Here is a 72,089-nt window from a genome sequence, read left to right on the forward strand (position 1 = left end):
AGAAATCAACACCAAACTTAATATGATGACTCGGAACCCTCTTCTGAGGCTGTCCAATTAATTTGGTGTCATGTGATCACTGGGCGTGGCCGCAGGAAGCAAAAATGTGTTTTGGCCAATAACTGTTGATTTGTTTGCTTTTATTAAGTGATTCCTTTGTCTCATGATATGTTGGGACATCCCCTATGTGATACATGATAACTTTTGATAATAGCCGAATTGATCCGGCCGCCATTTTGAATTAATTGAAAAACGTATTTTCTTTACTCCTCCTACACATGTTGTCCAATCTTCACCACATTTGGCAGAGAGTATCTTCAGACCAAGCCTCACAAAGGGTTTCACATGATTTTTTGATTTTCAGAACCGTTTGCCCGGTACAGGGAGTCAAAATGTGCAATTAAGCCAGCAAACAGGAAGTTGGGTCGTATCTCAGCAAATCTTTGATGGATTCACACCAAACTTGCTGCATTCCCTCGGAACCCTGTTCTGAGGATTTCTTAAGTGTTTTATGGGTCATTTGACTGCTTGGCCACCACATTGCTGCTTGCAGCTATATTTTTAAATAACATTAGTCTTACCCTCAGAAGCTTTTGTTGATGTAGGCTACAAATATACACATAATACTTTTTTTTATGTCATTAGGCCAGACTGCTTGTGTGGGAGAACGAAGGTCCATTGTGAACGACTTTCTATGTCCCCCCCCCCCCCCCCACACACACACACACACACTTATATCTGATGGATACTTATTGTATATAGTTTTGTTTATGCTCATTTCGAAGGCAAATATTCAATAAAATATATTTAGACGCACTTCTCAAGCTTTTATTTATTGTCTTGTTAGATCGTGTTATTGTAACCAGGTTCTAATCAGCCTCCATAAATTACTTGCAAAAAAGGTCTGGGATCACTACTTAAATACCTGTAGTAATGTCCTGGTTCGAGAGAAAGATAAAACAGACATCTCTGAGAGCTAAATGCTCGCCGCTTCTCTCTCTGCAGCCATAGGTAACATCATCGATTCAAAGAAAATAGGCATAGCCTATTTAAAAGTTTGTTTTTGTATGTTGAACATGGAAAACACAAGCCACACAGATGTTAAATGGACGGCAGTATGAAGACATATTGTTTAAATATAAAGTTGACAGTAAACTAGGCTATGCTAAATCTGCATTATAGAAGATTTCTGTTACCAAAATAAATTAGCTTTCTTTGCAGGGCGAGAACAACGACGGAGCCAGGTATTCAAGTTAACCGTTTATTAAATCCGATACAATGCGTTGGAAATCATACTCAAAACACGAAGAAAATCAACAACATATGTGTTGAGTTCCATCTAGAATAGCCCTATATTTATTTTTAAAAAATGAAAGTAATGCTATACAGTGATAGCATTGATTTTCATAAAGTTGGCATCATGTTGCCTATCTGATTCCTAATCGGACATTTACCCCACTCTGCAAGTTTTCTGAATCTACTGCAATGCCTTAGCTCAGACGGCAAGGACCAGATGTCGCAAAGTATGACGTGTACAGCTAGTTGCAAGCAGAGCCTGTTTAAGGAGAGCCTTGCCACTCCCTATTAAACCCCATTGTACCAAATTTGGCTGCAGTTCCACCAGAGTTCCACTGGGGGTGATCGCGAGCGAGTGCATGTTAAATGGGAGTCTATGGAGCTAAACGGCTGAATTTGTTTCTTTCGCCTGATTGTCGTTGAAAAATCTCAGATTTGATAGAAGTTTGTGCATGTTCAACATGGATTATAGGTCGAAAATTGAATGAACGAGTACTTATGTCCTTTTGATTTCTTACATGGTGAGTCGTTGTTGCCCATAACACGCTAGCATTCTGCTACTGAATGCTGATTGGTTAGTAAAGGACTGATACGACCAGAGCTCCCGCTTGATGGCATCCGAAGCGGAATCAGAATGTCGGAGCATTAGCAACATTAGCAACAACATTAGCAAGCCAAAACTCTTTCAAGCATGTGTATTGACAGGGAGAGCCTAACCTGTCAGCTGTGATGTCGATGCCCTGAGAGAAAAAAGTAAGTGACCAGAGCTTGCCGTCAAGCAGTAGCTCTGGTCGTATGATGTTTATGATGTCAATGACATTTTCAAAAGCTTTTTAGAACAGAAAGGCGACTTTCAAAAAATCTAAAACCAGGCAGTGTGTATTTTTTTGGCCTCCCCTTTCGAATTCGGAATTCAAATTACTGGACAAAAAATTATATCCTGAGAAAAGTGGATTTTGAGGGGTACCGCTCCATAGACCTCCATTCATTCGGCACTCGCTCGTTAGCGCCCTCACATGGAATTTCAACCAGTTCAGAACCCGGAAGTTTCCCTAGAGTGGCAGTTCTCTCTATATTAGACATTCTCTGTTGCAAGCATGCACGAGTTTCGGAGCTAGGCGAAGGATGGCGGCAGCCACAGTCCGAAATTTGCGTTGCTAAATGTTTTTCTCACCTTTAAAGCGGAATTTACTTTAAGCAAACAGCTTGTGACTTTTATTGACCCTTTTCTGACCGACTACATTTGCTGCAAAAACAATTATGACAAGCTGTAGTTTGCTCCGACAACTGACAACGAAGGTGAACAGGCTAATGGGAGTTGCGCTAGCTAACTCGGTCAACTGACAACAGCGAAGACGAACAAGCTAACGGGAGCTAGCGTTAGTTAACTCGGAAAACTGACAACAACGAAGACAAACATTAAAATACCTCAACGATGGCGGATAAAAGAACAAGAGACCAAGGTAAAAAAAATCAACAAGTTGTTATCATTCTCCTCAAACAAAAACTTGACAGAAGACGTTATGGAAGTAGTGAAAGCGGGAGATATGCACTCGTACACCAACGTTGACTTAGAAGTAGGGTTGCCACCCGTCCCGTATAATACGGGACCGTCCCGTATTGAACAATACAATTTACCGTCCCGTACTGAGTCAATAGGCTACGGGACGCAATATGTCCCGTATTTTCGTGCTAAACCTACTCTAATGCTTACGTTACGTTTTCACATGCTCGTACATGAGAAATAATAAAACTGAGTTTCACGAGACATGTTTACAATGACGTTAAGTGACAGTGACTGCCTGTCATTCTGATACGTCTGTCTCATGAAACTCTTGAATCAGAATGACAGGCAGTCAGTCACGCAACGTCATTGTTACCATGGTTACGTAGACACGGACGCTGGGCTTTTAAAAATGTCAGGTAATAACCCTACCTTCGGCCCATGTCCGCCTGTCAAACGAAAGAGGCTTTCAAAATATAGAAGCGAATGGCAGACGGATATACGCATATAGCTACTAAGAAAATTTAATCTACATAACATTTAACTTACTGATTGGAGGCACGCAAACATTTAACTAAACGAACACATTTGCATACGGTAAACCACGTGTAGCACGGTCGATGATGATTATACTGACTTGGCATTTACTAGGCCACAAGGTGAACCACGAAAAGTGTTTTAGAAAATGATTCCCGCTCCGCAGTCTGGCATGTACACAATCTTTAGCTCATAAAACAGAACGAGTCGTGCTAACCTACAAAAAAAAAAGTTTGTCGCTGAAATTCCAGTCGATGCGTCTATGTCTTTTAAATAGAACTAGTTTCTTAACCCGTTAATTAGTAGTGTCACGTATATGTGATTGTTCGAAAGCGGGCCCCACAGAGTACCGTCACACATATGTGATTCTGAACATTCCAACCGACTATTTTCCGATAGACAAAAACTATATGACAAACGCTATAGTATGGCTTCAAAATTTACAATTAGGAGGCTAACAAGTAACACTAGCAGGTAGTAGCATTGCTACGAGTATTATGCTAGGTTGCTAGGTAATGGAAGCTAGCTAAAGCTAGCTAGCTTTCGTTTTGAAAAAATAACTCACTCTGCTGGCAGCGTCGGTAATATTTAGAACTCACTCCTCTAAAGGTTAAGAGCGTAATAGGATTTTGGTGGCACGGTTCGACACGTGATGAAGCGAAAACAGGGTTCACCTTATGGCCTTATTCTAATAATCAAGTTCCTGCCTCGATCTCTTAAAGGAGCCCTGCTCTTTTAACAATTGTTATGATCAGCTTGACAGCAAAAAATATTCTGAACTTAATGCATTTATCTTCACAACTAATTGTATTGTTAATTTAATTTCACAAATAAATTAAATAACCATTATAGTGGTCTTTGGTGGTCTACCAGGTCATTTGCTATTTATCAATGAGTTTATCAATGGTTTCTTGCTTCTTCCAAACTAAATAGTTAATGTTGACATACCAAACATATTGCACATGTCCAGGATCTGATGTTTTAATTAAAGCCCCCACAAAAATCTACAAAATACTTTACTCTGATTCATATTTTGTTCAACAGTAGACTTCCAGTATAGGATTCAGTATAGGATTGTGAAAGAAAGCTCTTCAAACTGCACAGATGCCAGTTTAGATGGCTGAGCGATTAGGGCGTTTATTCAGAAGGTCGTTGGTTCGATTCCAGGCCGTGCAAATTGACGTTGTGTCCTTAGGCAAAGCACTTCACCTTACTTACTCGGGGAGATGGGTATGGCTGCAGCCTGCAGGCTCCCGTCTCAGGTCCTCCCGTCTCATGCCCTCCCGTCTCATGCCCAAGCTGTCCAACGGTAAATTCAGAGGGTCAAAACTACTAAATCACTAATTATTTTACGGATGGAGTTAAAGGTATGTTCGTGAGCACGTTTGTTGCAATAACGTATATTTATGACTTTCATTTAAAACTGCATAAGCGTTTTATGTTGACATTTGTTAGCGAATATTTAATATCTATTTAGCATATTTAATATAATAGATGCAGCTCTGCATTAATTTTATGTTTAGAGTGGCAGAGGAATTTAAGTTGCATAAAAAGCACAATTTGGTTAAGAAACCAGAATGCAGGAAATGAAGTATTTAACACCCAAAATCTCCTGGGCCCCTCCTTGAGTCACCACCTTACCGTGGTGGAGGGGTTTGCGTGTCCTAGTGATCCTGGAAGCTATGTTGTCAGGGGCTTTATGCCCCTGGTAGGGTCGCCCAAGCCAAACAGGTTCCAAGTGAAAGACCAGACAAAGCGTGGCTCAATAAACCAACCATGAAGAAAAACATAAATGGTTCTCAGTTGCCCCTGCCCGGAAGCGGGTCACCGGGGCCCCCCCCCCTTGGAGCCAGGCCCGGGGGTGGGGCTCGATGGCGAGCGCCTGGTGGCCGGGCCTTTTCCCATGGGGCCCGGTCGGGCACAGCCCGAAGAGACAACGTGGGACCCTCTTCCAGTGGGCTCACCATCCGCAGGAGGGGTCATGGGGGTTGGGTGCAGTGTGAGACGGGCGGCGGCCGAAGGCGGGGGCCTTGGCGGTCCGATCCTCGGCTGCAGAAGCTAGCTTTAGGGACGTGGAATGTCACCTCGCTGGCGGGAAAGGAGCCTGAGCTGGTGCGCGAGGTAGAGATTTTCCGGCTAGATATAGTCGGCCTCGCCTCGACGCACAGCATAGGCTCTAGAACCAGTCTCCTTGAGAGGGGCTGGACTCTCTTCCACTCTGGTGAGAGGCGTCGGGCTGGGGTGGGAATACTTGTTTCCCCTCGGTTAGGCGCCTGTACATTGGGGTTCACCCCGGTGGACGAGAGGGTAGCCTCCCTCCGCCTTCGGGTGGGGGGACGGGTCCTCACTGTCGTTTGTGCTTATGCACTAAACGGCAGCTCAGAGTACCCACCCTTTTTGGAGTCTCTTGGGGGGGTGCTGGAAAGCGCTCCTCCCGGGGATTCCCTCTTCCTCCTGGGGGACTTCAATGCTTATGTGGGCAATGACAGTGAGACCTGGAGGGGCGTGATTGGGAGGAACGGCCCCCCCCCCAATCTGAACCCGAGTGGTGTCTTGTTGTTGGACTTCTGTGCTAGACACGGTTTGTCCATAACGAACACCATGTTCAAGCATAAGGGTGTTCATATGTGCACCTGGCACCAGGACACCCGAGGTCTCAGTTTGATGATCGACTTTGTAGTCGTGTCGTCGGACTTGGGGCCGCATGTCTTGGACACTCGGGTGAAGAGAGGGGTGGAGCTGTCAACTGATCACCACCTGGTGGTGAGTTGGCTTCGATGGTGGGGGAAGACGCCGGTCAGGCCTGGCAGGCCCAAACGTAATGTGAGGGTCTGCTGGGAACGGCTGGCGGAACCCTCTGTCAGAAGGAGCTTCAACTCCCACCTCCGGGAGAGCTTCGATCATGTCTCGGGGGGGGGGGGGGGCGGGGACATTGAGTCCGAATGGGCCATGTTCCGGGCCTCCATTGTTGAAGCGGCTGACTGGAGCTGCGGCCGCAAGGCGGTCGGTGCATGTAGCGGCGGTAACCCTCAGACCCGGTGGTGGACTCCGGAGGTGAGGGATGCCGTCAAGCTGAAGAAGGAGGCCTATCGGACTTTATTGGCTGGTAGGACTCCTGAGGCAGCTGATGTGTACCGGCAGGCCAAGCGGTATGCGGCTTTGGCGGTCGCGGAGGCAAAAACCCGGGCATGGGAGGAGTTCGGCGAGGCCATGGAGAATGACTTCTGAACGGCTTCAAAAAGGTTCTGGACCACCATCCGGCGGCTCAGGAGGGGGAAGCAGTGCTCTGTCAACACTGTATACGGTGCGGATGGTGCGCTGCTGACCTCGACAGGGGACGTCCTGGATCGGTGGAAGGAATACTTTGAAGACCTCCTTAATTCCACCAACACGCTTTCTGACGTGGAGGCAGAGTCTGGGGACATCGGGGGGGGGCCCTTCTATCTCTGGGGCTGAGGTCGCCGAGGTGGTTAAAAAGCTCCGCGGTGGCAGGGCCCCTGGGGTGGATGAGGTCCGCCCGGAGTTCCTTAAGGCTCTGGATGTTGTAAGGCTGTCTTGGCTGACACGACTCTGCAACATCGCGTGGACATCGGGGACAGTGCCTCTGGACTGGCAGACCGGGGTGGTGGTTCCCCTCTTTAAAAAGGGGGACCGGAGGGTGTGCTCCAACTTTAGGGGGATCACACTCCTCAGCCTCCCTGGGAAAGTCTATTCAGGGGTCCTGGAGAGGAGGGTCCGTCGGATTGTTGAACCTCGGATTCAGGAGGAGCAATGTGGTTTTCGTCCTGGCCGTGGAACAGTGGACCAGCTCTATACCCTCCGCGGAGTCCTGGAGGGTACATGGGAATTCGCCCAACCAGTCTACACATGTTTTGTGGATTTGGAAAAGGCGTTCGACCATGTCCCTCGGGGGCTCATGTGGGGGGTGCTCCGAGAGTATGGGGTACCGGATTCCCTGATTGGGGCTGTCCAGTCCCTGTACGACCGGTGCCAGAGTTTGGTCTGCATTGCCCGTAGTAAGTCGAACTTGTTTCCGGTGAGGGTTGGACTCCGCCAGGGCTGCCCTATGTCACAGATTCTGTTCATTGCCTATATGGACAGAATTTCTAGGCGTAGCCAGGGTGTTGAGGGGGTCCGGTTTGGTGACCTCAGGATCGGGTCGCTGCTTTTTGCAGATGATGTGGTCCTGTTGGCTTCATCGGGCCGTGACCTTCAGCTCTCAATGGAGCGGTTCGTAACCGAATGTGAAGCGGCTGGGATGCGAATCAGCACCTCCAAATCTGAGGCCATGGTAATCGACCGGAAAAGGGTGGAGTGCCATCTCCGGGTCGGGGAGGAGATCCTGAACCAAGCGGAGGAGTTCAAGTATCTCGGGGTCTTGTTCACGAGTGAGGGAAGAATGGAGCGCGAGGTCGACAGGCGGATCGGTGCGGCGTCCGCAGTGATGCGGGCTCTGCATCGGTCCGTCGTGGTGAAGAAGGAGCTGAGTCGAAAGGCGAAGCTCTCAATTTACCAGTCGATCTACGTTCCTACCCTCACCTATGGTCACGAACTATGGGTAGTGACCGAAAGAACGAGATCGCGAATACAAGCGGCCAAAATGAGCTTTCTCCGCAGGGTGTCCGGGCTCTCCCTTAGAGATAGGGTGAGAAGCTCGGTCATCCGGGAGGGGCTCAGAGTAGAACCGCTGCTCCTCCGCGTCGAGAGGAGCCAGCTGAAGTGGCTCGGGCATCTGATTAGGATGCCTCCTGGACGCCTCCCTGGTGAGGTGTTCCGGGCACGTCCCACTGGGAAGAGGCCCCGGGGAAGACCCAGGACACGCTGGAGGGACTGTCTCTCGGCTGGGGAACGCCTCGGGGTCCCCCAGGAAGAGCGGGTGGAAGTGGCCGGGGAGAGGGAAGTCTGGGCCTCCCTGCTTAGGTCGCTGCCCCCGCGACCCGATCCCCGGACAAGCGGTAGATGATGGATGGATGGAAATCTCCTGGGGGACAACCCCCAGACCCCCGCTAAAATATTTCCCCCTGACACTGGCCACTGCCAAGGTGTCCCTTATTTGACCACATTGGATGGAGGTGGCAACCCTACTTAGAAGTAACTCCGCTCCCAGACTCAGCCCCAGTACACCTGCTACAAAAAAAAGGCACTCTCTGAGCTGCAAGATAATATTGTAAGGCTTGTGGCCCAACAAATTAAAGAAAATGCAGACTGCCTCACAACACTGATGAAGAAAAATACTGATAGAATTGAGGATGTGAAGAAAACATCAGAGTTTCTTTTCCAAGAAATACGTGACACTAAAGAAGAGATTACAACGGTCAAACAAGTCAGTGATGACCATCAAAAGAGAATAACAGTAATGGAAGATAAGATGAACGATATGAAACGCTACCACCGCAGATGGAATTTGCGGCTATACGGCCTACCAGAGCAAGAGGGGGAAGATGTGAAGCAGCGTGTGGTGGACATCTGTAGGGCAATCATACCAAACGCCGGAGAAGATCTACGATTCCACGTTGACGTAAGCCACAGAATTGGAAGGAGAGAGAGCGGAAAATCTGGCCAGTGATAACCAGATTTACATCCCGATCGACGAAAGAAATGCTGTGGAAAATGTGCAAAGGATTCTGAGTTCCTCAAGGTAAATAAACTGAAATTTTGAGAAGATTTGACCACAAAAGACAAGGATGCGCTCAATAAACTTTGGCCACGGATTGAAGAGGCACGCAAGCAAGGAAAAAAAGCCTTCTTTGTCGGAGCCAGAGCCTTCGTTGATGGTAAAGAAATAAGAGTGTAATAGTTAATGGACAATAAACTCCTCACAATGGGATGGAAACAAATAAGAAAAGTTACTTTTATCCTTTGTTGAAAGCATAATTCTAAAGCAGATTTAATCTAAAAAAAAAAAGAAAAAAGGAAATGGTATTTTGAAGTAATTAAAATGTAGAGATTCCACTTTTTATGGTTCTTTTATGCCTAAATATCTTCAATGTTAGGAAAGCACGGTTTCAGGGGTCAGAGGTATATAAATGGATGCCTGTTTATAGCAATTTATTAATATTCAAAAGGTGAATAAAAGCATTTTGGACAAGGTTCATTTAACAGAAGTTTTTCTAGATACTTTTCTGTTCTATTGTTCAACCTGTCTTTGACACTTCGTTCATTTAATGTAAGGGGTATACGAGAACTGATAAAGAGGAAGCATGCCTTAGCTTCAGATTTCAATTTTTGGAAAAGTCAGTGGGGAGATAACATATGGAGGGCTTATGGTATTAATAGCTCTGCCGGTGTACATATTCTGAAAGGATCCTTTCAGGGAAAAGTCCTTAACAGTTGCTCATGATTCTGGAAGGTGGATTATTTTAGTTTCTGAATTTATGGATGATGTTTTCATTCTGGGTAACATATATGGATATAATAACAGCCAAAGAAACAACATTTTATTTGAGGAATTTGAAAATGAAATATATACTTTACTGAATACCTTCATAGATGCTAAACTACTGTTTGGAAGGGATTGGAATAGTATCAGCAATCCCACAAAAGACTGTCACCCTCAAAGATCTTTAAAAGGCACATATGGAGAATTTAATAATTTATGCTTGCATCTTAATTGTTGTGACATATGGAGATTAAATAATCCAGATCAAATCCAGTTCACTTGGAATAACAAAGATTTAACAAAAAGATCCAGAATTGACTTTTGGTTTATATCAATGGAATTAATAGATAAAGTAAAATAAGTCAAAATACAACCTTCAATCTTCACTGATCATAAAATCATATCTTCAACATTGCATACAAAGAACCAGTTAAGTACATGTTATCCAAATTTCTGGAAATTGAACAATTCACTTTTATGTGATAACATCTTTAAAGTAAAAGCAGAGGAAATCTTTAATGAAAACTGGAAGAAAGCTCAAGAAGAAAAAATGTATGGTAAACACTGGGAATATACGCAATTTCAGATTCGGAATATGGCAATTAAAAGGGGTAAAGAATTAGCAAAAGAGAAAAGGTTTGAACAAGATAGAATACTTAAGAATATAATTTCTATTTATGAAAAAGACAGTATGTCTCAAACAAATGTCAGTAAATTAACCGAATTACAATCTGAGTTGGAAAATGTATATCAATATTTAGTACGGGGTGTTTTTATCAGGTCTAGACGGAGATGGATGGAACATGGTGAAAGGAACACTAAATATTTTCATGGTTTACAAAAAACTAATGCCAGACTTAATAATATACATAAACTTAAGATTGAAGAGCAGATATCTGAACATCCCCGGAAATCTCAAATTTTGTGGAAGAATTTTATAAAAAATTATATTCAGAGCAAAAGGACAGTCTTAACACATCTGATTTTTTCTTCTCTATAACAAATGAGGCACGAGGTATTGACCAAACTCAAAAAGACATCTGTGATCAAGCGCTGTCACTCTATGAATTAAAAAAGATTATTAGTAAACTGAAAGATAATAAAGCCCCAGGTAATGATGGCCTCACTAGTGAATTTTACAAGGTATTTCAAGATCACATTTCAGAATTTTTACTATGCGTCTTCAGAGAGGCTATAGACGTTGGCAAACTTCCACCTACTATGTGTCAGGGTATAATTACCTTGATCCCTAAACCTAATAAAGACAAACTTGTGCTTGATAACTGGAGACCTATAACCCTAATTAATAATGATACAAAATTATTCTCTCACATCTTTACACAAAGACCCAAGGCATGTTTAGACACAATTATAGATGACTGCCAGTCTGGATTTATGCAAGGAAGGCACATAAGTAACAATATTCGCTTGATTTTAGATTTGATTGACTATAAGGATTACATAACAGACAACAGCTACATTTTATTTATAGACATATATAAAGCCTTTGATACTGTAAAGCATAGTTTTTTATTTGATGTGTTCGATTTTTTTGGCTTTCTTATACTTCATAAGAGCAATGCAAACTTTGTATTTTGACTGCAATAGTTCAGTTAAACTTCCGTGGGGAACAACTCATAGATTTAACATATCTCGTGGTATAAAACAAGGAGATCCTGCAGCCCCGTTCTTGTTTCTCTTAGTAATGCAAGTAATGGCACTACATTTCTATAAAGAGAACTTTCAAGGCATTAATGTTGTAGGGAAAAAAATAAAATGTTGCCAGCTAGCTGATGACACAGCCATTTTCTTAAATGATGAATTTCAGGTTAAAAACGTTATTGATTGTCTTAATGTTTTTTCTAAATTCTCAGGATTAGCATTAAATTAAAAAAAATGTACCCTTTTTCCACTTAAAGAAAGCAATATACATTCAACAGAATTTGAGGGTATCCCTATTAAAGAGGAAGTAACATACTTAGGAATTCATATTTGTAAAAGTCAGACAGAAAGGATGAATTCCAATTTTCAACCTCTAATTCCAAAAGTAAAAAATACATGTTATAGATGGCTCATGAGAGATCTATCACTCACAGGTCGGGTACTTTTGTCCAAAACTGAAGGATTATCCAGAGTAGTTAATCCGGCCAAAGTTTTAGATGTTTCAAAACCTTTTATTAAGAAAATAGATTCTACATTATTCAATTTCGTATGAAAAAATAAGCCTCACTATTTAAACAAAAATACTTTATGTAATCCATACAATCAAGGAGGTCTGAATGTTCTTGATTTCCATACATCTAATATAATTTCCAAGGTGAACTGGATTAAACATTATATAAAAAATAAAGATAAAATTTGGTATTTCATTCCAACTTTTATTTTTCAAAACGTTGGGGGTATTGAATTCTTACTAAAATGCAATTTTGGTATTAATAAAATCCCTCTTCAGCTATCTAACTTTCATAGACAGGCTCTTTTATGTTGGCTTCTTATGTATAAACACAATTTTTCACCCCACAAACATTTGATATGGAATAATAAAGACTTAATGTATAAAAACAAGTCAATTTTCTATCCCAAATGGGTCCAAAACAATATTTTATTGATCTCCCAGTTGATTAATAAACGGTCAGTTACTTAAGTATTCAGAATTTTTAAGAAAGTTTAATATTCCAATAACTGCACGAGATTATAGCATAGTATTTGATGCTATACCCACGGGTTACATAAGAGTGCTGCAGGGTAGTTATGTATCTAATGATCAGCCAACAGTTAGAACAGATGTATTATTAAATGGAATTGACATAAAGGATAAAAAGTGCAATAATAGATATTTTAGACATTTGATATATTGCCCCACAGCTGCTCAGTGCAAACATTATTGGAATAACCACTTTGGGAATATCAATTGGAATTTGATTTGGACCTATTATAATAAATATATTGTTAATAAGAAAGTAAATGAAGTATATTTCAAAATTGTCCATTGCATCTACCCAACAAATCAAATTTTAAAGAAATATAAATCTGATCTTTCTGAATCCTGCATATTTTGTGCTGTCTTCACAGAGACGATTGCTCATTTGTTTTGTGAATGTATTTATGTCAGATTGTTCTGGATTGAGGTGGAGGATGTATTTCATATATTGTGTGGCTCTAGGATAAAATTACATAAGAGAGATATCATTTTTTACTATGAAGGTAATGATTTGGTTAAATGCCATGTTTTCATTTTGAATCTTTTAATTTTATTTGGAAAATTGTATATCCATAAATGGTCTGAAAGAAAACCGAATATTCACCAATTTAAAAGTGACATGAAATTATATTTTGAAACTTTAAAAGGACTGACAAATAAGAAAGCCATCCGGACTCTGAACATTTACAATGGCTTACAACCTCTTAAATGTAATTCTCATGCGCCCCTTTTTTCATGTTTATATATGTTCATTTAATGTTTTGCGTTTGTATTTGCACTTGAATAATAAAGTATTTTGAACGAAAAAAAAAAAAAAACGTTTTGAGTCTCCGAAAGAGTTTCGGAACTAGGAACAAGCTTCTGCGCAAGACTGGACGAGTTGGTCTGGAAAGATGGCGCGATCTGGAGCTCTCGCTTGCCTTACTGCGCTACTGAGCACTTTTCATAGAAATTAATGGGGACGCCATCTTGGAAGACAGAAGTAGCTGTCTTTAGTTATATTAACTCTGCTCTGAGAGTCTTCACAACTTCGCTCACAGATTTACCAACAATTACATTTGCTGACATTGCAAGACTGGTGGAGTAAAACTCTGTCACAAAAATATACAAAATAAATAAAGGACACACATTTTTCCATGAGGAATTTGTCCATCAGTATCAATGTAAGTGAGAGCGATCAGGCCAACTGTGTTAGCCACTGAACTGGTCAGCGCAACTATCGAGCAAATAACGAAACCATCGACATTTCTTACGTGCTTGACGGAGAACGCGTTCCCTGTGTGCGTGTCCGTAAAAACGCAGAAGTATAAATTGGCCTTTAGGCTTACGACGCTTTCAGGAAACGCATCCGTTAACTAGAATGACATATCATTAGCGTGTCCTCTCTGACATAATGTATGTAGAGTAGTGATGGGAAGTTCGGATCATTTTACTGATTCGGTTCTTTGAATCTAGTTCAGTAAAATGAACAAATCTGTTTTTCGAGTCATTCGTTCAACGTGGGGGGTTGGGGGGGGCTATACGTCCACTGCAAACACGTATCATATTCTCATGTAGGTTAGTGCATGACCAGTAGATACTATTACAAAAGACATTCCTGCATTTAAATAATGTATCATGACAGTTTGTATGATTTGGTCATTTATTATCACACTAGCATTTAATTATCATGGCAAACAATTACACTGCACTAAACTGTAAGTGGAAATGTAAAGTGAAAATAACAAAACCAGTCAGTATGATGACTTGAGCGAAAATCATTCACGTCTAACTAAAACAGCGGCCTTGCTGGGAATGAGGAAACTTTTACCTCTACTAAAAAATACAATGCGGGTCACGTGAAAAAAGGATCCAAAAACTCATAGAAAGATCGAGTCGGGAAATGAAACGAATCGTTCATTTCCTCTAGCTACAGAGACTATGCAGGTCACGTGAAAAACGTGAAATGAACGAGGAGGAAAAGCGGCCTCGCTGGGAATGAGAAACTGTTACCTCTACTAAAAAATACAATGCGGGTCACGTGAAAAAAGGATCCAAAAACTTGTAGAAAGACCGAGTCGGGAAATGAACGAATCGTTCATTTCCTCTAGCTACAGAGACTATGCAGGACACGTGAAAAACGATCCAAAGACTCGTAGAAGGACCGAGTCGGAAAATGAACGAATCGTTCGTTTACTCTAGCTACCAGTACAGAGCCTATGCAGGTCACGTGAAAAATGATCCAAAGACTCGTAAATGAACAAATCATTTCTGTTACCTTGGACGAGCCTATGCAACAGTCCGATGCGCGGCCACGAGAAAATGAACGAATCGCTCTTTGAGAGGACTCGTTACTCCCGAGTCCTCCTAAGGATTTGTTCAAAATGAACGAATCGTTCACGAACGACACATCACTAATGTAGAGTGTAGACTAGAGGATATAGACTACCATACTAAAGCATTATAGTCTGCTTTTAATGAAGCATTATGGTATCAATTAGTTCTGTATGGTTGTCCAAGTGAACGTCTTGTGTGTAGCGACAATATTGTTAGCATGCTAACATGCTAAATGCTAACATCATCAGTTAACATTTTTCTCTGGCAATGTCTATTGATGTGCGTGTTTGCATGTCAGTATCAAATGTAGTAGACGGGCAAGTTTTTGTGAGATGCAACCCACCTCAGAGGAAAAATGAGGATCCTCACAAACTAGAGGTTTGACCACTGAGTGCACATGTTCCCTGTTCTTATACTGGCAACCTGAGCTTCTTACTGCCGTTGTTGTTCCCTAGCTGCAGTTGCAGCTCCTGTTTTCAAGAGGCGTACAGTGGTCCCTAAAACGTAGCCGTCTAGGTAAAGTGTCTGCTGCAGACATAGTGTAAGGGGCCCCATTAACGTCCACAACCGTTTCTTCCGTTAATTTCTTAAAGAAGATATGCAGCAGCAAGAAAGAAAGTGACTCATCGACATGTACACATCTTATATTGCTGCACACCAAATCACATCTCAATCAAATCTCAAATTACTTTGAGATTTGAGTATGTAAATACGCTCTCAAACCATATGTGTAGCATCTGCCTTCCACCAATAGGCCTACATTGTATTTTATTCGTTCATTTCCCGACTCGGTCTTTATACGAGTCTTTCGATTCACATGACCCGCATTGTATTTTTTAGTAGGGGAAACAGTTTCCTCATTCCCTTTTGCGTGGCCGCTGTTTTAGTAGGACGTGACTGATATTTGCTCAAGTAATATACTGACTGGTTTTGTTACTTTCACTTTACATTTACACTTACAGTTTAGTGCAGTCCCAGATAGTAGACTCCGCTCCGGATCCGGCTAAGTTCCGGCAGATCCGCGTAACAGTCGCATCCGTTTTGCGGATCCGCTCCAAGTGCTACAATCTTGGTAGGCTATCATTCTACGGAACTGGCCCGCTTTCGAAACGGATTCGAAAATTGAGTATAGTATATATATACTACTTGGTACAAAAAACGTTTGACACTTTCCCAAACATAAAAATGATTGGAATTATGGTCTTTAAAAATAGTTTGCATATTAAAAAATATTCGTCTATTACGTTATATTCACACTCACTTAACGACTCCGCACCAGATCCAAAACGCATGTTTGTAACAATGGATACGCGCAGCTGATGCTCGCGCTGACCCAAGCTCGAGAATATGTATATACATTAAGCTTTTGAGACGTTGGTCAACTGTCAAAGAAGAATCGTCCAGCCAGCAGACCGTCTGTATTGGTAAGTTACACTTAGTTTAATGTTGTTTTAATGCCAACGTATTTTCCCAAATAATGTTACACAAAATATTACAAAAAATCACATACAGAGCAAGATTATCTTTCTTTTAATTCATCTACAAGACCAAATGTAGGCCTAACGTAGACAACTTAGCCGTAATATTGGTAGTATGGAGCTAACGTTAACTTTATGTTGCCAGTTATTGAATCCTCACCAATTACTCATAGGCTACATTGTACCATGGTAGAGGCCAACAGGATACTAGCTAGTAGGCTACTGTATCATGTAAATCCAATGTAGCCGACTGCTGTACTGTACAGTAACGGTGCGTTCACACTGCAGCGGGGCGGGCAGAGCGGGGCGTCGGCTTCCCATTCATTTTCAATTAAACCAGGCGTTGCCGCTCGCGTAGGGTATCGTGAGAAGGCGAGCTGGGCGGCGAAAGTTGGATTTTCTCAACTTTATGTAAATGAGGAGCGTGAAAACGCTAGCGTTGGCCAATCGGGTTGGTTCCTTGTTTCTTGTAACGTAGCAACTGTTTGTCATGGTAAACATTTCTAGGTTTGACAAGTTCAAGATGGAAGAGCAACTCATCGTATGTGTGTCTACGCACTCAGTCTTGTTTTATACGCCTCTGTACGATTAAAGAGACATTAAAACATGTATAACTGGCACAGGGTTGCCGAGGTTGTTGATGTCCCTGGTGTGTTAAATTCAGTCTTGTCACTTTAGCTAGCTACAGTACGTAACTTAGCTTTCTTCTGTGCTAGCCGCATACTACTAGTCTAGCTACAGTAGTCTAGTTTACCCGGCACATGATTGACATTCAACGTTGAAATGCTGGTTGGCAGTCACTCGCTAGCCATACAGTAAATGTATAGTGGCCATAACGGAGCGAATGTTACTGGAAAAAATGTTTGTTAGTTCTGTACAGTACTGTAGCCTAGCCTAGTTGACACGATCATGCAACATCTCGTCAGCGTATCTGATTCCTTGCATCATGTCGTGTAAAAGCTGTATTTTGATCAAGACAGGAGCACCTATATACAAATAATGATCGCTATTGTAGATACATGAACCCAAGTCTGCGCACTTGTCCATGACACCGTTTTACACAAACTACAACAGTGACCTTACTAGAGAACTACAACTCTGTATTAACTTTTTTAACACGCCCCCGAGCGTGGAGCACTGTGGGAAGGCCAGCGGTGCAGAGCGGTAAAAAAGTCTGCAGTGTGAACGCACCGGTGCCAATATCGACCGGCTACAGTACAGTAGCCTACATAGCTCTCGACACTCGTTAGGAATGTTACGAAAATGTAGAGATATAACGCTAGTCAGTACCTATTAAAAAACGTCATGTCACAGCATTGTACTAGATACAGTTATCAAAACATTCGTATAAAAAAACTCAATAGCCCGAGGAAACGTTTATTTTGGCAGTTGGTCATCAAAGCCATGGCGTTACTTAGTAACCGGGGAAGCTTTTGGAGAGATTCAATGGTAGATAATGTGTCCCTTCACTTTAATTTCAGCTATAGCCATCTCATGTACAGTAAATTGAGTTGTAGGTAGTTTCCAGGAATTATAACTAATTGTATATGGCATGTGGATAGTTGGCCTATCAAAAATATAGCTAGTAACTTGACAAACTATGTTTATTAGTATAATGCTAATTACAGTAGCAGATTTATTATTAGTACAAACTAATTAGACATGGTCAGTTTTCCTTCTAAAGGATTGTCTGTTCCAGCCAAGGGTCCTAATTTAGCCAGTGTAACGGTCTGTGTCTTAGTACATTGTGCACATACAGTAACATACATACAATATGATTAATATGTGCATATTACTTGATGTGTTTTCTATCAGTCTTTGGCTCGGTCCAATCAAACTTTTCTCTCTTTGTCTTCAGCATATCAGAGTGGTCACCAAAGCTGCACCAACCCATCACCCCGTCTTAATTGGTTAAGGTGAGATAAACCTTTCCACCCTGTTGCTTACAAAATGTACATCACAAGCACAGAAGGCTGAAAGTTGTCAAACTATGTTTATTAGTATCATGCTAATTACAGTAGCAGATTTATTATTAGTACAAACAATATTAAAAACCATTAATTGATTGGCTAAGACATGGTCAGTTTTCCTTTCCCAAGGATTGTCTGTTCCAGCCAAGGGGGGGTATTGGGGGGCAATGCCCCCCCAAATGGAATGCTGTGCCCCTTCCAAAAATAATTTTGTTAAAGAATAAATAAGAATTACTGGCATTGGCATAAACTAAATATCAAGATGGCTACACATTCCTGCAGAATATGCACGACTGCTCTTATTTTGACTCTCATACATGCTTTGTAAATGCGTGTCCCCCTTGTGAAAAAAGCCTCCCCTTTTAATTTGTTCTGGAGCCTATTCTGGGTCTGTGTCTTAGTACATGGTGCACGTACAGTAACATACATACAATATGATGTATATGTGCATATTACTTGATGTGTTTTCTATCCGTCTTGTGGCTAGGTCCAATCAAACTATATTGTATATTTCTGTCTTTGTCTTCAGCATATCAGAGTGCACCAGCCCATCACCCCGTCTTAATTGGTTAAGGTGAGTTCTAAAACTGGTTGTTCCCATCCTTGATTGTGATTGGCTATATCGCGTTCCATGGCGTTGTAAAATCCAGCATAACCTCACAGGTTGTCCTCATAACATTCTTAAACATTCCATATCACTGCGCATCGAATATTTCAAATGGAAAAAGATGGCAAAGATGTCCATCTGGCTGTTGCGTGGCAACGATTTATGTAGGAACTATACTTTGTAGTAGTGGAAGAATGACGGTTTATTATGAAACTATTTTGTTTCTAATTGTTTTTATTGATGAAACCATATCAAATATTTGTTGTAACAGTTTTAGAAAAGCAATAAGCCTCCGCTTCGCGTTGTGCCTAACAACTCCCCTTACCTGTTCTAAAATCAGCGTAAACCACGGCCTCTTGGGGCTTATTGCTTAATTCAAGACTACATAAAATGTAGGCTATAGCTAGCTATGTAAGCTACAGTCACCAAATCTTCAGCTTTTAATTCTATTCCACTTAGTATTGCTAGTTTATGTACCCTTAGTATAGTTGGACCACATTTAAATTTAAGATTCCTATATGTTTATTGTATGCACCGAATACATATCTTTCTGATTCTTTCTGAGCTCTTTTAAGTGACAAAGACTCAGCTCATTGCATATAACTGTAGCGAACCAGCCGTCTTCGACCGTTTCTTTGCAATGCTTTTGGCATGGCCAACGGCTGTGTGCCGCCACATCCCTGCCTTGCACTGAGCAGGGTCCTCAGGTTTTAAAGCGTGTTCGCGCGTCTGTTGCTTAGTAATGAACCTACGGAGGCCGAGACTGTTTAACAAAGGGGGAAACGATACGTGTTGGTTGAAATGCGTGTCGCTTGAGAACCTTGTTCAATGAGTTTATTATTTTAGATGTGTTTTGAGAAGACTACAATAAAATATACAGATAAAACAATTTAAAAAAAGAAATTGTCTCATCAACCAAACATTTCGCGACCCCCCTGCAGTACCTCTGCGGACTACCTGGGGGTCGCGGAACCCCTGTTGAAGACCTCTGGTCTAGGTGTTACTAGTAACAGTTACAAGCAATGCTACCGTATCCTGTATCAAGCACCTGCCTTTCTCCAGTTCTTTCTAATAGATTATCTAGACAGGCGTTAGCAATAAGCCAGACTGCTGTTTGTTTTCTGGCTATTTTTCGGAAGCTTCCCTTCTAATGCCGACTACAGCTAGTCTAGCTAGAGTCATTTGATGTGTGTAGAAACGTATTAGCATTCTACCTGGTATGCTATATTATACAGGAAACGTTAGCATTGCTAATAACTGTTAGCACAGCATCATACTGTCCTTATAGGCGGTTGCAATGAGCATACGGTCAGAACAGCACCTCTTTCCAGGTTCAGCTTCCTAGCAAATCCTGCTTGCAATTGTCTAAGGTTGTCAAAACTGTCTTTGGTGAAATGTTCAGAGCAAATGAATGATTGAGTGTCGAACTTCGCCGGGATCTTCTCATAAGACAACAGCAGCCATGCCTGTTGAATGTTTGGCTCCTTGGGAAGACTGTGAGTGTTAGCCTTCCCTGTACAGCCTGGAACACAGCATTTACGACCGTGGTCCATTTTCCATATCCTTGTTATAATTCAAAACGTTCTTCTTTGTAATTCCTTATAAGTAGCTTACACAAAGCAGCGCGCAGCTAAACTAGTATCGGAGATAGACGCTACCTCGGGCTGGTCTGGATGTAAATTCTGGGGCGTGACAAAGATACAGACCAGAGCCAATAAGAGGGCGATCACCGGTCCTACGTAGGAGCTTTGTTGAAAAGCTAGCGTTTTACAGCCACATTTATTTTTGAGATTTGAATAGGAAAGAGGTGTCAATGGACTTTGATATTCACGGTATGTTCATTTTACCCACCGAACTGTCGTTATTCAACTATGACAAGGTAAAATCGGTTTTGCAGTCAATTGCCCCTTTAAACAGCTGAGGAATCAATTCATATTCCCTGGCCATGTACCAGTCAATGAAATCGAAGAGGGATTTACACATAGGCCTACATGCATATACACATATGATATCAGGTCAAATGGGCCATCAGGTAAAATGGGCCATTTAAGGTTTGGGGGTCCCAGCCCTGCCAAGTAACAGGGGATTTGATTGCTTTATGGTAGCTATGGTGGGCGGGCCAAAAATTCAAACAAGACTGCACCAGAAAGCTGCATGGTAAGTAGCCTGGCATAATCTAACTTAACTATTATAAGGATGATAAATCTATTTAAAAAAAAACATTCGCATAAAAAAACTATGCATAATATCTGTCTTGATGGCATCAATCAGAAATAGTGTTGTTAGTTTGGTATATTAACATATTTTTTGCAAAAGTTATGTTTTTCTTGGTGGCCCAATTTACCTTAACCCACTGAGGTAAAATGAGCCATCATCCGTGTCCCTCACAAACACACATACACATGTGTAGGAGTGTGTGTGTGTGAGGGTGTGTCACACCATGACCCCCCCCCCCCAACAGTAATAATGGTAGTAGATATTTTATGTACAGTGAGTATGGCGAACGAGAAAGAAGCGAGAGGAGAGGAGAGAGGGAGAAGGAAAGGGAGAGAAAGAGAGAGGAGCAAGGACCAGAGAAGAAAGGATGCAAAGATATAACAGGGATGTAAAGGAAGGCCAAACAATTAAAATCTGTGGAAAGAGGAGAGGATGAAGGTTAGATGAATACATGGAGGGAGAGAAGAAAGGAATTACAGTGAGTGTGCACCTCTTATCAAGAGCATGGGGTGTGCCGCGATCCACACTGCAAAGACGCATCAGTGGAAAGGTGACTGGCAGTGAACATGTGTCAGGGCGGAAGCCCAACCTTCAACAGGAGGCGGAAAGGGAGCTTGCTGCTACCGTCAACACATTGGCGCAGAGGGGGTTTCCCTTCACAAAACGTGATGTCCAGCAAGTGGCCTTTGATTTGATTTTTATGTGAAATTACTTACTGTACATGCAAGTCTTGAATTACTAAAATGTATGATGCTGCCAGTAGCCTACTGTGCGCAACAGTCTTACTACATCTATGCACGTTGTAGTTATGCGTCGTTGCTAACGTGTGCTGACGTTGTGACGTTGGGCTTGCACTGATTCCCTTTGACGACAAAAGTCACTTTTTGCCACAAAAGGGGGGGGCATGGGGTCCGAAATTCCTGGCGGCGCCCCTGTGTGGGTGATGCGGAGAACCTGAGCAAAAACACGGTCTGCCGCGCAGTTTGCAACGGATTTTCTTTCATGGCTGTTGCCACCATATTCTGATTAATGGAGTGATGAAAAAGAGATGAAAGTGCTCTTTGTAAAAACTTTGGACTCCAATATGTTGATGAAATGAAACAAGGTTTTTCACTCAATGTTCTGATTTCCGGTCTGGAAATGTATGCAAATGATATATTTTACAACTTAATAATTTGCTAATTTAAACATACATTTACAGGAAACTAGTAATGAAAACAATATTTGACCTACTATTAGTTATCAACTGGGGAGGTTTCATGTTGATATGTTATCCCTATCCACTGGGGTGTCTCTCCTTTTGTCCTTGGGTTGCTTTGACCCATTTTCTAATCATTTCCATATCAGAAATTGGGGTTTCTTTCAACCAAAACCTTTCAAACCAAAAAGGACAATGGGTATCTGTACAAAGCTCTTCACAAATGATACATAAATGATCATTTCACTACTTTCATTGAATTTTGATGTTTCATTCACTTTTATAGCATTTTTCAAAAATAATGTATAGGACATTGAAAGAGAAGTGGTGAAAAAAAAACCAAAACGTACAAAAAGTTTAACAAATACATCCTCTTGTTCTCCCTTCCCTAGGAACACAGAAAAATATGTCAGTGTAACTAAATTTAGTGTCATTCATTCAGTGTACTGTCTCTTTTCATATTCCAGTTTTTCTGTCTCCAACCTTGTTTTGAAAAAATTAAAAGCCTCTTATAATCGAGTCTTTTATACAGGGCCCTCACATTGTCTGCTCCAACCTCAAACAAATAAAGAACATTGTCCCTTTGCAAGGCACGCTTGGAGAAAGTTGAAGGTGACCATTTGACTACTGTGTTTCAAGGTTCATTGCTTATACCTTGTGTCTTAGTCTTGGCCTTGAAGTGGAGGCCCTAGGCTCAGGGGGAGGAATAAGTTATTCTTCCTGCTGAGTTTAACACCATAGCAATTTAATCAATTGAGTCATATTTGAAATGAGCACTTTAAGGACTTGTGTCTTATGTTGAGACCACCACCATCAGTAAGTCATTACAGACACTTCAATCACAGCCACACGTTCACACACTCTCACCATCTGTGTTGCAAGTGGTAAATAAAACTCAAAAGTGTACCCCCAAAATGAGCAGGCAGACACAGTTTCCTAATGATCTAGGACCTCCACTTGAGAAAGTAAATGGTATATTTGATCAATATTCAGCAACCACATATGCCATATGGCATAAATACTGGCGTATGAGTATTAGTTTCACTGTTACCTCTGTATGGCACAGTGGGACGACAGTGGGCGGTGGCAGCAACACCACTGTATTTCCTGTCACTGCAGAGAACAGTAATACATTTCACTCCTACAATATTCATAAATAATTGTTGAATGAACATGGTCACATAGATTACTTGAAACATACATATGCCTGGGCTTCCAACCTGCTGCCACTAGGGTCTGAAGAAATGCCCCCTTCCACTCCTTCCATCATGGGGTGACCCTGATAGCTGGAGAGGGCCAGTTCCTCAGCAGGAGTGAAGTCCTGTGGAGGAGGGCCCCCCGCCCCAATTGCCTAATTCTTCTTCCTGTTGGCTGCAAGCAATTTCATTGTTCTATAGGCCCTTTGTATACCAATATCCTACAACAGGGACTGATTCAGGCAATTCAGCCTTTTAGATGTTGGCCTTCAAATATCTGCAAGTATCACCTACTGCTACTTTTTGAATTATGGTTTTATATTTATTGCCACTGCCAGGGTTGCAACTAAAATAATACAGCAACACAAGTTTAACGTTATTATGGAATGCACACGTGTAATTATGGTTACATCTTCAATAAGTCATGTAGCTTATGCATTTACAGTGTCTGCCATTTTCTGCCAGCAGTGACTTTATTGATTTTTGCCTGTATTATATGTTTGTATTCCTGATATGCTTGTATCACAATATTTCACGCAGGAGTAGACAAAGTTTGTAAGACTATTGTGTGCTCCTCCTGCGTGAAATATGCGTCTCTTATTTTGTCCATGTTTGCGATTGGACATACGGTGCAAACACCGCCCCTTTATGTGAATGCGCACGTCTCTAGATTGGAAAGATCTTGGTTGAGTGAGAGAATTGATCACCGCCGTCGTAGTACCGCTTATTGTGATTGCGATTGTTAGGCTTCGCGTAGCCAGGTAACTGAAAGTTATCCAGAGCATGTTGATCTTGATTCGTAATACAGGCCCTGGGTATCGTCTGGCATAGTGTCACGACGTGTGGAGGGGTAGGACCCAAACGCAGGAGAGTCAGCAGGCATGGCCAAACAAAGGTTTAATACGCGAAAACGGGAAACAGCCAGGGTACACGCAGGGACGAAGGGTAATGCTAAGACAAAGACTGGACACAAAACAGGAACCTAAATACACAGAAACAAACAAGACACAGGTGAACACAATGAAACTAACGAGACACAGGTGACGACAATGACAGGGAACACTAGGGCAGGGCAAAACCAAAAACAATAGGGGGGCACGGCTGTGGCCGTGACACATAGTTGACGCCACTCGCAATGTTTTTTTGTATTGGTGATCCACCGGCCACCAAATAATGTGGTTTTCGGGCCTCCACCAATAGTCTAACAGTGTCTGAGAACTTTCGCTTTTTTTGGTCGCCATGATTCACCGTGAAGAACAATCGCATTCCGATTTTTTGTTTAGTAAGAATTGTACGCACAGTTTTATAAATGACACCCCTGGGGTCTCATGTAGAAAGGATTGCACAGCTTTCATACCAGAAGATGGCATACGGCCAAAACTCGAAAAGTACCTACACACAGAAATATTCACATGTATAAAACCGGTCGTATGCCAGGTCCTGCACACCTTTCCTTTATAAATCACAATCAACGTGAGATTGACCGCACGTGAATGAGCCACTGACCTCGCCTTGCCTCCTCCCATAAATTAATATTCAAATGGACTGTAAATGCACTCCTGAGGTCATTTCTTTGAATAAACGCCGCCCTCAAATAAACGCTGCACCTAAAATTAACGTTAAACTCCGTGCATTTATTCGAAGAAATACGGTGACTTTGAGATCAAACTTCTGACAACCGACTGTGGAGGCGATAACATGTGTCCTGTTTGGCGGCCTGTCATCAGGTATTAGCGACAAAAGAAAGTCGGCGGAGTGGAAAACTGTCACTATTTGAACCGAACCATGGCAGAAATTAAGTAGAAATGGTCCGATGTAAAACTTTAAATGAATAAACGAGTGGTGGCGCATCGTAACAGCACGGCAGCTATAGGGTTAACGTGACATGCATTTCCTGAGTGATTTTGTCGTTTGTTTGACACCCTCAAGTTTAACAGAAGTTATTAAGTGGTGGTGGATTAAATAAAAGGTAGCTATATAGCATTTCCCGTTTTGGCATTTTGATGTGATCATCCACATTAATGATCAAACTTTCATTGTATGTTTGTAATAGTCAACGTCATGAACGTAAAGTGGAAACTTGATTCTGTAATATTTGGTGAGTTTCGGCACTTTTTAGTTAGAATTTGCCACGTTACAGAGCCGGACAAGAAGTTTCCGTGACGTAACGCACATTCTCATGTCAAGTAAATCTTTATACATCACAAAGTGTGCGTGAAAACCAGCGTACGCAAGCTTTCTGTGTGTACGCAACCTTTATACATGAGGCCCCTGGTCTTTAAGAAATGGTAATTACTGCAGAAATCATTTGCATGTTTTTCTTATTAAATTTGACATTTATCAGGGATTTTGCAGCATTCATGAATTTGACGGTGCTCACTTCTTAAAGGATATGTTTGGGAATTCAGATGCTAAATGTGCAAGGGAAGTGATATCCTGGTTTATTAGAGCTTTTAGCCATTATTTTTTCCTTTTGCTGAATATACAGTATCATCTATCCCATGGCATTCCATTTGTGTTGTCGTATTATAGAACCATTTGTCATTTGATTCACATTGCTGGCCAAACTTATAAACACAGGGAAAATTACCTAAAGTTGAATTACCTTAAAAGTGAAAAAATACATGAAAACTTCATTTTATGAGGCTATTTAACATTAATATGAGTTCCCTTAGCCTGCCTTTGGTCCCCCAGTGGCTAGAATTTTCGACAAGTGTAAACCAAGCCCTGCGTGTTCTTCTCCGCCTTTGACAAAATGAAGGTTCAATTGCGCTGTTTGAAAATCTCCCCCGAGTGACGTAGATCGGGGGAAGGTTACCCCCCCTCTCTCTGCTTTGCCCGACCAGATCATCCCGCCCATGAGAAACTGAGCTACCACCGTGCAAGGGCGAGTGCGATATCGTTTTTCCTGGAGAGACATCATGGCGAGCAAACAAACGAAGCATAACAGTTGCTCAGTGCTTGGATGTACAAATGCAAGCACACATCTTGTTTTAGTTCCTTCATCCGAGCCTCTGCACAACCCGTATCTTAATTGTATTTTTACTGAAAATGCGCTGACACAACTTCCCAAAGTGTTGTATGTTTGCTCCAAACATTTCCTCAACTTGAGCCAACACAAAGCTGGCCTTGCTGAAATTAAATTCTGGATCATTACTAAATCTCTTTGGTCAAGCTACAAACCTTGGACAAGTAAGTCAACTAACGCTATATCATTTTGTTGCTTTACTGTATATGGTTACCTAGCTTGCTACCCTTAGAATGTGGCTGTAACATTAGCTCTGCAGCTAACAGCTGAGTTACTGTTGCTAACGTAAATATAAATGGCATCATGTGTGTGTGTGAATACAAACGCTGTAACGCGAGTGTTGTACACTTCTTTGTTATTTGGATAACCATTCTGCTGTTGGTGTTATGGCTCTCGATATCCGCCTTTCTCCACATTGAAATGACTGAGTGTGCACCTCTGCAAACCAGGGTGATCAGATGAGAATTGCTAAATTCGAGGCATCTTACAGCAACGGGGGCTACGAGCCATTGCGATACATCCGTTGTAAACATTAGCCATGTTGCCGCCCCTCTCCTCCTCATTAGCATTTAAAGCTACAGACACAGAAACAGCGCGTTCTGATAAAATGCTGATTGAGGGACTACTTGTAGTGGCTATAATTCTGCACCATGGCTGAATTTCGGGAAAGAGACTTCAGATACAGTATTAGGGGACCACTAAGGCCTATACAAAAGCATCCAAAAACAGCATGTCATGTCACCTTTAAAGATGTTGTGAATTTGTCCCTACAAGCTTTGGTTTATCTTTGGTTTGAGTTAGACTTTGAGATCAAGTTTGAGCTCAGGCATCACTCTCATATAAAGTTTAAAATTGTCTCTTTATTCATGATGTTAAAACTTATCCTGGCTTAATGCAACAGTTGGGAAAAAGCTACACCTGGGATGAGTTTTCCACATCACAAAGGAGTATATATCTTATAGATATATCCTCTTAAATAAAATGGATAAAATAAGATGTATATCTTCATCAATTGTTTTCCCCTCCTCAGTTTTTTCTTTATCCTTTGTAATTAGGGGGGTCTTAGCTTGTTTGTACAGCACTTTTGCTGGTCATCACCGGTACTGTGTATTTTGTTTAGGTTGTCAGAATGCAGTTCTGGAATATATTAAACAAATTCTGGACACCCTTTCAGTTTGTTGCATTTAAGAAGCTAAGACTCATTTATTAACTTCATCAATTGATCTGTAGTAATAACCCACAATATTTAATTGCCAAGAGATTAACATTGGACTGAGTGAGAAAATAATCAAATAGGTCATAGTCAAGGCACTTAGTTGACAGCTTCTACAGCAAATGCAATACTTCATGAAAATAAAATGCTACTAAAATCTATTAATCCCTAAAGGCTATCTCTGTATGGTAAATGTGAAGGTCAATTAGACGCCCCTTCTGTATTTACAAACATAATTGGATGTTGGGAGTCTCTCTCTTCTCATTGGTAAAACACATACTTTGCTGTTGCCGGATGACAGCTGGAGACGAGTGTTCATGAGTGGAAAAAAAATGAATCCATTTGCCATCAATTTGTCTAATTCTAGTCTGGTATGCTTGGAGGGAAAGAAAGAGAAAGCAGGAGTGATGGAGTGTGGTGTGTGTTTGGACCAGCTGCACAGCAAATCTATTTATTCCGCGCAATTTGGCATCAAACACAACAGACTGCTGAGTGCCTGCTACTGCTGTGGTGCTCTATTAAAAAGGAATTTATTGCTGCCTTAAGAGCAAGTGAGCATTACATTTTTTTTTCCTCTCCTCTGTCCTCCTCCTTCCTCATTTGCACATTTTCCTTTCCCCCAGCTGGGGTGTTTATATACATTTTTTGTCTCCCACCGGCAGCTGTCAGACAAGTCTTCAGAACGCCTCATTACAGGCCCAAATGGGCAGGGAGAGTGGGCAGAGAACACCATCGTGCCCGCCTACCCGTCAGGCTCCCTGGCATCGCCCAGCTTTCCTGTCACCTGAGAGAATGCCTAAGATGCCTAATTGAAAAACATCTGCCAGTCCCGATTCTGTCCAGCACCAGCGCTGAGTGTCTGTCACTATGGCAATTGACAGATATCCTGCTTGGACCTGGACATGGAGGGTCTATTCCCTTTAGAGGGTTTACTTTACAAGATTAAAATGTAAGTATGATGATTAAAAGTTATTCAAAGTGTAGAGAATAAACAGTCAATTGCTGAATGTGCTGTAGTTTGAGGATTTTGTGTGCTAAATGTTTCTCTTATGCACTCCAAGATGTGATTGGACAAAGACTTGACAGAAACAAAAAGGCCATTGATTTAAACTCCATATATGATCTCCAGGTACTTGAAACTAAATGTTTAATTTGATGGCAACATCCACAGAAATAAATGATGTAGACATTTATATGTTATATACAATAGGATATATATCCTATATCCTATGTAAGCAAAGTATCCCTAAAATCCTAATTGTATGCAAACCTATGGCAAACAGCCACACAAACCCTAGACAACTAGACTAGATGCAATTTCTGTCAATGCTTGTAGCAGGATGCACACAAATAAAAGCATAAGAATGGTACACAAGTTCTTCCTGTGAGAACAATGGCTTTTTTCAGTGAGGACTGTGTTGTGAAAAAGGTGTCGGTGTGCTTTTATTCTCAAAAATTTGCTAAGACTCACTGTAAAATGCATTAAAAAAATGCTTGTCATCGCTGTGATTGAGCCCACATAAAGTCATTAGTTCTCATAAAAATTTATTTGGCAAATAGTTTTAGCCAAATTGGTTTGGGACATGAATAGCTTAGAAGCGTTCAGATTTTCTTACTGAGAATGCAGATTTTTCTAATTTAATCTAAGATCCAGTCATTTAAACATGAATATTATAGTTGGGTACTGTGGTGATTTTATCTCCAACCTTATAGTGAGGCACATCCATGAAAATACCACAAAACAGAACATTTGACATAACTAGCTATACCCAGTTTCAACATCTTGTCTCGACAATCACTGAGTGACATTAGAAAACCCAGAAAACAGAACAGAAAACTCATGCTTGTTGGACATTTTAGAACTTATGGTTAAAAGGGACGTTTTAAAACATAAAATTCTTCCCATAGGCCTACTCCTCCCCAGGATCAAACCACAGACACGTGATTCCAGCTGTAGCTGGTTACCAGTGCCGTAGGCCTACTGAACGGACTAGATTGTAGTCTAGAAGTCAAGTAAAATACTCCAATCTAAACTAATAAAATCTAAAATTTTGTAATTGTGTAGTAAACTGGATTAGTGGACTCTGTAGAAGTGGACTCTGGAAAGGCGCAGTTTCTCAATGATCAAGATGGCTACTTTTAAACCTACCCAAAGATGGCCCCTGGGGTTGCAATGCCAATAACCAAGTCCCTGAGAAAAGGAGTGGTATGGAATTGCTTGCCATGTTAGCCTAGAGTACTGCAAAATGCAACAGATTTTGTATTTTCTTATGGAAGGTCCAATGAGTTTTAATTATGACGCCCCCATTAGCAGAGAAGAGGCTAACCCTAACCCATATAGCCAACAATCTAACATGGTTTATCATGCTATCATCAGAAAAGGGATAGACGTTGACGGTTTTTATGGCAATATTCAATGCAAAATTGCCGGTTATCACATGTGGTCGACACAAGGGGGCGTAGTAATTAAAAGCCATTGGCCGTTCCATCATTTTGAAACATCTGTATTGTGTACACACCTTGTGAATCCTATAACCTCAGCGTTTTTTATATGGGAAAGAGAAAGATATAAGGAGCATAGAGAAAGCCAGAAAGGAGCTCTCTCCAGCTTCTGATAAATTCATATTTAATGGCCACAGCTATCGTCCAATTCTTTCATTATCGTCTTTTCTCCCAGCTACTTTACTGAGGTAATTGATTTCACCACAGTAACAAGGTATCGACCATGCACGCTCGCCAGCAAGGGCGAGGGGTTTTGATTCAGGTGATGAAGAGAAGGGGGAATGTCTAAGTTTGACTAGTGGTCCAAGTGTTACTTACTGAGTCGGATATTGTTATCCTTGGGTAGCACTCATTGCTCTTGAACATGTCACTTGACATTTTCAAGACTTTTGAAGTGAATACACCATTTGAGTAGAATAATGCTCACACACTATACAAGTAAAGTTACATATATAGGCCTAAATAATCTTTTTCATCAGATTGTATTGAATGACTTAACTTTGGGCAAATATAGTCATGTTGGGACCTTGAATCACATATGTACGCTACATTTGTCCATTATTTAGCTACAGGGTGATTTGTGTTTCATTTATTGCTTGTACCAAGAAAACCTTCAGACCAGTGAGCAATAAGTCTTATTGCAAGTCACATATTGTTCTATTAAATACATTATTGGAAAGCATAATTAGGTGCTCTGGGGGTAAAATATTGACTTGACATCTATGAGGTGTTGACATTATACGGTGGACCGCTAAGGTATTGACTTCTTTCCTTTGGCCATAACCTAGAGATATAAATGCTCCAATTGCCCTTTGGCTGGTTTACGGCTACAGCTTGACACCCATCGATTTGAACTTAGACAATTCCAACATTGCAGCTTCATTAATTTAGTACCATATTCACTGGTTAATAATGTTTTGGGGTTGTTGTTGTTTTAGTCATTCCCCACAGCTTTTGTTTTATCAAATGGGCAATGTAAGGAATTGTTTGTTTTATGTTTACAACTTCACATTGTAATGTTTTAAAAGCTCCTAATTGGACTAGTTACTCATTTTGCCCTTATAATCCCCTGGCACATCAACGCTCTATCACCGCACACAAGGCCTTATGGGATAAAGTGCCGAGCTGGAGAACCAGCTGTTTGACGTTTTCCCGAGTGTGGTGTATGCTACTTGAAGATGCAGTATAAATGTTATTCCCAAAAGGAAAGCAGTTCTGTAAACACAAGATCATTCTTTAGACTAATTAACTATTTATAGTAGTTTATTTCTTTTTAGTTTCATTGAGGAAGACACTTTCAGGCTCACTTGAAGAGTGATTTAGATGGAAAATATTACTTATACCTTAAAGTAGGCCATTATTTTATCACTTAGCTCTAGCTCTTAAGGTTAACTAAATGACCTCTGTTGCAATCTGAGGAATGTCTTGGAAAAATTTGCAGCCATGTTCTCATCTCATTAAAATAAAATGGACTATCATGGACTTTGAATATAATCTACATGAACACAAACTCCATATAGTGTGATTTGCTTATCATCCATATTTAGTTAATTTATTTTAACAACAGCTGGTTATGCAGGCATGCTACAGTATATAAAAACACCATACATTTGTTTTTTTCTGACAAGGGCCCAAAACATAATTGACACTTTAACCAAGTTTCAAAGCACTGTGCTCCTTTTACCTTTTGTTAAACCTAGCATTTCTAAAGACTTTTATAATAGTCAATATATTATACTGCATCAATACTAATATCTGCATCACATTATTTGAACATGTACATTCATTCAGACAGTCATGTTACATTTAATTTCAGTTCAGTAACATTTTCAAAATCCCACATCTGATAGTAATCCTTTTGTCCGTTTCAAGAATAACACTTTCGATCAACAAGACAGACAGTCCAAAGTCTAAGTAACGTCTAAGTTGTGCAATTGCAGCCTCTTGTGGCAGCAGATTACAATAAATACTCCTCACTAACAAATTTGGAACTATAGTTTTGAAAATGTTTCTTTTAACTATTTAGGGGACCATATATTGGTTATGGATCTCCCCATTGTCAATCTTCTCCATTACATTCATGTAGGAATGTCATCTTAAAAATATGTCAATCAATCTTTGTCATCTCTCTAATAATTGCAGGAGTCTGTGTGTCTGTGTGTGTACTAATTTGAATGGGTTTATTTTTCCACGCTCATCTCAAGAACCGGGCCCTCTGCAAAGTTTATATTCTGCATATGTCTTCTTTATAATCCAATGGGATGCAGGGCAATCCCGCGATTGACGTTGTTTGGATAAGCAGTTTGACATGAAATACATTCTCAGTTTGGCTTGCACTCTTCGCGTCCCAGCCCCTTCAGTCTGATTGGTCTTCTGGTCTGCAGCGAGTTTGCTATGAATATCTTGCATATTTTCTGCACTAATATAGCGAGGGCATAAGCCATGAACAATATTATTTATGTCTTTGCGATACAGAAAATCCAATACAATTTTACTGATGAAATACTGGCAAGCTAACTAAGAAAAATACAATATTTAAGGTGGATGGTTAATTTCAGTAGGTGTAGCTGGAAGGTTCTTAATTGTTGCTGTGTTTTTGGTGCTGGACTACACAAAGTCACAATAGCCTACTGACATTTAGAAGAGAATACACTTTAATAAGCAATATAAACTGCTTTCAAAATGTTTTCTTTATGGATGAAATGCTGGCTAGCTAACAGAACTACAATATAAAGTGTATATGTCACGGGGTGGAAGGGGAGAGAAAGAAGGTTACGACACACCTGTTACCAATCACACAAATTAGTGAAGGTAGAAAGAAGAAAGGGGGATTGATGCGGGGTAGAGAGAAACGGGAGAGAAGACAAGGAGAGAGAGTGGAATGTAATAGGAGTTGGCGGTTTAGCTTTCTTTTCTCTGTCCATCTATCACCACTTTCACCTTCTCTGTGCAATTCCACCTGATGTTCACGTATCCAACAGGACTATCCACAAGGGTTCCATGACCATTAGGGCTGTTCCCGACTAAGAATTTCTTTGGTCGACCAAAACTCGACTAGCACTTCTGAAAATCGGGAGTCAGATGGCTGAGCGGTGAGGGAGTCGGGCTAGTAATCAGAAGGTTGCCAGTGGAGGGAGATGAGGAGCGGGGTAACGTGGGAGCGTCTGGGTAGATTGTAGATCAGAAGTTCAACTTGAGGTGGTAGTGCAGTTCTGTGGGTGGACCAAACAAGCAGGCTGTCAGTGAGGGGGGCCTTCTATGCTTGACTCCAGTTATTAGTACTGTGGGAAACTGGGCTGGAGATTCTTGTGAAATGTTACTAATAATAAAGTATATATTTTTTAGGGCTGTTAAGTACGGTGGCCCTGAAGTGCAAAAGACCCCCCTAATATGAGTACATCCCCCAAATGAAAACACTCCCACCAAAAACTAGTCAACTCCCCCCAAATCGGATAACTTGTTCACTTCCCCTCAATACAAAAACACGCTCCCCCAAATGGAAAACGACATTACATTAACTCTGAATGGAAAGGGTAGGTACTACACTTCAGCGCTGATTGGATGCAGTAGGCTAACTAACAAGATAAGAAATTGATTGACAGAAGTACCAAATGCAATAGCCTGACAGAGTTACGTGCACCGGGACATTTGTTTGGCCATCGAAGAATGTAGCAAATAGTACGATACTTACGCAAAAGTATTGCGTGTTAAATGTAAAAATCCATAGCCAAACAACTATATCCTGGTCCACGTTACTCTGTCATTGTGGCATTTTGTTCTAGTAGTTGACTTAGTTCTTTCTTCTGACAAGTCCTGCTTCCTTCAACTGCGTTTTTAGCGTGCGCATTGTACTTATTTTAATATTGTGAAACGTATCTAACGGCATATCTAAGATTGTTTCATAGGAATGACCCTGATTATAAGAGTAGTGTCATGACTCTGAATTGTTAACACAAATGTTTCCTCTTTCCTTCCAACCAAAATGATTAAGTTCATGATAATGACAGAGTTACGCAGACTAGTTGTTTGGCTATCAATGTTTACATTGAAAACGCAATTTATACTGTTGCATTAGTAGCCTATGCTATATGCTTCGATACCCAAATAAATGGCCTGGTGCACGTAACTCTGTCAGGCTATGGCATTTTGTACTTCTGTCGATCAATTTCTTATTTCTTCTTTCTTATTTCAGCGCTGAAGTGTAGTACCTACCCTTTCCGTTCAGAGTTTATGTAATGTCATTTGCCATTTGGGGGAGCGTGTTTTTGTATTGGGGGGAGGTGAACAAGTCATCCGATTTGGGGGGAGTTGACTCGTTTTCGGGGGGGGGGGGTGTTTTCATTTGGGGGATGTACTCTTATTAGGGGGGGTCTTTTGCACTTCAGGGCCACAATAGTGTAGGGTCAAAAAGAAACCTTCGTTAACGGCACTATTTATTTAAATCGCGTTAAAGTAAGATTACGGTAACTTCGACAGCCCTAATATTTTTGTACATCAGCCTCTACGGGTTGTCTGTGTTGCCTTCTGCCAAGATCCAAACCATGCACGGGTGGAGCTGGGTTCACTGTAACTGTGACGCCCTTTTGGCGTAGTCAGCAGGATCAGTTGGCATAGGGTTAACACAGGAGGCTATGAAGGGGTCTAGGGGAGGAGCACGAGAGACAGGTAGTTCAGGGGGTGCTTTCTGTTCTTCAGGCGCTAGCACTAGTTCCATCGCCCCTACCATGGCACCTCAAGCCACCCTAATGACAATGCCCTGGTTTATGTGCTCTCCGTGGGTCCCAAAGTTTACCGCTGACGGCAGTGGAATTCACTTTGGGGGGTGGCGGGCACACATGGAGTCCATGATAAGAGCACAAGAATTAATCGAGCAGCAGGTTGACTTTGTCATGGGCGCACTAGATGGTAGGGCCAAACGGCAAGTCATGCTTTTTGAAGGGGAGCTAAGGAGTCACCCTCTTTTGCTATGGGCGGCCCTACAAGTGAAATTCGGCAGTGTAACCCCCACAGCTGATATCCGGGCCCGTTTTTGACTGTGATCAGCAGCAGGACGAAGGTGTGACGGACTACCTTCTGCACAGCCAAGAACTAGGTGGTCCACCGCTGAACCAGATGAATCTGCAAACTGAGTAGACACTGCGGGACCAGTTTGTGAAAGGGCTCAGAGAAGGACCATTGAGGGAGGAGCTGCAACGCCATGTGACAGCCTGCAATGACGTTCGACCAGGTCAGTAAGGAAGCTGAGGGTCTGGTGAGGTAAATGGGAGGAAATAACTGTAGAGTGTACCATACAGTTGTCCTTCCTGCAGATGTTGCCTTGACGAGTGTAGACAAAGCTGACCTGGACCGGTAGAAAACAAGAGGTGCGAGAAGAATTTCGACAAGAGATGAAAGAACAACTCACCACCTTGGCAGAGACTCTAAAGTGACACAGCAGGTTGTAATAGGGGTTACGGTGCCGGCTAAGGGGGTGGTCATCGTTAGATGAGTGCATGTGAGAAGACCAGGCCATATTGGGGATGCTCAGTTATAGCTCACTGCTGGAGGGTGGTGTTCCAGGAGTCTCATCAGGGGCTCAGTGTAACTCGGGCTGGTAAGGATGTAGCCGGCCTCAAGAAGTGGAAGAAGGCTTTTGCAACTTGTGAGCGAGTTATAAGCGACCCATAAGGGAATGCGTAGCTCGCCTATCAAAAGGGGATCCTAATGTGTTGCCGGCATATTCAGAGAAGATTCTCTGGGCCAGAGTCGTGGGGGTGTGTGCCTTGAAGGACTCCTTTCTGACCTGCCCTTGTAGAAGACCTGGGAGACGGGGCCAAATGGAAGGTAGCTCGCACTTTTACGGTTACTCAATCCTTATCCCCCAGCGACCTTCCAAAGGCTGATGCAGAATTGTTTAGGAGACACAATAAACCATTTTTTGTTGATCTATTTAGACGACATAAGTGTATTCCCCTGACTTTGAAAGACATTTGGCCCACCTAGAGCAGGTTTTCCAGCGACTAAGTAGGCACGGGTTGAAACTGCAGCCACAGAAATGTCGCTTCCTGAAAAAGGAGGTGGCTGATCTGGGACACGCAGTAAGCCAAACTGGGGTTGCCAGTGACCCTGGGAAAATTGCCGCTGTCCGTATCTGGCCAAAACCCCAGAATGCGACTCAGGTACGTGCCTTCCTCGGCTTTGCTGGATATTTATTTATATATATATATATATTTATTTCCTCTTTCTCCAAGATTGCAGCTCCACTCCATGGTCTATTAGTTGGGACTGCATCGCTAAGCAAAAAGAGCCATCCTGTTACGTGGACACCGGAGTGCAGTCAAGCCTCTGACCAACTGAAGTCAGCACTCCTGAATATGCCGATATTGGCCTATGCAGACTTTCACAAGCCCTTTGTTCGGTACACAGATGCCAGTTAAGCAGGCCTGGGGGCGGTGCTCTCCCAAAAACAAGAGGGTAAAGAAAGGGTTATTGCTTATGCAAGCCAAAGCTTGTCCCCGGCAAAAAGGAATTACCTAAATGACTCTTCTTTCAAATGATAGCTGCTTGCTCTTGAGTGGGCAGTGACTGATAAGTTCAAGGACTACTTGTGGGAGGCAAAGTTTGTGGTATTTACAGACAATAATCCTCTGGTCCACCTTGATACAGCTAAATTGAGGGCTGTTGAACAACGGTGGAAGGCTCAGCTGTCAAGTTTCCACTTTCAAGTGAAGTATCGCCCGGGGCATTCTAACCAAAATGCTGATCTTCTCTCCAGGTTGGATATAACTGAAAGCCTGGTGTGTCTGAGTCAGGGGAGAAAGATAGCAGCAGCAGCATAGCAGAGCCAGAAGTGGGGACTGGGGTACCAGACTGGAAAAGCCTGCAAGAGGAAGACCCACACTTGCGGGCACTTGCTGAGAGTCCGCCAAGCTAGGATGCCTGCTGCCTATGACCGAAGAAAGGCCCCTCTGGGAGAGAGGCGGTGGTAAAGAGAGTGGGAGCGACGAGCTGGGATTGGGATCCTCAGTCGCCGTGTCAGAGACCGGTTTGAAGACGCATAGAGATGGCAGACTCTGGTGCCGCACTGTACTACAAAGAAACTGTGGGAAACCTCCCTGGGCCATATGGGAGCAAATCGGATCGAGGCAGCGCTTCGTCAGGGGTTCTTCTGGCCAGGGTTTGGTAATGATGTGTGCCATTGAGTAGCTGAGTGTCCCAACTGCATGCAGAAGAAGCCTGGACCAACACTAAGGGCCCCTTTGAATACAATTGTCTCTAGCTATTCTTTGGAAACCTTGGCAATCAATTACCTGTTCTTGGGTCGACCTGATGACACCTACTCATATTTGCTTGTTATGACTGATTAGTTTTCTCGGTATGGGTGGGCAGTTCGCACAAAGGATCAGACTGCAGAGATGACAGTAAGGGCCCTTTGGACAGCAGTGGTCCAACAGTGGGGTTCCCCAGAATGACTCCTGACAGATCGAGGGGATGCTTTTGAGCCAGCTTTGATTCAGTTCTACGACCTATATGGGTGTGCTAAGATCCGTACTACCCCCTACACCCGCAAGGGAAAGGGGCTTGTGAACGTTTGAAACTAAACATTTTATCTCTACTGGGGTCCCTTGGGGAAAAATAAAAGAAGGTGTGGCCTGATCACCTATCCATGCAGGCCTATAATAATACTGAACACGGCACAAATGGACTAACCCCATTTTTTGTCTTGTTTGGCTGGCATTCTTGGCTTCTTGCCTCAATGATTTCAGGTGCAGAGCCCCAAAAAGAGCGAATGGACCTACACGGATGGTTGCCACCATAACCAAGTTGGACAAGTCAATGGTTGGGTGGAGGCCAAGGCTCAGCAGCAGAAGGCCCGGTAGAATGGGCGGTATGACCAGAGAGCCAGGGATGTACCTCTGCTAGGAACGAATGCTTATAAGGAACTTCAGGAGATGAAACCAGGGTAAACTGGCTCCTCTGAGGCAACCTCAACCCTTTGTTGTTAAGGGGAGTCTACGGTCCGGATTGCCAGTACTGCAGGTCAGGTCCGAGGGAGGTGATGAGGTACGAACAATACATAGAAATCATGTACGACCTTGCCCCTACCCTAGCTTAATACTTCCTTTGGAACAATACATCCAAGAACCCTTATCAGGCCAAGCGTTGCAGTCCCATATTTGGTATCCCATCCGCATTTCAGCTGCTCCACGAGTCCAGGACACCCCTACTGTTCCCCTGCAGGCCAGTACAGAGAGGGGATTGGGACAAACACGGGTTAGCTACTTCGGTCTGAACGGGAGAAAAGGAGGACCTTAGCCTCTTAGGTATAAATAGATGTTAGTAGTTGGGACGACTAGGGGTACAGTGGGGGGGATTGTCACGGGGTGGAAGGGGAGAGAAAGAAGGTTTTGACACACCTGTTACCAATCAGACTAATTTGTGAAAGTAGAAAGAAGGAAGAGGGATTGGTGTGGGGTAGAGAGAAACGGGAGAGAAGACAAGGAGAGAAAGAAGAATGTAGTAGGGAGTCGGCGGTTTAGCTTTCTTTTCTCTGTCCATCTGTTGCCACGTTCACCTACCTTCCACCTGATGCTCACGGGAACGTGGACTATCCGCAGGGTTGGGTAGGTTACTTTTTAAATGTAATCCGTTACAGTTACTAGTTACCCATACACAATTGTAATCTGTTACATAATTTTTGGTTTACCCAGACACAATGATATAATCTGATTACTTTCCATTACTTGCAAAACCTAGTTTATAACCAGTTGAAGTTTGTTTACATAACATAACCTGGAATTAGTCTGGCTGCCAGCCCAACTTCTCCCTGCTCACAAAAAAAAATTGGTCTGGAGGGTCTCGTATTGGGAACAACTACATAAAACCAGGATCTGGGTGGACCAATGAAATTGCCAGGGCGGGCTTTATAAGATGATGGACAGATGATCAACAGTAACGTAATCAACAACGTCGCAAAAGAGCCCTTGGGTTGAATTAGTTTTCAACAAACAACATATTACGTTGCTCTGATTGGTTGTAGGTCTATCCAATTGAGCGTAGAGGCATTTGTTGTACAAGTTCGGTTGAAACACGCCCCATAGTCACAGCCCAACGGAGAGTTTTCAGACTCATATTCTGACGAGAATTATGAGTATGACAACGTCAGGCTAGAATAATAACCGAAAGCGTGAAGCTAGAGAGAGAGGATGCAATGGAAGATTTCCTACATAAGTATATCTACTACTTCAAATTGAAAACGGAGAAGATATTTAGAGTAAAGATAAGTTACTTTACATCTGTGATCAATATCGTCAATTAAAGGTAAAAACTTTCCAGTTACGAAGCGTTTATTCGTAGGATTAACTCCAGCTGCAGCAAACACTTGGCGTTACTGTACCCCAGCCCTGGTTTGGCTGTTCGTGACGGTCAGCTATGACCGTCGCGCCTCGATTTTTGCAGATTTCTCTAAACTTGCTCAAATAAAAACGATCTAGCTAGATTATGTACACTTTAAGCTCAATGTACATACCTTGTTTGGCCAATTTGGTCGATTGTGGAAAAAAAGTCGAACCGTTATTAGCCTAGTTATGGAGAGCCATCACGCTAGCTTGATTATGAGAAATGTAGCTAGAATCCACACCTCAAACAAATTAACCTAGACGCAAAACTGTACGTCCAATCCAAAAACTAAGGATATTTTCCGAGACCCAAGACTCTGCCGAAACCATTGATATCCTTTGTGTCTGAACGGTCAGAAATACAACTCTTTTGGCAGTTTCCAAAACGTCACCCAATTCTGCTTTCATAGTTCATGTCTGTTTGGTTGCCACGGTGATGGCGCAGCTGTGATCGCTAACAAGCTGGGCAGAGAGAATCACAAATTTAGCTGGAATCCACATCTCAAACAAGTTAACCCAGACGCAAAACTATACGTCCAATCCAAAAAATGAGACCCAAGACTCTCCCGAAACCAGACATGTCCTTTATATGTCTGTGCGGTCAGAAATACGACTCTACCGGAAGTTTAAAAACACGTCTACTTTCGAAATTCTCTGAAGAATTTTACCCAGCTCTCCATTGAAGTTAGTGAGAGAATTTGAAAGGCTACTCTCGCTTCAAGGCTCAAAGCTGAAAATCTGTAAATTTGAGCTCTTTAGTAGTTACATTGGCTGAAAGAGGACACGTTTTCCTACATTTTAAAGTATAACCTGTTTCTGTAAGTTAAACTATATAAACGTCAGAGGAATTTGTTTGACAATTTAGTTGAATATCAGAAAGAGCTGCTCAATCATAAAATCAAGAAGGAGCAAAAAAATTTTTTTGCACAAAAACCTTAATTCTATGAAAAGTATAAAAGTGAGAAATACCAGAAGTCATGGCCATCATCTCCTGAAGGAGCTGAACGTTTTGATACAAACATTTTAGGAATCGGTGAAAGTATGCAGGACTAGTTAAAGGCCAAAAAACGGCGGAAGAACTGAGAAGTTGAAAAGCAATAGTCATAACTAGAAAAGGCTGTTCCTGCAAAACAGCAGTGAGAATGCTGAAAACCTGAATGGGGACAGCTGACCATGCTAAAAAGCTGAAAATTGTGAAAACATTTTGAAAGTTATAAGCTGAAGCGTCAAAGCTCCCGAAAGGTTTTTTAAATAGGGGCTGGAGTTGGACAAAGGCATACAACTACTGCACTTAACTTGTAGATTGTGGACCAGGCGGGCCGCTGCATTCTGAATCCTCTGAAGAGGGCGGGTTGCACATGCTGGGAGACCAGCGAGCAGCGAGTTGCAGTAGTCTTACTTGGAGAGGACCAGTGCTTGGGCTAGCAGCTGGGTGGAGTGCTCAGACAGGTATCTCCTGATCTTCCGGATGTTGTAGAGGGTGAATCTACAAGACCGGGAGAATGCGGCAATGTGGGCCGTGAGGGAGAGCTCATCATCCATGGTAACCCCAAGGTTCCTGGCAGAGGATGAAGGGGTCACCGTCACAGATCGTGGGAGACGGAGGGTTTAGCCGGGATGATGAGAAGTTCTGTTTTGGCGAGGTTCAGCTGGAGGTGGTGCTCGGTCATCCAGGCGGAGATGTCTTTACTTGTATGAACTGAACTTTGAACGAGTTCACGAGAGGTATGAATGTGCACAAACACAGAAAAGAGATAATAGAAAATAGAGAAAATATTTATCAATTTAAAGTTTAAATAAGGTAGTGTTTCCAAACTTACCTCAATTATAACTTGCACTTAAAAAAAAGAAACATATTCATAATTTCGAATACAGACATCTGCCAAAAACATTTAATATTTTACTATTAAATTACAGTGGTGTCTCTAAACTTACCTCACACATTAGTGTTCCGCTGGTTGTACTACATCCCTTACTTTTCAAAAATAGGCATATGCATAATATTGGGGAAGATTTTTTGCACACTACGTGTGAAACCATCTTGTGCAAGTTCCACACTGAATCTACACATGGATTTTTTTAAACGATTCAACAGATCAAGTTGGCTTCAGTCCTGCGACCCCCCCCTCCCCCCTCCCGGAAGGGTGTATCCTAACGTTGATGGGGGAAAACAATGAAAAATAATTCTCTCGTCAAGACGCACGCAGCAATCGCACATATAGGCTACTCAAATCTGACGTGTTAAAGGAGTCATTGATTGCAAAACCGATTTTACCTTGTCATAGTTGAATAACGACAGTTCGGTGGGTAAAATGGACATAAAGTCAACCTCAAAGTACATTGACACCTCTTTTCTATCAAACTCTCACAACTTGAAACTGCCGCTGTAAAACGATCAGTTTTGAAAAAGCGGAATTTGTGACGCCACAAATTCCGCATCACCGTTGTCACGCCCCAAGATTTACATACAGACCAGCCCTCTGATGTTTTGGCTCAGGATCTCAGTCACTAGTTTAGCGGCGCACTGCTCTGTGTATTTTAACGCGAACAACAAAGGAGACTTTTTTTTTTATATACGTTTTTAAAGTATAGAAAATGGAGCATCGTAAATGCAGTGTTCCAGGCTGTACTGGGATGCTGACACTTTTCATAATCTTCCTAAGGAACCAGACACTCAACGGGCATGGCTGATGTTTGGCGGATACTCATTTATTAATTCACTCTAACCATTTCACCAAAGATAGTTTAAAGAAGGATTTGCTAAGCCGCTGTTGCTGAAAAGAGGAGCTGTTCCAACCGTATGCTCATCAATACCGCAAGCTGTAAGTATGATTTTCTTGCTAATAGTTAGCCTATTAGCAATGCTAAAGTCTCCTGTATCTAGCATAGGTACAATGCTAAATACGTTTCAAAACATATCAACATACCTTACTTAGCAAATGACTCTAGCTAGACTAGCTGTAGTCGGCATTAGAAGGGAAGCTTCCAAAAAAATAGCCAGAAAACGACAGTAGTCTAGCCCAGTGGTTCTCAACCTTTTTTCAGTGATGTACCCCTTGTGTAATATTTTTTCAGCCAAGTATCCCCTAACCAGCGCAGAGCATTTTTGATTGAAAAAAAGATGTAGTTCCTAATACACAGCGCTATGCCATTGTAATGGATGTGTTGAGGGAATGAACAGGCACAACTTATGGGTGGATTTTGAGATTTATTTGCTCCTGCAGAAGACAATGAAACAACAAATGGACATCATATTTTCTCTCTCTTTGCACCTCAGCTTCCCTCAAGCAATACAAAATGTTGTGTTCATTCAACATTACATATTCAATGCACACTACTAGCTAAGAGCAATTCAAATTTAACCAGAAAACATTTAGCAAATTAATTTTAACATCATAAAAAACTATATCCAGAGGAGATAACAGTGCCACCTAGAGCAAACATTTCAGCCCACAAACCCTAAAATAATGGTGCCAGTGACTCGCGACCCCCACATCCACGGAGGTGGTTTACATATATGTGGGAGTAAAAATAGGCCCTGGATTTTGATCCAGACCAGCCCACCAGAACCGGCCCCCGTATACGCCACCACAGCTGCCCTGCCCTGCTAATGCATGCACATTCTGAGTTAGATGTGATGCTAGTTCGGAAGATCCATAGTGCAAGTAGGCATAGCGCGCAATCTTTCTCGCATTTTTTTTTGCCTTTTATTTGAGCGCAACATATTTTGAGCTTTGTGTAAAATAAACAAAGCCGTTTTTCAATTGGTAAAACTGCGTAGCAACCCACCTTCTTACTTCAAGTTTCAATGACTTTCCGTTATGTTAAATGACCGGACTTGCGGAATTATATGAAAGATGTGAATTAGAGCACAAAACCCGTTGCCAATGACAGCGGTCATAAACCTTTCGCAGCGATGAATATCAAGAAATTACAGACCTGCGAACACAGACATTTAACCTACATATGGCCCATTCAAATCAACAGAACTTTTTTGGAACATTCCGAAGAGCCATATAGTAACTATTTTTAAAGGATTTCTACGCGTACCCCCGGTTGAGAACCACTGATCAAACAGCCAAGGCTTGTAAGCCAGGAAGAACTAAAAAGAATGATTGCCAGGTATGTGGTCGAAGACATGCAACCTTTGTCAACCGTTGAGTCAGTTGCATCAGGCAACTGATAAGCAAAATACCAGTGACAAGAGACGGTGGACCACCATGCACAATAACGTTCTCCAGCTACCTGGACAATACGCTAAAATGGAGGTTGAGCTCAAAAGTACATTAGAGGAATTAGAATATGTCTCTACCACAGCAGACATTTGGACTGCGCACAATAAAAGTTTACTTGGCATAACCGCACATTGGATAAATCCACACAACTTGGAACGTAAGAAAGTGTCCCTGGCGTGCAAAAGAATGAAGGGTCGGCATACATATGACAATATTGGAAGTGAAATGGATAACGTTCACTCACATATGGTCTAAGCTTCAAAGTCAGAGCAACTTTAACAGACAATGGCTCAAATTTCGTGAAGGCTTTTCAAATGTACCAGCCCCGAGTCGGACTCTGAAGATGAGGATGAAGAAAGTCAGACGACTTTTACTAACATCGGAGATGTACTACTGAATACTGCCAGACGTGACGCAGATAGCGTGACTTCTTTACCTCCACATCAGAGATGCGCTGATGTGGACAAGTGGCGAAACCTGAAACTAAAACAATTTACCGAAGTACTACCACAAAATGCGCAGGCCTGTGGAACAAGGCGAGTCAGTCCACAGTGGCCTCAGAGATCGTAAACGACGTTATTGCCAAGAGGCTACTAGTACCTTGCACAACCAGGTGGAATTCGTTCTACGATGCCCTTGCTCGAATTGATGAGATACCTATAGTTGAGTTGAACACCATCTCTTCCCAACTCCAGTTGAAATGCAAATGCATGAGTGAAAGGGAACATCAGTTTCTCAAAGAGTACTGTGTTATGAAGCCACTTACAATGGCACTGGACATTTTGCAGGGAGAGGACAATTGTTTTTATGGCACCCTCCTGCCCACACTGGAAACATTGATGGCCAGGACTCTGGAATTGAAAAGTGGTCTTGCAATCCTTGGTGGCCTACCAGATGGAATTGTTCAGGTAAATGCATTTATTTTTTTAGCATTCATCTTCAATTCAGTGAATCATTCATTTTGCCTTTTTATTAATGTCATTTATATGTGTGTGTATAGGCTCGATGCATTATAATTATAACCGCAATTACATTTTGTAACAATTTAAATGTACCCTACAGATGTATGTGAAACTATCTCAATCAAGTTTAAGCATTACAGTAAAATACATTGTGTGAATTGTGTGAATATATATATATACACAACTACATATTACTATGATTGTGCAATGTGTAATGCAATAATGTTTTTGCAGTCTTACATTTACATTTATGCATTTAGTAGACGGTTTTATCCAAAGCGACTTCCAAGAGAGAGCTTTACAAAAGAGCATAGGTCATTGATCATAACAACGAGGTAGTCCCAAACATTGCAAGCAACCAAAACATGAAGCATACATTGTGAAAAACTTAACAAGTGACAAAGGGATGACCCATAAGAGCATGCAGTTATACAAGTTACAAATTAAAACAACATGAACCCCAATAAGTGCAAGACTGTACCTGTAGAAGAACAATCAACTGTAAAATATTTCAGCGAGTTCAAGAGTTAACTTTGTTAAAACTAATAACCTACAGGAGCAACAAGTCTCAATAAGAGTCATTGTGATCCTGGAGGAAACTAACATCGGGTCCAATCAAGCAAGCATTCCTAAGTGCCGTTGTACTCCCGGAACAAGTGCGCCTTGAGCTTTTTCTTGAAGATGGGGAGACAGTCAGTGTCCCTGATGGAGGTGGGGAGCTGGTTCCACCATTGGTCTGTCTCTTTTTTTCAAGCAATCAAAACAAGATTTGCATGTGTTCTTGCAAGTAAAGGTGCTCTACTGGCTGCTGTGACACTACCTAAGTTCAAGTTACGTTGGTTACGTAACCAGGAGAAACAAGGAGGAGGAACAAGCAAAGGCAAGTCTGGTAGCAGAGTTCCGAGAACATGTCCCAGAGCAGGAACCAGGCCAAACCCAGACAACACAGTGCCTGGGCTCTACCAAAGAAAATTAGTTAATTTCCTTTGAAGAGAATCAGGGGCTCCATACACAGCAAAAAGTCCAGTGTTGAATCAACTCCCACAGAGTTGATTTCAACACTTTGAGAGTTTATATAGGTCCACACTCTCCAGAGTTAAATTAACACTTTCAAAATAGTTAAACATTTAACTCACAAAGCAGAGTTAAAGTAACACTAAGGGATTAGACAACTAACACTGCTCTGAGTTAATTTTTTAAAACTGTGTTAATTTCACTCCCTAAAGTGTTAATTACGGTGGCCCACGGGTGCACACCACAGCAACATTACCGAAGCAAACAAAAGTTGAAAACACAACATTAACACACAACACAACGACATTAACAAAAACAAAACATTTATAAAAACGCTACATTTCATAAACAATCTACTACTTACAACACAACAGCATTGGTTCACACCACCAACATCAGCTGAAAATACCGCAACATTAGCAGAGAACACAACAGCATTAGCCGAAAACACCGCAGCATTAGCACAAAACACGACATTTGCAGAAACGCTGCATTTCAAGTTCACACCAAATCGTTCTCTAGACCACTCGGGGCAGTGCAAAGTGGAATTAGTTGGGTTCTCACCCATATAAAAACGAACTTTTTGACAGCCGGTTAATTTGATATCATCCAAATCAAGAACATCAGAATCAGAATGGGATTTATTCGCCATGAAATTTTGCACAGACAAGGAATTTGCTTTGGCAGGAAGGTGCATACAATAAACATATAGGACCTAAAATCTAACAAGAACACAACTTAAATTCACCAATTAAAGTTGGTTTTATTATATTATAATCTTATGTTTTAAGACGCCCTCTCTTAGTTTCAATGATGTTGTGTACTGCGTTATGTTCGATAGCAAACCTCCAAGAGGTACATAAGCGTGGTCTAGTAAAGTTAATTTACTTCACTTGATTTTAAAACAACAGGTAAAACACCCCACTTTGCATGCACAGCCCCTAGGGGTCTGGAGAACGATTTGGTGTGAACTTGAAATGCAGCGTTTCTGCACATGTCGTTGTGTTTTGTGCTAATGCTGCGGTGTTTTCGGCTAGTGCTGCGGTGTTCTCGGCTAATGCTGTGGTGTGCACCCGTGGGCCACCGTAGTTAATTATCAATACTGAAAAAAAAAAAATTGAATACATTAATTAATTTAATATATACTTATATTAATAAGAATGAATCACAATAAACAATCCTTGTCAAAAACATTTATTTGTGCCTTTTCTCCCTTGCAGTCAGTTGAATAAAAAGATTGTGAATGAAGGTATAATGTACATACGTTCATCTGAAACATTGTATGAATTTGGAATATTGAACGGTTTATGAAATTTAAGCTCAGACATTTTTAGTAGAAACCTTTCCGCACTGTGTCATATTCTGAATGCATGATGATGGTCATCAAAATTCTCTGTAAATAGCTTGTTTGTCAAAAAAACAATAAACATATAGGACCTAAAATCAAACAAGAACACAACTTAAATTCACCAATTAAAGTTGGTTTTATTATATTATAATCTTATGTTTTAAGACGCCCTCTCTTAGTTTCAATGATGTTGTGTACTGCGTTATGTTCGATAGCAAACCTCCAAGAGGTACATAAGCGTGGTCTAGTAAAGTTAATTTACTTCACTTGATTTTAAAACAACAGGTAAAATACCCCACTTTGCATGCACAGCCCCTAGGGGTCTGGAGAACGATTTGGTGTGAACTTGAAATGCAGCGTTTTTGCACATGTCGTTGTGTTTTGTGCTAATGCTGCGGTGTTTTCGGCTAGTGCTGCGGTGTTCTCGGCTAATGCTGTGGTGTTCTCGGCTAATGCTGTGGTGTGCACCCGTGGGCCACCGTAGTTAATTATCAACACTGAAAGAAAAAAAAATATTGAATACATTAATTAATTTAATATATTCTTATATTAATAAGAATGAATCACAAATTAAACAATCCTTGTCAAAAACATTTATTTGTGCCTTTTCTCCCTTGCAGTTAGTTGAATAAAAACATTGTGAATGAAGGTATAATGTACATACGTTCATCTGAAACATTGTATGAATTTGGAATATTGAACGGTTTATGAAATTTAAGCTCAGACATTTTTAGTAGAAACCTTTCCGCACTGTGTCATACTCTGAATGCATGATGATGGTCATCAAAGTTCTCTGTAAATAGCTTGTTTGTCAAAAAAATTGATCTTCAACCAAAAGTACATCACTTATTTGACAAAATAATGGCATGTCTTCTTCCATTGCACTGCAAATAACTAGTCCAGCTTTATACTCTACACCAGTGTTTCCCAAACCTTTTTTCTGGGGACCCATATTTTAAAAGTCACAAGCCTTCGCGACCCAAGCCAATAGAGATTATTCGTAAATCACAAAATAAAGGTGGATTTGACCATTATTGCACAATAATGAGGATATTTTACTGTTTTTATTTTTATTTCAGAACTTGTACGCCTACTGCCATTGTTAATAAGCGATCTCAGACTGAGTGATCACTTCTCTCTGAACAATTGAACCAGCAATGTTTAAAGAAGGTATCCAATAAGTGCCTAATTGGACATACAGCTATAAAAAAACATATAGCCCATGTATTCTTATTTTCAACATTCAATTGAACCAGCAACATTGGAACAAAATATGAAATAATTACAAAAAGATTACAAATTATACAAAACATGTTGTATCCTTTTCAACATTGCTAATGGGATAGATGGGCCTGTCTGCGTTTTTGTAGTGCATTTCAGTCCATTGTGCAGGAGGAGAGCACAACACGAATATCAGGCGCAGCATTCAGTCAGTTTCTGTGCTTGTCTTCATTTTTGTGAGCACAGAAAATCCCAATTTGTGAGCACAGAAAATACCACATGTACGTGGTAGTGAAAGGAATAAGCATATAATTAGAAATAGTGGCCCTACTGAGGACAGGATATTCTGACGAAATGCTTATCCAGAATGATAAGGTCACAGATCCATAGCGTCAGTGCGATCGCAGCTGGGCTGTAACAACTCGGTTTCTTCTGTAGGACTAAGCGTCAACTCAAGTTAAGCCTGAGGACTCTCAAATTCAAAGGGATTTTGCATCCACCTTTCATCATTCAGAAGGGCATACCTCTCTGTTGGAAAATAGCGATCAAAGTTCACAATAAGCGCAACAAGAAGAGTTTTATTACGTGCAGACGGCTGCTGGTCTTTCAAATAGGGGAAATCATATATATTTTACATTGTTTTTCTAGTTCACTGGCCCTTACGACACTAGCCGAGCCTACTGTATGTATAGTAGGTCTATGTATGAATAAATGAATGAAGGAACGATCAACGAAACAATATTAAACTCGAAGAAAATGTGGGAATTAGGTTCAACTGAAACAAGGCATGTGGTGTATAATTGTATGAAATGTATGATGAAAACTCGCTAGCAACTTCGCCAAGCAAGTACCAAGAGATAGGTTGCAGCAGCTCTTTCGACTATACTTACAGAATCCGCGATGGGACTGAGCTTGAATAGCTTCGGTGACTTTTTATAGTACAAAATTATTGTCAATCAAAAGGAGATGTCTCTCAACAGACCCTCCAATCATCACGTGGAAGCCATGCATCCAGGCCAGCCCACTCCTCCATTCACCCCCACCTGAGCGTCCATGGGCGGGACATAATCGCAGCATTTATCCAATGACCGTATAGTTTCGAAGCACTGAAAAAAACTGTTCAAAGCAGCCCCATTGAAGTCCATAGAAGCTGAGTTTCAACAGGGAAATGCACTGTGGCGCTACGGGAATGTATGAGAAGGAAATCAGTCAGTCGACCTGCTAATATATGTAGCTGATTCTGAATGAACTCGTCTTCAATATGAATGTGTTCTAACGCATTTAAAATGTTAACACAATAGTAAATATTTGACCATTAATTAGTTTAAGAAATCGCCACTGGTAGAGATTCAGATCGTGACAAGGTGACCCCCAAAAAATCTCTTGCGACCCACCCAAGGGTCGCGACCCAGTCTTTGGGAAACACCGCTCTACACCATCAACTTTAACCCAACTAGTTGAGAAAACATCTTTTGACAAGATTGTTTCAAGCATTTCATTGTTGACGACATTCTCATCTCTGAAGATAAAAGATTTAATTGGCCCATACTCATTTTGTTTGAGGGTGAAGGTTTCCCAGTAATGAGCGATGGCCAACTGATGCCTTTTAGCCTTTTAAAACAACTGATGCCTTTTAAAACAATCTTTAAACAGCTTGTGTTTGGCCTAAAACCTCATGCACACACATGAAACAGGTCAACATTGTTATAGCTTCTTACTCACAGGGTGAGGGTACTAGTGGCTGGTTAAGCAGTCTCGCGCTCAAGTCTTTAATTCTGGGTGACTCCTTCATTTTCCCCACATCAATGTTATACACTGTTGTCTGCAGGAATGTGTAAAAATTCACAAGTCGTAAGACAAACCAAACACGTGCTTTGAAAAGTTCATCACATGCCCCGAGGGAGCGGTTTGCCTTGCATGGGATGAGACGCTTATCCATTGAGATGTAGAAGCTCTCAATCTTGCTCTTCTGACGCCCAACAGCGAGGAGGTACGGCTGCCGACCCTGCTGATTGAGGAGATGCTCCTCCAAACTGCAGCATGACTAGGGTTGAGATCAGAACTGAAAATTAAACACAAGGATAATGTGCAGCCACAGAGAAAACTACATCATAGAAATGATTATTCAAACATTTTTTTTATTGGCTAGTGCAAGATGGGAATGAAGACTTAAATACAATTCCATCCACTTTTTAACAACCCTTATTTACATGTGGCAAAGAAGGTGACGCGACTAATTATTATAATCACCTTAATAATATAATTACCTTATGAAAGACAACAAGTCTCTCAACTGCATCACATGCACTAATTTTCGGAGACTTCAGTCCCCCTGGAGGTGGCGGAAGGAGATGTAACAGCAACAACAGGGAAGCCATTTCTTGGTCGTAGGCTGAGGGCAAAGATTGAACACAAGAATGAACTGAAAACAAGTTTCAATGAGAACAGGGAGGCATTATGAGTGTTTTAAACCGTCATCCATCTATTAGTCACATTCATTCCAAAAATCTGATCAACTTTCAGAGATACACAGAATAAACAAATGAAATATTATTGCCGTTATAGTTTAACTGCAATTATAGCAAATGTATAAAAAAAAATAATAAAAAAAAAAAAAATTAAAAACTCACTGGTCGCCTCATCAAGATCACTTCCTGGGGGACTTTCTGCTGACTGCAACAAGCGACACGACTCTGGTGTTGAGGTGAGCTGCTTAGCCTCTTTTATGACATTTGGCTTGACGAACAAATCTAATTTCTGAAGAAGCCTGGAGGATGTGTCGTCATCAAATAGGAGAGTGAAGTCTTGGTCCACCTTTAAGAAAGAAGATATTAAACTACTACTACTACTACTTCAGGAAATACTTTCACATTTCAAGCCATTCTAAACATCTCATCCCAAACGTACCAATCCTTTTGTATCCAGGAATCTTAGGAAGCTGGAGAAGATATCAACAATTCTGCCTGGGTCATTAACAAGCTTCTGACGGTGCTGAAAGGTCTCTCTCATCATCTGGAAAATCAGGGAATTGTCTGTGGTATGGTTGAGCAAAGACATGGCCTCTTTGCAAGCATCACCATCAAGCTGCCTTTCAACATTAACAGTCCTTTGGAAATTTGGGCCCCCTGGAGAAAAGTCAATTGGGCTATTTGGTGGCACTGCAGATCCGGAATGTTCCTCTGGACTGTTTTCAGACTCCAAGAAATGTATCCTGTGTTGCTTGCAGCATCATAGAAGTGTTCCTGAAATGGAAAAAAAGAAATGCATTGTCATACCAGGCTCATGTGAAATCTCACGGAATTCAAATATCAATGTTTTCCACACAGTTTTGTGTCTCTACATGACATGAAAGAGTTAACAATAATAATGCCTATTACATAGCCTTTCTTGGAATATGGATCCTTGAGGGAAGGGAACAACATCACTATCCCATGTGCATAATCTTCTCTGATTGCTTTATTGGGGCAGTGCCTGAGAGGCAATATTAAATGAGTACATTTAAGCAATGGCCATGCAGTTATTTGGCACAAATAAAACAATGTGAAACAAACATACCCATGATTGTCATTCATGTGAGCCACCAGGATGTTAACCATTTTTCTTCTTGCAGCATCTGTTTGAGTTTCTGTTGTTTGGTACTCTTGTAGTACTTCTTCACCCCCAGACTTGCCTCTTAGCACAGCTTAAATCAACTAATGCAAAAACATTAGAATACAAAACATGGTGACAAACAGCTTTTCGAGAGACTCAGAGTGAAAAAATGTAAAAGCATTAAGAAACCTTTTTAGCAGACACAGCGTCACGTGCATCCTCCATTCTTTGTCTCTTGCTAGGGACATTGTCTAAGGTTATAGTTGATGCAATTGAGCTGAAGCTTGAGACAGACATTTCAGAAGCAGAAGACAAGGAGATATCAGAGAATTCTAAAGGAATAGAAAAAATGCAAATTATATTACGTAAGGTGTAAAGTGCTTAATTATACCTGGCTTGATATCTTACCCTGATCTGAGAATACTGTCAGCATCACATTGCCTTGTCCAACGAGTTTGCTGAATATTTCTGCATCAACTTCTGTCCCTGTTGCATGCTTGTATATAACTTTTGCATCAGGTGGCAGGAAAAATCTCTCGATGACTGGAAAAGATAGTAAGGTCAAACTAAATGTGCCTTTGAAGTCAGCACTTTTTTACTGTATAAAAAAGAGTCATGTAAAGAAACCAGAATCAACAACATTAAGGAGATTGCACAATGAGCTTTTAAAAGAACAGGGGTCTCATTTATAAAACTGTGCGTAGGATTCTTACTAAAAGTGTACGTATGCCCAAAAGCCTAAAATGGCGTACGCACACAAAAATTCAGATTTATAAAACCGTGCGTACTCACACCTGTACGCAATGTTCCTTTTATAAATCACAGATTACCCACAAGTGTGTGTACGTGAATCAGCATTGTACCCCGCCCTGAACACGCCCATTTTTAACCATAAATAGTCAATGCAAAGCACCTCATGAATGCTAATCTAGTATCTCATCACGACCCTGGCATACGATTGTTCTTTACGGTGAATCACAGCGCATTTCAACTTCTCAGACACCGTTAGCCTTTTAGTGGAGCCCGAAAACTCCGAAAATGTGGTGGCCTGTAGACGGTAGATCACCAATTTAAAAAAATTGTGCGAGTGGCGTCAACGGTGCCAGTGATATACTGCAAGTCGAGATACAATTTGTAAACAAAAGCGTTTTGTTATGAACAGTAATCTATTAAAGTCTGGACTGATAACAAGGACGTAGAGTGTAGTGATTGCAAGGGAGCTTAACGACTGTATTTGCAGTTTTTGACATATGAGGATATTTGCACAGTATTAGATAAATATATTTAGTTATACACTGTGTTCTGCAGTTATCTAAAGGTAGGATATGTGATGTTATACTGTATTCCATGCAGTCAGGGAATCTCCCCCTCCTGAACTCCCATAGTGGACAATCTGATGGTGAGGAAGCGCTGAATTTGTATTTAAAATTTGAGTTGGATTTTACAAGGTGTTTATGGAACAAGAATCACTCAGTACAAGCGCAAATAACACTGCTGGATGTAATCTTCATGATAATCATGAAATTTAATGAAAAATAACGTGTGTGAGGAAAACAAAATATATAACTATTACGAGTAATGTTTTTCCCACATTCAATTTCTGCAGTCTGACTACAGTACGGTCATCTGCGTTGCCAATTCCAACTGTTTTCAAAATGTGCGTAGGCCTACGGGAGGGTCAGAGTTTGCGTGGAGGACCGCACATTCTCCCGTCAAGTTTGTTTTTTTAAATCACAACCTTTACGTGGAAAGTGGCGTACTCACATTTTCAGCCCCGTTTTGTGCGTACGCAAGCTTTATAAATGAGACCCCAGGGGTGTGATTTAAAACCTTTTTCCAAAGCCATGCTAACCTTTTTCATGGAATTGCATTAAGTCAAACCGTCCTTCATCCTCATCCAGCTTCACATATTTCTGCTGTTGGCTGTATTTCACCTGGACTAGCATTTTGACTGAGACATGCAAGGAAGTTTGACAAAGTAAACTAGAGAGCATACAATTTCTGGGGAAATTGTGAGGGTGTGCTTGTGGCTGCCCCAGCTTTCCATACACTCCTGGTGTTTACATATTTCAAAAAGCATTTAAGTGTATGACTACAGTTCTGACCATTGTGTTCCCTTGATAATAAGTTTGTAAAAATGACATGCATCACTCAGATGGAGGAGAGGTGATACTGGTTGGTTGGAAGAGAAGGAGGCCAAATGTAGCTCATGAAGATGCAGCGCTAGATAACTTATTAAATTGTAATCAGATATAAACAACTTGTTGGTTGCCCTATTATGTCCTATTATCCTCCTATCATCGCCCTATTATGTAATTTGAACGCCCTGAACGGCATCATTTGAGTAATGAGGGCAAGCGTAGGCTTATTGATTACTTAAAAAACGTTAAGTTTCATTATGCATCATAGAGGAGCCTAGTTAGAGAAGGATTTAGCAGTTTAATATTAGAAGCCTATTTTATTAATAATTTTCAGAGTAACCTCAAACCTTTCTTTTGTTTCTTTGACCTTACATTTTCTTTGAGGGCTTAGTGGTCTCGGTTTAACATCATTATTTATAGCGACATAATTACCGGACACTGTTAGCTCGCAATGTAGACAAAGAATGCCCCTGCAACAAAGTTGTAACTTGGTAACAAGTAGCCAGCTAGAAACCGAGCAGAAGTTTGTAGCCATATAAAGGCCTATAAATATAGGCTACTTGATTTGGCTGCAAGATTCGCTGATTTTGAGTGTCCAAGATATGATGGATTCTGATCTGGATCAACAGTCTAGCCATGTAGCTAAGGCTTGTCCGGGAAGAGTAAATTTTTTTTTAACGGCAAGTCTGGAAGATCAATTTAGGCTAGTGCTACTTGCCCCGATGCACTGGACAAGTTATTAAAACTCAAACAAAATAAAATGCAATGTTAGGCCTACTTCACGTTATGTGCCACTCGTTACGTCTATCGATTTTATTTGAGCGAATTCTGCATCAGTAAAACCACCAACCCAAGATCTCTACAGACCAGCTAATTTCCTACTCAACACTTCAACGGGGGCTTATTACTTGAAAGATGAATTAGGCTATTTACGGTCGTCTCAGTTACACCATGAGGGGTGGGAAATACTGTGATTTGCTTAAGAAGGCAAATGGCTAGTAAAACATAACATTTCATAATAATTTCAATAAATCAAGCAGCGCAGCAAGACCCAGTAAAATGTATATCCTACAGCTAAGCAAGGCTGAAGCAGGCTGACATTAATTATTTTCATGAACAGACAAAGTTTTGACATTGACAAAGTTTAGGCTGTGGCAAAGAAGTTCAGGTTAGTAGTCAGATACTTTCACCTATTGAAAAACTTTTGAGTAAGGGGAAAGCCAAACATGTTCCGTCGCCGTTTGACTTTCTAAACATCTCTAAAGAGATGTTTTTGTTAGCTACTCATTAGTGTCTCGGGTAGGCTACAGCGTTGCAGTGAGCCGCCACACTGATTTGAAACCACAGGTAATGGTCATTTCACCAACAAATCGTTTATTAATGTCAAAATAAATCCTACAACAAAAACGTATTTGTGAGGAATGTTTATTTTAACGATTGAAAACAGATGCATCATGACCACTGTAGTATGTGTTGCCCAAGCAACAGAGGCTAATGTCATGATGCTAATGCTTCAGTGAAATAGTAGACTACCGTTTCCGAAAGTAGATGTGGGCCTACTTACTTAATAATATCAGCTAATATTGTACATTACATTTCACAATTATGTTTCACACCACAAAGTAAAATGATTAAATATCACCCTGGCCTCTTTGCTTGTGGCGTTTCTGCAGCTGCCTTGCAGATTAGTATCCCCCAAGTTAACAGATGGGAAACTAATGTTCTGCTAGAGATAGTCACGCGAGTTTTCGTGACGTTGGTGACGTTAGTGGCGTCAGTGACTGTGGCTAGCAAGTTAGCCACCGTTAGCTTCACTTTTTGCCACAAAAACGTAATTTCTACTTAAACCGTGCAATGGAACATAAATCCCAATACAACCAACGCAATCGCTACCGAGACGAACCTTTTGACATCGCCGTTGTCTATGTAGTCCAAATATTGAGGCATCCTTAGGGGGGCGAAAAGAAACAATAAATAATAAATAATATATATGTGAGATAACAATGGTTTGTGCTCGCCGAAGGCAAGCACACCCCAATAAACATTTAAAGGAAGAACGGTAAAGATTAAAGCTAAGCCGACAACCATTTTTAGTGACCCATCAGATTCTGTGACCTGCACTGCTGGAAAAGTACACATTTTCAGAAAGTTGCGCTGGGATTAAGTTAAAATGTTATTTTAAAATGCTGTTTATGCATTGACTCATCAGTATTTAATGATGCACTTAAATGTTTAATAAATGTTTAACCTTTAGATGCGCGAGTTCTAAATATTACCCACGCTTCCACCAGAGTGAGTTATTTTTCCAAAACGGAAGCTAGCTAGCTTTAGTTAGCTTCCGTTACCTAGCATAATACTCGTAACAATGCTACTACCTGCTAGTGTTACTTGTTAGTCTCCTAATTTTAAATTTTGAAGCCATACTATAGCGTTTGTCATATAGGTTTTGTCCAGCGGAAAATAGTCGGTCGGAATGTTTAGAATCACGTGTGACGGTACTCTGTGGGGCCCACTTTTGAACGATCACGTGTGACACTACTCCTTTATATTAGTCACAGTCCGATTTACTGCTAATTTTGTACTTAAGCTTTGACTTAGTAATTTCAGTACAATTAACAGGTAATACTTACATACTTTTACTTAAGTAAATGATCTGAATACTGCTGATCATAGAATCTGAGGGGTCACCACATACAGTGGTACTCCGCTCACACAGACAACTAACTATCTAAACACGTGAAACACCTGCATGATGGGACATGTTTTTTGCGGCCCCTTTGATGTTCAAAGTGAAGGGGGGAAAAAGACGTTTGAGCTCCAGCCTCAAACAATATTTTATACAGTAACAAAACATAACTCTTTGTTTTCCTTCATTAAATCATCATTGATTAAGTTGGAGACGGTTTAAATAACAAACTGTTAGCTAGCTTACCATACACTTTTAGCTAGCTAATCACCAGGACAAATTTGCTTTTCAGTCCTGGCAACAAACACGGTTTTGCTTGGCATATATTCTCTGTAGATGTTTCATTGTTCATACTGAAATTCTCAGCATCAATTTATAATAGTTTCAACAAGTTTGAGTTAATTGCACTTACCGTGTAGTACTGCATGGGAGGTAGAAAATGGCGCCTACTTGTCTCCTCAGTCTCCAACCAAATAAGTGAAATATATGGCGGGGCTTAATTAAATCTCTGCAGAGTTGGGTTAACGCTGACCGGATCAACTCGGTCAAATAACTCCAACACTGAACACCATTTAAATCAGAATGTGTTAAAATTACACTCTGGCAGTGAAAATCAACTCGGAAATGTTTAACCCTGAAATTTCAACACTCCAATTTTTGACCTTCTAGACCTTCTGAATCAATTTCCAATAAATATCTCTTAAACTTAACACAGCCACTCCAGTGCGACAGTAGAAAGACTCTTTAGCCTGGGAAACCTGATCTCTAAAGAGGAACAGGCTTTCAGAAAAAAAGTTTGAGAAGCTTCTCCTTTTGAGGTACAAACATTGGTTTGAAGGCCAGGAATGTTTTAGGTAACTCACTGGCCAGAGAGGGGGAGTATTTTGTTAACCCATTGAAGGATGGGTACGTTTTGTTTTGCATTACACATTCAGATAAAACTGCCTTATTGAAAAGCATCTCAAAGTAACTGTATTTAGCTTCACGTCATGTGAAGGACTTATAAAGCACTTCTTAAAAGGTATCGGTAACCTTTCCTTTTACAGTCCCTTAAGTACTAGGTATTTACATAGAAAGTAAAGGGTATGTTTCAGTGATTCACTTTTGGAGACTTTCATTTTTTCTTTGCTCTAAAGTGCTTTTCAGCTCCCGAATAGCGTTTTCAATGCATTTACAAAGTTTGGCATGTAACTTCTCTCTGAATGGGTTTCTTGATGTCTGAAGTGTTATAACATGCTTCTGTGGCTGTAATACATGGGAAAGGTGTTTTGTGAAGATGTTTAGCCCTTAGATTAACTTTTGGAGACTTTCATTTTTTCTTTGCTCTAACGTGCTTTTCAGCTCCTGAATAGCGTTTTCAATGCATTTACAAAGTTTGGCATGTAACTTCTCTCTGAATGGGTTTCTTGATGTCTGAAGTGTTATAACATGCTTCTGTGGCTGTAATACATGGGAAAGGTGTTTTGTGAAGATGTTTAGCCCTTAGATTCACTTTTGGAGACTTTCATTTTTTCTTTGCTCTAAAGTGCTTTTCAGCTCCCGAATAGCGTTTTCAATGCATTTACAAAGTTTGGCATGTAACTTCTGTCTGAATGGGTTTCTTGATGTCTGAAGTGTTATAACATGCTTCTGTGGCTGTAATACATGGGAAAGGTGTTTTGTGAAGATGTTTAGCCCTTAGATTCACTTTTGGAGACTTTCATTTTTTCTTTGCTCTAACGTGCTTTTCAGCTCCTGAATAGCGTTTTCAATGCATTTACAAAGTTTGGCATGTAACTTCTATCTGATAGGTTTTCTTGATGTTTGAAGAGTTATAACATGCTTCGGTGGCTGTATATACATGGGAAAGGTGTTTTGTGAAGATGTTTAGCCCTTAGATTCACTTTTGGAGACTTTCATTTTTTCTTTGCTCTAAAGTGCTTTTCAGCTCCCAAATAGCGTTTTCAATGCATTTACAAAGTTTGGCATGTAACTTCTCTCTGAATGGGTTTCTTGATGTCTGAAGTGTTATAACATGCTTCTGTGGCTGTAATACATGGGAAAGGTGTTTTGTGAAGATGTTTAGCCCTTAGATTCACTTTTGGAGACTTTCATTTTTTCTTTGTTCTAACGTGCTTTTCAGCTCCTGAATAGCGTTTTCAATGCATTTACAAAGTTTGGCATGTAACTTCTCTCTGAATGGGTTTCTTGATGTCTGAAGTGTTATAACATGCTTCTGTGGCTGTAATACATGGGAAAGGTGTTTTGTGAAGATGTTTAGCCCTTAGATTCACTTTTGGAGACTTTCATTTTTTCTTTGCTCTAAAGTGCTTTTCAGCTCCCGAATAGCGTTTTCAATGCATTTACAAAGTTTGGCATGTAACTTCTCTCTGAATGGGTTTCTTGATGTCTGAAGAGTTATAACATGCTTCGGTGGCTGTATATACATGGGAAAGGTGTTTTGTGAAGATGTTTAGCCCTTAGATTCACTTTTGGAGACTTTCATTTTTTCTTTGCTCTAAAGTGCTTTTCAGCTCCCAAATAGCGTTTTCAATGCATTTACAAAGTTTGGCATGTAACTTCTGTCTGAATGGTTTTCTTGATGTTTGAAGAGTTATAACATGCTTCTGTTGCTGTATATATATGGAAAAGGTGTTTTGTGAAGATGTATAGCCCTTAGATTCACTTTTGGAGACTTTCATTTTTACTTTGCTCTAAAGTGCTTTTCAGCTCCTGAATAGCGTTTTCAATGCATTTACAAAGTTTGGCATGTAACTTCTCTCTGAATGGGTTTCTTGATGTCTGAAGTGTTATAACATGCTTCTGTGGCTGTAATACATGGGAAAGGTGTTTTGTGGAGATGTTTAGCCCTTAGATTCACTTTTGGATACTTTCCTTTTTTCTTTGCTCTAACGTGCTTTTCAGCTCCTGAATAGCGTTTTCAATGCATTTACAAAGTTTGGTATGTAACTTCTGCCTGAATGGTTTTCTTGATGTTTGAAGAGTTATATCATGCATCTGTGGCTGTATATACATGGAAAAATATGTTTTGTGAAGATGTTTAGCCCTTAGATTCAATTTTGGAGACTTTCATTTTTTCTTTGCTCTAAAGTGCTTTTCAGCTCCTGAATTGCGTTTTCAATGCATTTACAAAGTTTGGCATGTAACTTCTGTCTGAATGGTTTTCTTGATGTTTGAAGTGTTATAACATGCTTCTGTGGCTGTATATACATGGAAAAGGTGTTCAATGAAGATGTTTAGCCATTAAATTTCGTTTTGGAGACTTTCATTTTTACTTTGCTCTAAAGTGCTTTTCAGCTCCTGAATAGCTTTTCAATGCATTTACAAAGTTTGGCATGTAACTTCTCTCTGAATGGGTTTCTTGATGTCTGAAGTGTTATAACATGCTTCTGTGGCTGTAATACATGGGAAAGGTGTTTTGTGAAGATGTATAGCCCTTAGATTCACTTTTGGGGACTTTCATTTTTTCTTTGCTCTAAAGTGCTTTTCAGCTCCCGAATAGCGTTTTCAATGCATTTACAAAGTTTGGCATGTAACTTCTGTCTGAATGGTTTTCTTGATGTTTGAAGAGTTATAACATGCTTATGTTGCTGTATATATATGGAAAAAGTGTTTTGTGAAGATGTATAGCCCTTAGATTCACTTTTGGAGACTTTCATTTTTACTTTGCTCTAAAGTGCTTTTCAGCTCCTGAATAGCGTTTTCAATGCATTTACAAAGTTTAGCATGTAACTTCTCTCTGATAGGTTTTCTTGATGTCTGAAGTGTTATAACATGCTTCGGTGGCTGTTTATATATGGGAAAGGTGTTTTGTGAAGATGTTTAGCCCTTAGATTCACTTTTGGAGACTTTCATTTTTTCTTTGCTCTAAAGTGCTTTTCAGCTCCTGAATAGCGTTTTCAATGCATTTACAAAGGTTGGCATGTAACTTCTGTCTGAATGGTTTTCTTGATGTTTGAAGTGTTATAACATGCTTATGTTGCTGTATATATATGGAAAAGGTGTTTTGTGAAGATGTTTAGCCCTTAGATTCACTTTTGGAGACTTTCATTTTTACTTTGCTCTAAAGTGCTTTTCAGCTCCTGAATAGCGTTTTCAATGCATTTACAAAGTTTGGCATGTAACTTCTCTCTGAATGGGTTTCTTGATGTCTGAAGTGTTATAACATGCTTCTGTGGCTGTAATACATGGGAAAGGTGTTTTGTGAAGATGTATAGCCCTTAGATTCACTTTTGGGGACTTTCATTTTTTCTTTGCTCTAAAGTGCTTTTCAGCTCCCGAATAGCGTTTTCAATGCATTTACAAAGGTTGGCATGTAACTTCTGTCTGAATGGTTTTCTTGATGTTTGAAGAGTTATAACATGCTTATGTTGCTGTATATATATGGAAAAGGTGTTTTGTGCAGATGTATAGCCCTTAGATTCACTTTTGGAGACTTTCATTTTTTCTTTGCTCTAAAGTGCTTTTCAGCTCCCAAATAGCGTTTTCAATGCATTTACAAAGTTTGGCATGTAACTTCTGTCTGAATGGTTTTCTTGATGTTTGAAGAGTTATAACATGCTTATGTTGCTGTATATATTGGAAAAGGTGTTTTGTGAAGATGTATAGCCCTTAGATTCACTTTTGGAGACTTTCATTTTTACTTTGCTCTAAAGTGCTTTTCAGCTCCTGAATAGCGTTTTCAATGCATTTACAAAGTTTGGCATGTAACTTCTCTCTGAATGGGTTTCTTGATGTCTGAAGTGTTATAACATGCTTCTGTGGCTGTAATACATGGGAAAGGTGTTTTGTGAAGATGTTTAGCCCTTAGATTCACTTTTGGAGACTTTCATTTTTTCTTTGCTCTAAAGTGCTTTTCAGCTCCCGAATAGCGTTTTCAATGCATTTACAAAGTTTGGCATGTAACTTCTCTCTGAATGGGTTTCTTGATGTCTGAAGTGTTATAACATGCTTCGGTGGCTGTTTATGCATGGGAAAGGTGTTTTGTGAAGATGTTTAGCCCTTAGATTCACTTTTGGAGACTTTCATTTTTTCTTTGCTCTAAAGTGCTTTTCAGCTCCTGAATAGCGTTTTCAATGCATTTACAAAGTTTGGCATGTAACTTCTGTCTGAATGGTTTTCTTGATGTTTGAAGTGTTATAACATGCTTATGTTGCTGTATATATATGGAAAAGGTGTTTTGTGAAGATGTTTAGCCCTTAGATTCACTTTTGGAGACTTTCGTTTTTTCTTTGCTCTAAAGTGCTTTTCAGCACCTGAATAGCGTTTTCAATGCATTTACAAAGTTTGGCATGTAACTTCTGTCTGAATGGTTTTCTTGATGTCTGAAGTGTTATAACATGCTTCTGTGGCTGTAATACATGGAAAAGGTTTTCAATGAAGATGTTTAGCTATTAAATTTCGTTTTTGAGACTTTCATTTTTACTTTGCTCTAAAGTGCTTTTCAGCTCCTGAATAGCGTTTTCAATGCATTTACAAAGTTTGGCATGTAACTTCTCTCTGATTGGGTTTCTTGATGTCTGAAGTGTTATAACATGCTTCTGTGGCTGTAATACATGGGAAAGGTGTTTTGTGAAGATGTATAGCCCTTAGATTCACTTTTGGGGACTTTCATTTTTTCTTTGCTCTAAAGTGCTTTTCAGCTCCCGAATAGCGTTTTCAATGCATTTACAAAGTTTGGCATGTAACTTCTGTCTGAATGGTTTTCTTGATGTTTGAAGAGTTATAACATGCTTATGTTGCTGTATATATATGGAAAAAGTGTTTTGTGAAGATGTATAGCCCTTAGATTCACTTTTGGAGACTTTCATTTTTACTTTGCTCTAAAGTGCTTTTCAGCTCCTGAATAGCGTTTTCAATGCATTTACAAAGTTTGGCATGTAACTTCTCTCTGAATGGGTTTCTTGATGTCTGAAGTGTTATAACATTCTTCTGTGGCTGTAATACATGGGAAAGGTGTTTTGTGAAGATGTTTAGCCCTTAGATTCACTTTTGGAGACTTTCATTTTTTCTTTGCTCTAACGTGCTTTTCAGCTCCTGAATAGCGTTTTCAATGCATTTACAAAGTTTGGCATGTAACTTCTCTCTGAATGGGTTTCTTGATGTCTGAAGAGTTATAACATGCTTCGGTGGCTGTATATACATGGGAAAGGTGTTTTGTGAAGATGTTTAGCCCTTAGATTCACTTTTGGAGACTTTCATTTTTTCTTTGCTCTAAAGTGCTTTTCAGCTCCCAAATAGCGTTTTCAATGCATTTACAAAGTTTGGCATGTAACTTCTGTCTGAATGGTTTTCTTGATGTTTGAAGAGTTATAACATGCTTCTGTTGCTGTATATATATGGAAAAGGTGTTTTGTGAAGATGTATAGCCCTTAGATTCACTTTTGGAGACTTTCATTTTTACTTTGCTCTAAAGTGCTTTTCAGCTCCTGAATAGCGTTTTCAATGCATTTACAAAGTTTGGCATGTAACTTCTCTCTGAATGGGTTTCTTGATGTCTGAAGTGTTATAACATGCTTCTGTGGCTGTAATACATGGGAAAGGTGTTTTGTGGAGATGTTTAGCCCTTAGATTCACTTTTGGATACTTTCCTTTTTTCTTTGCTCTAACGTGCTTTTCAGCTCCTGAATAGCGTTTTCAATGCATTTACAAAGTTTGGTATGTAACTTCTGCCTGAATGGTTTTCTTGATGTTTGAAGAGTTATATCATGCATCTGTGGCTGTATATACATGGAAAAATATGTTTTGTGAAGATGTTTAGCCCTTAGATTCAATTTTGGAGACTTTCATTTTTTCTTTGCTCTAAAGTGCTTTTCAGCTCCTGAATTGCGTTTTCAATGCATTTACAAAGTTTGGCATGTAACTTCTGTCTGAATGGTTTTCTTGATGTTTGAAGTGTTATAACATGCTTCTGTGGCTGTATATACATGGAAAAGGTGTTCAATGAAGATGTTTAGCCATTAAATTTCGTTTTGGAGACTTTCATTTTTACTTTGCTCTAAAGTGCTTTTCAGCTCCTGAATAGCTTTTCAATGCATTTACAAAGTTTGGCATGTAACTTCTCTCTGAATGGGTTTCTTGATGTCTGAAGTGTTATAACATGCTTCTGTGGCTGTAATACATGGGAAAGGTGTTTTGTGAAGATGTATAGCCCTTAGATTCACTTTTGGGGACTTTCATTTTTTCTTTGCTCTAAAGTGCTTTTCAGCTCCCGAATAGCGTTTTCAATGCATTTACAAAGTTTGGCATGTAACTTCTGTCTGAATGGTTTTCTTGATGTTTGAAGAGTTATAACATGCTTATGTTGCTGTATATATATGGAAAAAGTGTTTTGTGAAGATGTATAGCCCTTAGATTCACTTTTGGAGACTTTCATTTTTACTTTGCTCTAAAGTGCTTTTCAGCTCCTGAATAGCGTTTTCAATGCATTTACAAAGTTTAGCATGTAACTTCTCTCTGATAGGTTTTCTTGATGTCTGAAGTGTTATAACATGCTTCGGTGGCTGTTTATATATGGGAAAGGTGTTTTGTGAAGATGTTTAGCCCTTAGATTCACTTTTGGAGACTTTCATTTTTTCTTTGCTCTAAAGTGCTTTTCAGCTCCTGAATAGCGTTTTCAATGCATTTACAAAGGTTGGCATGTAACTTCTGTCTGAATGGTTTTCTTGATGTTTGAAGTGTTATAACATGCTTATGTTGCTGTATATATATGGAAAAGGTGTTTTGTGAAGATGTTTAGCCCTTAGATTCACTTTTGGAGACTTTCATTTTTACTTTGCTCTAAAGTGCTTTTCAGCTCCTGAATAGCGTTTTCAATGCATTTACAAAGTTTGGCATGTAACTTCTCTCTGAATGGGTTTCTTGATGTCTGAAGTGTTATAACATGCTTCTGTGGCTGTAATACATGGGAAAGGTGTTTTGTGAAGATGTATAGCCCTTAGATTCACTTTTGGGGACTTTCATTTTTTCTTTGCTCTAAAGTGCTTTTCAGCTCCCGAATAGCGTTTTCAATGCATTTACAAAGGTTGGCATGTAACTTCTGTCTGAATGGTTTTCTTGATGTTTGAAGAGTTATAACATGCTTATGTTGCTGTATATATATGGAAAAGGTGTTTTGTGCAGATGTATAGCCCTTAGATTCACTTTTGGAGACTTTCATTTTTTCTTTGCTCTAAAGTGCTTTTCAGCTCCCAAATAGCGTTTTCAATGCATTTACAAAGTTTGGCATGTAACTTCTGTCTGAATGGTTTTCTTGATGTTTGAAGAGTTATAACATGCTTATGTTGCTGTATATATTGGAAAAGGTGTTTTGTGAAGATGTATAGCCCTTAGATTCACTTTTGGAGACTTTCATTTTTACTTTGCTCTAAAGTGCTTTTCAGCTCCTGAATAGCGTTTTCAATGCATTTACAAAGTTTGGCATGTAACTTCTCTCTGAATGGGTTTCTTGATGTCTGAAGTGTTATAACATGCTTCTGTGGCTGTAATACATGGGAAAGGTGTTTTGTGAAGATGTTTAGCCCTTAGATTCACTTTTGGAGACTTTCATTTTTTCTTTGCTCTAAAGTGCTTTTCAGCTCCCGAATAGCGTTTTCAATGCATTTACAAAGTTTGGCATGTAACTTCTCTCTGAATGGGTTTCTTGATGTCTGAAGTGTTATAACATGCTTCGGTGGCTGTTTATGCATGGGAAAGGTGTTTTGTGAAGATGTTTAGCCCTTAGATTCACTTTTGGAGACTTTCATTTTTTCTTTGCTCTAAAGTGCTTTTCAGCTCCTGAATAGCGTTTTCAATGCATTTACAAAGTTTGGCATGTAACTTCTGTCTGAATGGTTTTCTTGATGTTTGAAGTGTTATAACATGCTTATGTTGCTGTATATATATGGAAAAGGTGTTTTGTGAAGATGTTTAGCCCTTAGATTCACTTTTGGAGACTTTCGTTTTTTCTTTGCTCTAAAGTGCTTTTCAGCACCTGAATAGCGTTTTCAATGCATTTACAAAGTTTGGCATGTAACTTCTGTCTGAATGGTTTTCTTGATGTCTGAAGTGTTATAACATGCTTCTGTGGCTGTAATACATGGAAAAGGTTTTCAATGAAGATGTTTAGCTATTAAATTTCGTTTTTGAGACTTTCATTTTTACTTTGCTCTAAAGTGCTTTTCAGCTCCTGAATAGCGTTTTCAATGCATTTACAAAGTTTGGCATGTAACTTCTCTCTGATTGGGTTTCTTGATGTCTGAAGTGTTATAACATGCTTCTGTGGCTGTAATACATGGGAAAGGTGTTTTGTGAAGATGTATAGCCCTTAGATTCACTTTTGGGGACTTTCATTTTTTCTTTGCTCTAAAGTGCTTTTCAGCTCCCGAATAGCGTTTTCAATGCATTTACAAAGTTTGGCATGTAACTTCTGTCTGAATGGTTTTCTTGATGTTTGAAGAGTTATAACATGCTTATGTTGCTGTATATATATGGAAAAAGTGTTTTGTGAAGATGTATAGCCCTTAGATTCACTTTTGGAGACTTTCATTTTTACTTTGCTCTAAAGTGCTTTTCAGCTCCTGAATAGCGTTTTCAATGCATTTACAAAGTTTGGCATGTAACTTCTCTCTGAATGGGTTTCTTGATGTCTGAAGTGTTATAACATTCTTCTGTGGCTGTAATACATGGGAAAGGTGTTTTGTGAAGATGTTTAGCCCTTAGATTCACTTTTGGAGACTTTCATTTTTTCTTTGCTCTAACGTGCTTTTCAGCTCCTGAATAGCGTTTTCAATGCATTTACAAAGTTTGGCATGTAACTTCTCTCTGAATGGGTTTCTTGATGTTTGAAGTGTTATAACATGCTTCTGTGGCTGTAATACATGGGAAAGGTGTTTTGTGAAGATGTTTAGCCCTTAGATTCACTTTTGGAGACTTTCATTTTTTCTTTGCTCTAAAGTGCTTTTCAGCTGCCGAATAGCGTTTTCAATGCATTTACAAAGTTTGGCATGTAACTTCTCTCTGAATGGGTTTCTTGATGTCTGAAGTGTTATAACATGCTTCTGTGGCTGTAATACATGGGAAAGGTGTTTTGTGAAGATGTTTAGCCCTTAGATTCACTTTTGGAGACTTTCATTTTTTCTTTGCTCTAACGTGCTTTTCAGCTCCTGAATAGCGTTTTCAATGCATTTACAAAGTTTGGCATGTAACTTCTATCTGATAGGTTTTCTTGATGTTTGAAGAGTTATAACATGCTTCGGTGGCTGTATATACATGGGAAAGGTGTTTTGTGAAGATGTTTAGCCCTTAGATTCACTTTTGGAGACTTTCATTTTTTCTTTGCTCTAAAGTGCTTTTCAGCTCCCAAATAGCGTTTTCAATGCATTTACAAAGTTTGGCATGTAACTTCTGTCTGAATGGTTTTCTTGATGTTTGAAGAGTTATAACATGCTTCTGTTGCTGTATATATATGGAAAAGGTGTTTTGTGAAGATGTATAGCCCTTAGATTCACTTTTGGAGACTTTCATTTTTACTTTGCTCTAAAGTGCTTTTCAGCTCCCGAATAGCGTTTTCAATGCATTTACAAAGTTTGGCATGTAACTTCTGTCTGAATGGTTTTCTTGATGTTTGAAGAGTTATAACATGCTTATGTTGCTGTATATATATGGATAAGGTGTTTTGTGAAGATGTATAGCCCTTTGATTCACTTTTGGAGACTTTCATTTTTTCTTTGCTCTAAAGTGCTTTTCAGCTCCCAAATAGCGTTTTCAATGCATTTACAAAGTTTGGCATGTAACTTCTGTCTGAATGGTTTTCTTGATGTTTGAAGAGTTATAACATGCTTCTGTTGCTGTATATATATGGAAAAGGTGTTTTGTGAAGATGTTTAGCCCTTAGATTCACTTTTTGAGACTTTCATTTTTTCTTTGCTCTAAAGTGCTTTTCAGCTCCTGAATAGCGTTTTCAATGCATTTACAAAGTTTGGCATGTAACTTCTGTCTGAATGGTTTTCTTGATGTTTGAAGTGTTATAACATGCTTCTGTGGCTGTATATACATGGAAAAGGTGTTCAATGAAGATGTTTAGCTATTAAATTTCGTTTTTGAGACTTTCATTTTTACTTTGCTCTAAAGTGCTTTTCAGCTCCTGAATAGCGTTTTCAATGCATTTACAAAGTTTGGCATGTAACTTCTCTCTGAATGGGTTTCTTGATGTCTGAAGTGTTATAACATGCTTCTGTGGCTGTAATACATGGGAAAGGTGTTTTGTGAAGATGTATAGCCCTTAGATTCACTTTTGGGGACTTTCATTTTTTCTTTGCTCTAAAGTGCTTTTCAGCTCCCGAATAGCGTTTTCAATGCATTTACAAAGTTTGGCATGTAACTTCTGTCTGAATGGTTTTCTTGATGTTTGAAGAGTTATAACATGCTTATGTTGCTATATATATATGGAAAAAGTGTTTTGTGAAGATGTATAGCCCTTAGATTCACTTTTGGAGACTTTCATTTTTACTTTGCTCTAAAGTGCTTTTCAGCTCCTGAATAGCGTTTTCAATGCATTTACAAAGTTTGGCATGTAACTTCTCTCTGAATGGGTTTCTTGATGTCTGAAGTGTTATAACATGCTTCTGTGGCTGTAATACATGGGAAAGGTGTTTTGTGAAGATGTATAGCCCTTAGATTCACTTTTGGGGACTTTCATTTTTTCTTTGCTCTAAAGTGCTTTTCAGCTCCCAAATAGCGTTTTCAATGCATTTACAAAGTTTGGCATGTAACTTCTGTCTGAATGGTTTTCTTGATGTTTGAAGAGTTATAACATGCTTATGTTGCTGTATATATATGGAAAAGGTGTTTTGTGAAGATGTATAGCCCTTAGATTCACTTTTGGAGACTTTCATTTTTACTTTGCTCTAAAGTGCTTTTCAGCTCCTGAATAGCGTTTTCAATGCATTTACAAAGTTTGGCATGTAACTTCTCTCTGAATGGGTTTCTTGATGTCTGAAGTGTTATAACATGCTTCTGTGGCTGTAATACATGGGAAAGGTGTTTTGTGAAGATGTTTAGCCCTTAGATTCACTTTTGGAGACTTTCATTTTTTCTTTGCTCTAACGTGCTTTTCAGCTCCTGAATAGCGTTTTCAATGCATTTACAAAGTTTGGCATGTAACTTCTCTCTGAATGGGTTTCTTGATGTCTGAAGTGTTATAACATGCTTCTGTGGCTGTAATACATGGGAAAGGTGTTTTGTGAAGATGTTTAGCCCTTAGATTCACTTTTGGATACTTTCCTTTTTTCTTTGCTCTAACGTGCTTTTCAGCTCCTGAATAGCCTTTTCAATGCATTTACAAAGTTTGGTATGTAACTTCTGCCTGAATGGTTTTCTTGATGTTTGAAGAGTTATAACATGCTTCTGTGGCTGTATATACATGGAAAAAGGTGTTTTGTGAAGATGTTTAGCCCTTAGATTCACTTTTTGAGACTTTCATTTTTTCTTTGCTCTAAAGTGCTTTTCAGCTCCTGAATAGCGTTTTCAATGCATTTACAAAGTTTGGCATGTAACTTCTGTCTGAATGGTTTTCTTGATGTTTGAAGTGTTATAACATGCTTCTGTGGCTGTATATACATGGAAAAGGTTTTCAATGAAGATGTTTAGCTATTAAATTTCGTTTTTGAGACTTTCATTTTTACTTTGCTCTAAAGTGCTTTTCAGCTCCTGAATAGCGTTTTCAATGCATTTACAAAGTTTGGCATGTAACTTCTCTCTGATTGGGTTTCTTGATGTCTGAAGTGTTATAACATGCTTCTGTGGCTGTAATACATGGGAAAGGTGTTTTGTGAAGATGTATAGCCCTTAGATTCACTTTTGGGGACTTTCATTTTTTCTTTGCTCTAAAGTGCTTTTCAGCTCCCGAATAGCGTTTTCAATGCATTTACAAAGTTTGGCATGTAACTTCTGTCTGAATGGTTTTCTTGATGTTTGAAGAGTTATAACATGCTTATGTTGCTGTATATATATGGAAAAAGTGTTTTGTGAAGATGTATAGCCCTTAGATTCACTTTTGGAGACTTTCATTTTTACTTTGCTCTAAAGTGCTTTTCAGCTCCTGAATAGCGTTTTCAATGCATTTACAAAGTTTGGCATGTAACTTCTCTCTGAATGGGTTTCTTGATGTCTGAAGTGTTATAACATGCTTCTGTGGCTGTAATACATGGGAAAGGTGTTTTGTGAAGATGTTTAGCCCTTAGATTCACTTTTGGAGACTTTCATTTTTTCTTTGCTCTAACGTGCTTTTCAGCTCCTGAATAGCGTTTTCAATGCATTTACAAAGTTTGGCATGTAACTTCTCTCTGAATGGGTTTCTTGATGTTTGAAGTGTTATAACATGCTTCTGTGGCTGTAATACATGGGAAAGGTGTTTTGTGAATATGTTTAGCCCTTAGATTCACTTTTGGAGACTTTCATTTTTTCTTTGCTCTAAAGTGCTTTTCAGCTGCCGAATAGCGTTTTCAATGCATTTACAAAGTTTGGCATGTAACTTCTCTCTGAATGGGTTTCTTGATGTCTGAAGTGTTATAACATGCTTCTGTGGCTGTAATACATGGGAAAGGTGTTTTGTGAAGATGTTTAGCCCTTAGATTCACTTTTGGAGACTTTCATTTTTTCTTTGCTCTAACGTGCTTTTCAGCTCCTGAATAGCGTTTTCAATGCATTTACAAAGTTTGGCATGTAACTTCTATCTGATAGGTTTTCTTGATGTTTGAAGAGTTATAACATGCTTCGGTGGCTGTATATACATGGGAAAGGTGTTTTGTGAAGATGTTTAGCCCTTAGATTCACTTTTGGAGACTTTCATTTTTTCTTTGCTCTAAAGTGCTTTTCAGCTCCCAAATAGCGTTTTCAATGCATTTACAAAGTTTGGCATGTAACTTCTGTCTGAATGGTTTTCTTGATGTTTGAAGAGTTATAACATGCTTCTGTTGCTGTATATATATGGAAAAGGTGTTTTGTGAAGATGTATAGCCCTTAGATTCACTTTTGGAGACTTTCATTTTTACTTTGCTCTAAAGTGCTTTTCAGCTCCCGAATAGCGTTTTCAATGCATTTACAAAGTTTGGCATGTAACTTCTGTCTGAATGGTTTTCTTGATGTTTGAAGAGTTATAACATGCTTATGTTGCTGTATATATATGGATAAGGTGTTTTGTGAAGATGTATAGCCCTTTGATTCACTTTTGGAGACTTTCATTTTTTCTTTGCTCTAAAGTGCTTTTCAGCTCCCAAATAGCGTTTTCAATGCATTTACAAAGTTTGGCATGTAACTTCTGTCTGAATGGTTTTCTTGATGTTTGAAGAGTTATAACATGCTTCTGTTGCTGTATATATATGGAAAAGGTGTTTTGTGAAGATGTTTAGCCCTTAGATTCACTTTTTGAGACTTTCATTTTTTCTTTGCTCTAAAGTGCTTTTCAGCTCCTGAATAGCGTTTTCAATGCATTTACAAAGTTTGGCATGTAACTTCTGTCTGAATGGTTTTCTTGATGTTTGAAGTGTTATAACATGCTTCTGTGGCTGTATATACATGGAAAAGGTGTTCAATGAAGATGTTTAGCTATTAAATTTCGTTTTTGAGACTTTCATTTTTACTTTGCTCTAAAGTGCTTTTCAGCTCCTGAATAGCGTTTTCAATGCATTTACAAAGTTTGGCATGTAACTTCTCTCTGAATGGGTTTCTTGATGTCTGAAGTGTTATAACATGCTTCTGTGGCTGTAATACATGGGAAAGGTGTTTTGTGAAGATGTATAGCCCTTAGATTCACTTTTGGGGACTTTCATTTTTTCTTTGCTCTAAAGTGCTTTTCAGCTCCCGAATAGCGTTTTCAATGCATTTACAAAGTTTGGCATGTAACTTCTGTCTGAATGGTTTTCTTGATGTTTGAAGAGTTATAACATGCTTATGTTGCTATATATATATGGAAAAAGTGTTTTGTGAAGATGTATAGCCCTTAGATTCACTTTTGGAGACTTTCATTTTTACTTTGCTCTAAAGTGCTTTTCAGCTCCTGAATAGCGTTTTCAATGCATTTACAAAGTTTGGCATGTAACTTCTCTCAGATAGGTTTTCTTGATGTCTGAAGTGTTATAACATGCTTCGGTGGCTGTTTATATATGGGAAAGGTGTTTTGTGAAGATGTTTAGCCCTTAGATTCACTTTTGGAGACTTTCATTTTTTCTTTGCTCTAAAGTGCTTTTCAGCTCCTGAATAGCGTTTTCAATGCATTTACAAAGTTTGGCATGTAACTTCTCTCTGAATGGTTTTCTTGATGTTTGAAGTGTTATAACATGCTTATGTTGCTGTATATATATGGAAAAGGTGTTTTGTGAAGATGTTTAGCCCTTA

The 72,089-nt window shown here is 40.2% G+C and overlaps 1 protein-coding gene, 1 long non-coding RNA gene and 1 pseudogene across 2 annotated transcripts; 2 read left to right on the forward strand and 1 right to left on the reverse strand.

The window, feature by feature from the left end:
- The first annotated feature begins 16,079 nt into the window (after positions 1 to 16,079).
- Positions 16,080 to 28,942, forward strand: LOC146273443 (uncharacterized). The gene is made up of 4 exons (XR_014766720.1): positions 16,080 to 16,157; positions 18,070 to 18,127; positions 18,711 to 18,755; positions 28,303 to 28,942. It is a non-coding gene; the product is annotated as an uncharacterized LOC146273443 (long non-coding RNA).
- Positions 28,943 to 35,354: 6,412 nt separating this feature from the next.
- On the forward strand, positions 35,355 to 45,330 carry LOC146273444 (uncharacterized; annotated as a pseudogene).
- A 3,273-nt stretch (positions 45,331 to 48,603) lies between these two features.
- Positions 48,604 to 53,836, reverse strand: LOC146273445 (uncharacterized). The gene is given in 8 exon segments (XM_084706048.1): positions 48,604 to 50,343; positions 50,567 to 50,691; positions 50,930 to 51,113; positions 51,207 to 51,475; positions 51,478 to 51,541; positions 51,677 to 51,981; positions 52,103 to 52,222; positions 53,743 to 53,836. Coding segments are annotated over 8 exon segments (1,491 nt in total). The 3' UTR covers positions 48,604 to 50,013.
- Positions 53,837 to 72,089: the final 18,253 nt, after the last annotated feature.

The sequence above is a fragment of the Hypomesus nipponensis genome, chromosome 9, assembly GCF_054491055.1.
Source record: "Hypomesus nipponensis isolate SF chromosome 9, ASM5449105v1, whole genome shotgun sequence".
In the NCBI taxonomy this organism is placed as follows: domain Eukaryota; kingdom Metazoa; phylum Chordata; class Actinopteri; order Osmeriformes; family Osmeridae; genus Hypomesus; species Hypomesus nipponensis.